The sequence below is a fragment of the Mauremys reevesii genome, linkage group 6, assembly GCF_016161935.1.
Source record: "Mauremys reevesii isolate NIE-2019 linkage group 6, ASM1616193v1, whole genome shotgun sequence".
NCBI classification, from domain to species: domain Eukaryota; kingdom Metazoa; phylum Chordata; order Testudines; family Geoemydidae; genus Mauremys; species Mauremys reevesii.
The window spans coordinates 112,469,819-112,541,907 of NC_052628.1; the positions used below are offsets into that span (position 1 = coordinate 112,469,819).

At 41.6% G+C, this 72,089-nt stretch overlaps 2 long non-coding RNA genes across 2 annotated transcripts; one reads left to right on the plus strand and one right to left on the minus strand.

The window, feature by feature from the left end:
- Positions 1-27,128: 27,128 nt before the first annotated feature.
- Positions 27,129-46,280, plus strand: LOC120408730. Its single transcript, XR_005600918.1, has 4 exons — positions 27,129-27,164; positions 31,031-31,083; positions 42,118-42,238; positions 46,155-46,280. It is a non-coding gene; the product is annotated as an uncharacterized LOC120408730 (long non-coding RNA).
- LOC120408729 lies at positions 28,248-48,699 on the minus strand. Its single transcript, XR_005600917.1, has 3 exons — positions 48,646-48,699; positions 47,144-47,306; positions 28,248-28,523 (listed from the first exon to the last, which is right to left on the minus strand). It is a non-coding gene; the product is annotated as an uncharacterized LOC120408729 (long non-coding RNA).
- Positions 48,700-72,089: the final 23,390 nt, after the last annotated feature.

Sequence of the window (72,089 nt, forward strand, 5' to 3'; positions counted from 1 at the left end):
ACTCAACCCCATTTTATTATTTTATTTTTCATTTTGCAGGAAATGTTCGGATTTTTTTTCATTTTGAGGCCACTCAAAACTCCTCTCCCCCTCCCCACATAAAATTTTCAGTCAAACCAGCTAATTGAAAAGATAGACTAGAACCTATTGTGTAGTAAATGTTTCTAAACTGAGTAGATATTTTTAAAGATATGTAAGTGAGGCTGGTCATTACCGTCAAGTCAATGGGCGTGGATGGCACTCAGCACCGAGAAGGAGGTGCTCAGTTTCTTGCAGGATTGGGCCAATTAACAACAGTGTAATGTATCTGCACTATGCCTTTTCACTGGTGCAGCTACATCAGAGTAAGTACAGTGATGGTAAAAACTTCGGGTGTAATTCTAGCCATGTTGAAGTCAATGGGAGTTTTGCAATAACTTCAGTGTGACTAGGATTTCATCGCTAGCGTAGGCAAGGCCCTTTTTTTATTATTTTGTAAGGGAGATTGAAAACATGAGGATGTCATTTTTAAACAGTTCAGTTTAGATCAGTTGCCACCATTAGAACAGTTAGAGGGACAAAGACACTAAGGACCAGATTTACATGAGCCCTGCATGTTAAGCGCTGAGAATTTTTGAAATCCTCATGAGTTAAGTGCCTTATGAAATTCATGAGTGCCACAATGGGAGCTGCTGGGCACCAAGAATATTTGAAAAATCTCACTCCATTTGTGAGTGCTGAACACCTGAAAATCTAGCCCAGAACTCTTTTTGAAAATCTTTCCCAAACCCCTTTAAGAGTCCACTCGTGCAAGGTCATAGATTCCAAGGCCAAAAGGGACCATTGTGATCATCTAGTCTGACCTCCTGTATAACAGGTCACAGGATTTCTCCAAAAACATCCGGTCTTGGTCTGGAGAGCCCTCATGGTTTCCAGATCTTAGAATGGTTGTCTGGAACATGATTCTTGGAGATATGCCTATGTAACAGCTGCTACACTGGTATTTAAATAAACAAAGAAGAGTTAGCTACATGTAATTCATTGGCCAACAATAAGGGCTGAGTTCAATATATCTAGGGTCCCTCTTGACAATGGAACTAGCTCAACCTTTACCCAAAACCCAGGGAAAACTAAATCCACCCTCACTGGGTGCCCTTGACAGTTAGAACTTCCCCCTTGCAAGTACTCCAAGACCGTGTACAAACAAGGAAATCTTTCTTAGGGGAAAGGGAACGTAGCTATAAAGAAAAACCCAGCAACTGAATATATATGCATATAGAGTAAAATATCCCCTCACCTCCTGTAACTGGCAGCAGTCCATCTAACTCTCTTCCAACCCACCAGTGAGAATGTCCACAGATAATAGTGCCATGGCTTCACTACCGCACTCATCCCCCAAATCCTGCTCCTGGTTTGGATCAGCAGGTAGTAGCAGTCCAGGTGTCTCTTTGTGGGTCTGTCTGCAGGCTTGACTCGTCCTATCTGGAGGCACCATCACCAAATCCAGTCTAGTGATTCAGGTTCATTAAGGTGCTGGTTATGCGGGGGGCTCATCAAACCCCACTCAACTCTGCTGCTCTCCTCTCAGTCATATGTCACTGCAACATCCTCAGCCTATGTTGTCTCTTGCAGTCACGTCCCCATGGGAAAAGAGCCAAGAGCACTTAGAACTCAAGCAGAGTCTTAGCTTCTTGGAAACAAAGTCTTTGCCACAAAATAAAAACTCGTTCCCAATCCACCCTAGAAAACGTCTCTGGGAGCCCAGTGCTCTCCCAAATCCTAGTTCATATGCACCCCAAGTACCTCTGAAGGAACTGTAGCTAGGTAACCTATGCAAATAAAGCTGTCCATTGCTCCAACAGAGGGGAGCAGAGACCTCTTTTCCCTTAGCCATTTCTGACCATAAGGCTTAGACAAAAACCTATTAGCCTATCCTTACTGTCCACCTTTTAACAATGTCGTCAAATACATAGCACCAACGGGACAGAAACAGAGTTACTAGGGTCAACTATGTCTTAATTTTTACTCTCCTAACATCACATGCGCCAGTATTACTCCAAGCATATTGCAGCTCTGGCTCAATTTAATGCTATTGACACTGATTTGTATACACTAGCAGCACTCACCCAAATTAATCAGAAGGGAGTGTAAAAATAGAGGATATTGGTTCTGTATTGGTCCATTACTATCAAAAGACAAAATAGTTATGTCAGGTGCCACCAGGTGGCAATGTAATATTTAGTCAGAGTTCCTGTGTGTGCGAGTGAGTTTTGACTCTTGGGAAGACATTAGATGTATGCTGGTTAGTTTTGGGTTATGCAATGATTTTTGTATGGCAGAGAGGGAGGTGTGCAAGCAGCAGGGGAGTTTGCGCTCTGGCTCTGTTTAGAGTCAATTCTTGAAGCGGAGTGGCAACCAGGAATTGGTACTGGGCTGAGACTCATGGAAGAAGGGATTGCTCTGCATGTTCTTTGGCCATCTCATTTCAGAACTGATGTATACGTGCACACAAAGGTAGTTACACTCAAAGTGTTCCCAGACTCTGAGTCACTGATTTCTCGCTCAGTCGGTGGGAAGTCAACCTACAAGGCTAGGACATGTGCTACCATTTGGCAGAGGGACGAAATAATGGATGTCAGAATGGTACATTGGTGTCAGGAGGATGGGGAACAATGTATGTAACATTTTTCCTTTGTTCCACTCCTACCACTAGTGCATTGCCTGCCTTACGAGGAATGCAATCTTACCTGGCTTCTAAACAGGAGTAATCCAAAATACAGATAAACGTGAAAAAATGTATAATTGTTTCCTAAAGTGGGGTTAGGGTCCTTCTAAACAGTCTGTCAGTCCATTCAGATGTATCTAGGATCCTTTAGACAGAGAGGCCAGATGAACATAGAAGAGCATTTGATAACGGTAGACTGTCTGCTGCCTCCGTTTATACACCAGCTGTTTGTTTTACCTGTGGTTATAATGAAGACATCACTGTTTACTTGTTTTCATTGTCCTGCTGAGGTTGCTTTAGCGGCTGTTTAATGTCAGGGAGGCTGTCAGGCATGTGCTCTGATGTATATATCAAAGATGAGGCAGTGCTTAAACAGTTACCTGGCCTTTATTTCTATTCTATATCAGTTTTTATACCATCCACATCACCGTAATATCTGAGCACTTTCCTTTTGTGCATTAAGCGATATGACTAACATCTGTTACGTGTGGGTCATTCTCATTCATACTCTGCCAGGGGGAAAATTGTATGTGCAGTGTAGTTCTTTATTTTGGTAGGATATTCTTTGCTTCAAATATACACAATGGGATATGATACCATTCCAAAAGTCCCTCTTGCAGGGTCAACCCCAATTTGATACAGGTTCAAATGCCTGGTCTATACAAGGGAATTTAGTAAAATATTCCCCCACCAGTAGTATCAGAGGAAGGATTTTTCTTCTATATTCCCAAATGTGGGCAAGACCAAGGGGTCTATTTATGCCCTCATTGTCACCGGTTTTAAACACGTGAGCCATTGAGTTTTGAAGAATTATTCCGGATATACACTGGTGTGAGAACAGGATCAGATGACATTGCAAGGCCTGCTTCCCATCATCACGCCAGCACTACGCCATACAAAGGGCAGCTGAGAAAACTAGCTTAATACAATCAGAATTTAAATTCAGAGAGGATGAGTTTGATTCCGGCAGGAGTTTCCCAAGCCATCCCAGGCAATTTGAGACTGATAATAAGAGTTAGTATGAGACTTGAAGGGTAAAAAGCAACTTCCAAGAAGCTTAAATTCATCCGTTGTCAGAAGGACTATATAAGAGTCTGGGCACTACAGAACTCCCATGGTTCTTCTGCATAACCCAGGGCACAAGAGGAGTGACCATCCAGGAAAGCTTGTAATATTGTCTGGCTGTACTTTACCAGAAATGGATCTGGATTACTTAGTCGATTCGCTTTTGGCATACTTTATCAAAGTAAAGTTTATCGGCCAATTCTACACCCTCTGAAGTCAATGGCAAAGCTCTATTCAACTTCAGTGGGATCAAATCTGGGTTCTTAATTACTTTATTTACTTGGTAAGGAAGATGAAATCACAAATAAATAATTTGTCTTTATAATTTAATTTCAATCATTTACCACCATTACAATTAATTTGGTGGGAAATGCAGACAAGCAAACAGAAAGCAAAGGCAAAAAAGGGAACAACGGTAAAGAGAGACACAAAGAAAAAAAGAGATTAATTTCTCTTCTGGGATTTTTTTTAATTTTGACCCCTCTCCTGATTTTCCTCCTCCCTTGACCATCTACTAATGCAGCTGCTTTTGAAAAGACTGTCCTGTTAACTCTTTAGTTCTTTCCTCCTTTTTCTCCACCCTAAAGATGCCAGGCAATTATAAAAGACTGTAACAAATCTGAGTTTAGGGCAAACTTTAAAAACATCAGTGGATGTAATTTTTAGCAACAGTTCAAATTTCAGAATTTTCAAAAGTTTTGGGAAGTTTTTCCACAAAAAATGGTTGCTATTTTTTTGTGGGGGAGGCAAGTTTCTAGACTGGTCAACATTGTTTTTAATTACAAAAATGTTGACAAAAATCTCCATGTAAGATTCTCTTCAAAAAAAAAAAAGTGATAATTGTTCTCAACCAGTTTTATTTTTAGCTGAAGCTGGGTACAGACATCAGCTCAGTGATTTAAATGTAAGTCTGCAAAAATATGTTGAAAGGGTTTTAAATAACAAGCTTGGTTTCGTTATTGCTGCTGCTGTTATAAAATACAGTCCAATGGTTAGAGTGCTAGCTTTGGACTCAGGAGATGTGGGTTCAACTCTCTACTCTACCACAGCCTCCCAGTGTGACCTTTGACAAGTCCTTTAGTCTCTCTGTGATTCAGTCCCTCATCTGTAAAACGAGTTAAGATAACTTCCCTACCTCACAGTAGAGATACATTAAAGATTGTGATACTCTTTGATAGCCCACTCACTGGAGGGAGAGCAGCATATTTTGTTCTACCTCAGATAGATAAAAACCAATTGAAAGATGGTGCCATACACCTGATTACTTGAAGACTGCCTCTGCCCCCATGCCATGGTGCCACTGCTGAGATCAACATAGAAGCTCATGCTGGAGCTCCTTGATATAAAGGGCAAAGCATTCCCAGTGACGGTGTCTTGGCTTCAGGACCAGTTTCCCCTCTGCCTTGGTCAGAAATAGCCAGAGTGTTTGACCTTCAGGACATGCTGTAAGACCGATTCTTTTTACTGGGATTTTGGGACAGGGGAAGGTGAGATTTTGAGAGGGGGAATAGATTGTGTTTGTTCTATGTTGTGAGGCTGACCCAGGTATTGTTTAGATTTCAAACCCAGATTAAGGGACATGTATGACCACTTGCTCTGACTTCCTCCATAACACAGGCCATAGACCCTCGTCCCATATTTTCTGCATCAAGTCCACAACTTCTCTTTGAGCTACAGCATTATCTCTTAGAAAGATTTCCAGTCTTAATGTAAAGATGCCACATGACAACTCCACGTCCCTAGGTAAATCCACCACATGCAGAAGTCCCTAGATACATTGTCAACACAGCTGTTGGATTCTATCTTTTTTTGTGTTAAAAGGTGCCAAGAGTTTATGATAGTTTGTTAGATTAATAAATGCAAATAATCAATGTTATTAATTACTTACAGTACAGTAGCATCATCAGAGATCAAGACCTCCTGGTCCTAGATGTTGTCCAAATGTAGCCAAGAGACTGTTCCTATGCAGTCTAGGGATGCATTCCTGTAGACACTTAAGCCGGACAGTAAAGATGCTCGCCGAGTAGTTCTATTGAAACCAGCATAAATAACTTGACTCACACGCTGAAGTTTTTGCAGAATCAGACCCTATGTTGGGAATAAATTTGGATGTCATGACACAAAAAGATGAAAGGCACAAGTATTCATGTTATCTATTAAAAATTTTGAAACACAACAGCAAACTCCAAACATATGACACAATTTTAAAACCAGCCTATGCTGTCCTCACGAACATGCACAAGCAGCCTGTCTTTCTTCAGCAACAACGCCAGGCAGCAGTAAATTTTCATGCAATTGTTTAGTTTCTGAAAAGCTTATTTTATGAAAATGTATATGCAGTCTTTCCATGTCAGTCCACTGCAGACACCTGGTAGAATGTTTTAAATGGATCTCGAGAAGAGGGGATTATACAGTTTTCAAACTGCAAACCTGGTTCCGTTGTTAAGAGAAAAAATAGAAAGGTAATTCCAGATAATGGGAAAAAACTCAAATGTCAAAGCAAAGAGAGCACTAAAGATGAAAATAAACTCTATGAAGTTCTGGAATAAAATATATGCTTTAAAATCCTGTCAGAGGTAAGCAGGAGGTGATGGTATGATGGCACTACCTACCATGGCATGTGTCCCATTGGTGACTGCCAGTGGCAAAATTCCCCAGCTGCTGAAGACGGGAGACTAGATGGGGAGGGCTCTGAGTTACTACAGAGAATTCTTTCCCAGGTTATCTGGCTGGTGGGTCTTGCCCACACGTGCAGGGTCTAACTGACTGCCATATTTGGGGTCAGGAAGGAATTTTCTCACAGGTCAGATTGGCAGAGACCCTGAGGTTTTTTTTGCCTTCCTCTGCAGCATAGGGCACAGGTCACGCAGGTTTAAATTAGTGTAAATGGTGGATTCTCTGTAATTGCAGTCTTTAAAGCATGATTTGAGGACTTCAATAACTCACCCAGAGGTTAGGAGTCTATTTCAAGAGTAGGTGAGATTCTGTGGCCTGCAGTGTGCTGGAGGTCAGACTAGATGATCATGCTGGTCCCTTCTGACCTTAAAGTCTATGAAGTTAGGAAGAGACTTCTGGGTGCAGGCTATTCCATAATTGACTACTTCAGGGTTTCATGCACCTTCATCTGAAACATCTGGTACGAGTGACAGAAACAGAATACTGGATGGAACACTATCCGGATCCAGTATGGCAATTCCTGTGTTCCTCTGAACCCAAACGCTTTCCCCCCTAAGTATTTTTTTTATTTTCACATACCATTGCACTTCCTGGCTCCACCTGACACCCTAAGTGGAAGTGCTGAAATACTGCAAGGAAGGTGTAGTCATAAAAATTATAGCCCAATTTTGTAACTTGAAAGGTTAAGTTTAGTTTGAATAAACACTCAAAAATGAGCATTTAGACATTAGCCCAGCTCCAGTTATAAAGCACCATTTCCTGCACTAAATTATTCTCCTCTGCTTGGAATCAGTTTAATGTAAGGAGAATCCAGTGAAATGGATTTGTCTCATTACAAAGCATCTGCCCAAGTCACTGGCAATTCAAGCCAGAAGAAAGTGTGTTCTAATGCAATTTTTTTCCTGAAACTTTGAAGAATCCCGTCTCTGTAGAACTGGCTGTGAGCAGCAGAGCCGTTAAAAATGGGATGTTTTGATGGGGGCGGGGGCAAAATGTGCACCTTTTCTTATTGAACAAATTCAAAATGTTATTATTTTTGACCAGCTCTCATCAGTAGTTTATTGTGAGTATCAGAATCTGAAATTTGAACTGAGTTGGTCAGCTATGATTGGACACTGACTGGATGAAAGTAACTCCTAGATTTCCTGCACAAATGCTAAATTTGAATTCAAAATCCACTTTCCACAAATCTATTCTAAAATGTACTTAAAATTCATTGTTTTCCCAAACATTCCTGCTAGTAAAGTCATCTACTAGGATATAAATAGGGAGTGAACAAATTAGGACCACAAACAACAAATCCAGTTTTAAATCATGCACATTTTTGCAGAAAAATACACTGAGGAACCCATTTGGTTCTACCACTAGTTATCCCACTATTGAGGTAGATTTCTTCATATTCCAACCTCTGAGGGACAATCCACCCGGCCTTTTCGACAGGAAGTAGAAAATACAGTAACAGCTGGCAAACACTAAGACTAGTAGCCGTTCTTTGTGAGTAAGAGGTAATGAACCACTATTTATTGTAGAAGGTACCTAAAATTAGGCTTCCTATGTCTGTATTTAGGTGCCTAAATACATGGCCTGATTTTCAAAAGTGCTGAACATCCAGCAGCTCCCACTAACTTCAATGACAACCAGGCCTGTTATTTAGGTGCCTAAAAAAAGACTTAGGATCCTTAGGATTTTAGGCTGTCATTCTTCAAACCTCTTAAACTGTATGTCTAAGGGCCTCATTGTTCTTCCTTCATGTATTTTGTGACCTAGTCATAGCCAGGTTTTATTAAGAGAAACTTCTCTGCAGGGCAGATATAAAAATATCATTAGCTGACATGACTTGTAGCAATACCTAAAGCTCAATTATTGCTTTAAAAATATAAAATAGATTAACTCAAAATAATCTAGCAGCAGCAGGAAACACAGCTGTAGCTTGCTAGAGGCTTCTACCTAATTTGCACCTGCTCAGTCAGATTTGTTTTCAGACTAGATCACCAATGAATGTGGCCCAGTGACAGATGCTAGTTTCCAGGGTTTTAATCTGATTTTTGTATAAGAATATAGATTAATATGAATATTGCCTCTGCCTTCACCAGATTAAAACCTACATGTAAGGCTCAAGCCCAAGCTTAATGAGATTTGTGCCCCTCTAACTCTCACCTTACATTCATAGGCCTTGCATAGCTACAAAAACACCATGGGGTGAGAGTCGACTTTCTACTCCTCTGGGTTTGGCAGCTCACTGAAATTGCCTGTGGTCTAATATAATGATTTCTATCATCCACCTGGCTGGTGGTTGCCTAGGAGGGACAGGACTATAATTTGCATCCAGCTAATAACATCATTGTCAAACATATGTTTAAATAAAGTTGTTGGACCCTAAAATCAGCCCTAGTGTCTTCCTCGAAATTGTAATCAGCCTCTTCCCCCAGGAAGCCATTGGCCAGGTATAAACTGCAAAAGGTTCAAACACTGCTATTTTATAATTTCGTGGGGCTTCTACATACAAGAGCTACCAAGGAAGGGGCACGATGTGCATTAATATATAACCTCATTACTGTTCTATTGTAGGGTTTGGTTTTCTGAATTATGACTATTTTCATAGGTGTGCGTATACCTTTAAGAGCTAGAGGTCATGAGACCCTAACCCTGCTGTATCAAAGGCAGCCCTTCTCAAGCTATTTCTCATTTCACTGCTGGCTACTAATACGGCAAATGTAAGAGCAAAAGGCAGGGACAACAGGCCTCTCGGAGCTCAGAGACATTACAGGAAGTTCTGCTGAGGTCGGCACAGGACTGCAAACCCTTATCTAGTGTTCCTCTGCTTGCTTTCTGTGTGTGTGTTAAGATTGTATTTTGTTCTTACTATGAGAAATCTCATCATCGCATCCCACTAGATGAGAACGGCCTGCTACCATACAACTACCCAGTTGGGGTAAAAAACCCAGCTCTCGGGGCTCCAATTTGGAGGCCCACAAGGGAAGCAACCCTCACACTGTGGTTAAAAATGTCCAGCAAAATTCATTTTAAAGAAAAGAACTAACTGTTTAGAGGGGAAAGCCCTCAGGGGAAAACCATGCACCTAACAAGCACCTGCAACCTATTTTCTACACGGCGAGGCTGCCAGGGAAACTCTGGGCGACTGTGTGTGAATGGGGTGGGGATTAGAAATACAAATGAAAATGATTGAAAGGAGGAAGGAGAATAGAGACTCTAAATGGCCGAGTCCTTAAAGCAAAGACTGTAGCAGCTGTCTCTTGCTTCCCAGTTAGTTAAGGAACTGGGACGCGAGAGACAACCTGAAATAAACCTACTTGGTTAGGACTGGGAGTTTGAACTTTACACTAGCTTTGGTTCTGAAGAGAATAAGAAAAGAAAAAAAAACAGCTGAGCTACTTAAAAAACCTCCTGATGGCAGCTGCTGCCTAGAACCCCATGAATGCTACTGTTTAAAATATTAGCTAACATTTTCCCTTGCCATCTCCCATTTTCCTCCATACCTGCTGGTGCTGGATTTATAGCAACCTCACCTCATTTCAGCACATAGAGCAAACTCTCAGTGGAGAAGACTGCATGAGTCGCAAGCACAAGCTAACCACAACAGTCCACCCTACCCATGGCTTGCTATCTCAAAGCATGCAAGTGTTCTTTACTATTTGAGCAAACAGGCCCCTAGACATCTGTGGGTTTACTCCTGTGAGTAAGGCATTAATATCGGTAATGATGGACTCTTGCTGTGCAAGAGTTTTCTAAGTTATGCAATTTCCTACCCCCTGGTTATGGTGCATGGTTTTCATGATCTCCACAAGGTTGATCCTCAGTTCTGCAGTGGGGGCAGAATTTGAGGCTCGGTACCCCCTGGTGTCCATGGAGCTCCTTGCTCCCTAGTGTATAGGAGGGTTAGGGGTCCACAGGAGCGTAGATTCACTGTCCATCCACCCTCAAGAATGCAATGTCTACTGCAGCCCTAAAATTGCGTTAACGGCTGCAGAGTGGCTCTGCGACTGGTCCACAGACAAGTTAGAAGAATGGATCTTATCTCCCTGCCCCAGTGCCTGCAGACCTCCTTAGCGCACAACCCATGTAACCAGGCTGTACTCTGATCAGAGGGACGGTCTCAATGACAGGTTATACGAGGCCAGCCCAGGCCCTCACATCCAGGTTTTGCTTCAGATTAAAAATCTTCAATTACAGATTAGGACCAACATTCGCTTTACACGGTGCACAGGCATTGAATGCCGGCTCTCTGCACCAGAGTGAATCTTACTCCATTGGAGTAAGAATTGGAGGGTCAAGCTCTTGGAGCCCCCGCCCCTTCTAGCCCTTCCCAATGCTGCTTCAGAGTGAGCTACAGACTTCCCAACAATCCACATTTTGCTCCCAGGCACTCCCTTGCATCTCTCTGCTTTCAGCTGGCTTCTCAGAGACTCATCCAGACCTCTGCCACTGTTCTCAGGGCTATATTTGCTTTGCTGTGCTGCCAGCTCTTTGCTTTCACTTCCCATCCCCAGCAATCCCCAAGAAGCTCTTCGAAACAGTCTGGGTTTGTCTATGCCGTGCCGGAGTATGGACTACGGGGGTCTGAACTGCAGCGTACAGCAGTGTTCTGTCTTGACTGCCAAGCGTGGACACTGTTGGCACGAACTCAAAGGTGCTTAGTTTGCATTGACGTAGTCCTGCTTGAAAGAGATGCTGTCTTAAGCACAGAATTTAGCTGCAGAAGAGCAATGTGTGGATGAAGCTGAAGCTTGAGTGCCTTCCTTCACACACACAGTCCCTTTCACCAATAATTGATATGGGTGTACAAATCACATTCAGATAACAATTACAAATTACAGAAGCTCAGTGTATTCTTAAATCGTTTAGGGGGGTTCCCAGAGCTGAGATCCGGTAAAGCTCCTGTACAACACAGCCATGTGACCTCAAGCTGGAAAAGCACTTTGGTTATTAGCATCCTAACGCCTATGACAGTCCCACTTTGCGTCTAGAATTCCTTTATCTGGCACTGTTCCAATGTGTAGGTTATTTTGTAAAGTCATAAATAATTCACCTAATTAAGTTTAGGTCTTCTGCTTTCCTTCTTTGAGTCTCAAATATAATAAATGCCATGGCTCATACACAGAGAATCCATAGGAAATTTGCCTTCCCCAGAGAAACACTTTTATTATTAATCAGCTTCTAAACTGCATTATAAAAAATAGTAGCGTGAATTAAAGAAATCAAATTAATATGGCGATGTAGTTCATAGAAAAAAATATATTGTACCAATGTATTTGTACATGATTGCACATCAGGCAATCAGTCTGACTGATGTTTTGTATACCTGTGCCTAGAAAAAATGGGAAAGATTACCAGGCACAGAAAAAAAAAACACTCTGGAAATTCATACATCATCCTGATTCTCATATGCAGGAAAAATAAAAATATTGAAATAAGGGAAAGAAAGAAAAAGGGAATAATATTAATCAGAAGTGACTTTGTAAGTCCAGTCTATATATTATTGTTTGTGCCAATCCAAACTCCTTTCATTAAGATCATATTTCCATGTTTCTAGCCCTTGTGTTTAGTAGAAAAGCTTAAAACATGAAACCTAAACCAGAAGGAAAATAAAAAGAATCCAAATTATACTTTATTATTATTAATAATTATTATTTGCAGTGTTGTTGTAGCTTTGCTGGTGCCAGGATATTACAGAGGCAAGGTGGTGAAGTCATATATTTTATTGGACCAACTTCTTTTGGTGACAGAGAAAATTTTGATCTTACACAGAGGTTTTTATTTATAAAAAAAACTCTTGTGATTTTTAAGCCAATCATGATTTGGGGTATGCCGTCTCATGATTTTCAGTGCTGGGGAGTTGTAATACTACTGTGATTCAAGAAATATACAAGTTCTTCTGGTAAAACATGTGCCTCTAAACCATGCAAGCCAAACAGATGTAGTTCAAGTAATGTACAAGTTCACTTACAAAGCCTACAGAATTTGCAACGGGCATCAACCAAACAGCTCCCTCTTTTCCTTACAAATCAGGGAAATTGAATTAAAAATTAAAATTAAGTCAAGCTTCAGGATGATCCTGCAAACACTTATACACACGCTTAATAACTCATTTCATAACAACTATTTAGGTGCATAAAGTTAAGCATTCATGAAAGTATTTGCAGCATCAGCACCTATGTTTAAGTCAATATCCCAGAGTCAGAAAATTCCATAAATTAAGGTTCCAATAGCCACATTAATTTAGACATATTGTACCTGTATAGCATTTCCTATTTATATTCTGACATTTCTTGAACTTTTGAGTGCATCCTTGATTAGTGCTCAGTCTGTCTAGCGACCGTCAGATGCTCCAACTTTTTATCTCAGTAACTCCACTGAAGTACCCCCACACTGCAATCAAAATACATTTAAAAAGTAAAAAAAATAAATAAAACTATGAAACTGCAGAAAATGTTGAGCTGATGGAAAATTAACGGGAAATGAGTTAATAAAAGAGTCAATAAAGAAAAGTTATAAAATATGATTATGGAGATAATAAGATGCATAAAAAGAGATACCCAGAGAAATTAATGAATTTCTAAAGGCAAATTCTCCATTAGCAAAGCAATATGGACCTCTCTGAAAAGGCCAACCTTAACGGCAAGCAGCACTTGTTTATCACCAGTTTTCAATACGAACATCGATGAGAGGTGAGTTGATGGCTTTCCTTATCTAGAGTATGTACAGAGCCCACAAAGACTTCTGTTGCAATGAAAGGGGCAGGCTGTGTCAGACTTCTAAAGACCATCCTGACCTTCAGATGGTCTTTAGAAGCAAGAAGCCTGAATTAGACATTTTCTCCCCAAAAAACCTATTTCCCTTCCCTTCCTGTTCATAAATAATCAAGTATTTCACAAGCCTAACAGATTATCTCTAGTTCTGTGTGTCAGGAGTTTTCCACCTGGGATCCCTGCCATCCACAGTGTGGAACCTATGATGCTCCTCACTGGGAGAAAGGGTTCAGCTGGGCTGTTAGCCAAGGGTTAACAATAGTCAATAGGAGAGCTCTCGATGACTTCAGCAGCAACTTCAGGCCCCAAATTCAGGAACATCACTTCCATCATAGGCTGCTGGATTTAGGATGGAACTCACAAATGAAGGGGTATTTATACTCCTCTCAGGAGTGTCGCATTACAGCAGTAATAGTAAATCCTCAGGCATCAAGCTAAAAGAGCATGTGGTTTTGCTTTAAGAGATGGAATGGAATGGAACAAGAGGGTTTTTTTTAATTGTTTAGCTTATTGAATTTAGCAGGTGTCTGAAGCCCTCTAGTCACAGAACAAGTCCAGTTTCTACACATGCAGTTACAGTTCAAGTTTGCCAATTCTGCCCCACTCTGCCCTAGAAGGTCTACTTGAAGGGATGAGACAAGATGGGTGAGGAAATATCCTTTATCGGACCAACAGCTACTGATGAAAGAGACAAGCTCTTGAGCTCCATAGAGCAAGTTTCTTACAAGGATGAGAGGCCACTTCAGATTCCTTGGTTTCTCAAGTCCTCAATTTCTCTGAGGAGACTGCCAACAAATAATCCACCTGCTGCGAGTTGTTGACAGTGTTCTTTGTGATACTGACATCTGCACTAGGCAATGAACTGAGACTAGCTCAGTTCATACACACCAAACGAACTTCCAGTATAGGGCAATAGCTCAACCACTACCAAACAGGAACAAGGATTTGAAACTATCAGACAGTGAAAAGGCCTTGTGTCACATTACCAGTTCCCTGATCAATCTCACAACAGCTTGATAATCAAAGTTTTTTATCAGTCGATTGCTTTCAATAAAAAACTATCCTCTGAACTATTGCTAGGCATACTGAACAGCCACCCCAAGATGCCTTTCATACAAGTGAACCAGCAAAATTATTTTTGTCTGGAATTGAAAATATTGAACTCCTTGAGAAGACAACTCAGAAATAACTTGCATATATCAAAACATTTCTATTTAGCAGCATACTCTGTGTATCCTTGAATCTTTAAATAAGGTGCAACCAAATGTAGTTGGATTAAAATTCAGAATGATTTTCCCCCATTCAGTATTCATTTTGCATTCATTCAGTAGCTATTTTGGCTTAATTATCCTTTATACATTTTTAATTTGAATCTGACAGGGTGCTGAGGTTTTGCCTGTTCATTACTTTTTAGATGCTGCATGTTACAAACTTTCAGACAATATATTTTCCCACAAAAATCAGGAATCTTAGTTAATATTTATTAAAGGTAACAACAGGAATCAATGGTACAAAACATTTTAAAATACAAGGATTTAATACTTAGCAGCTCAGTGTGCATCACAAATTGTATCCATCACTCTTTTGTTTTCAATTTTCAGAATCTTTGGAACAGAAAAACTAGCTTCCACAACAACTGTAGTACTTACCATGACTATTTCAAGGCCTTCATTAGTATCTGTAATCTTGTCCGCATATGACCAGCGGAAATAAATCAATGAATACAATGGTATTTGATAGATGCTTAGAAGAGACTTTTACTATTTTTACCCTGATAGATTAAGTGCAAGGCACACCACCACAAAGCTTTGATTTGTTTTGTGTGCGCCTGTTTTGATTAAAATCCTACCCCTTTCACCCATGCTGAATTGTCAAAAGGGTCCTTGTGTAATATATGCAAAGATTCAGTAGGGGATCCTCAGCCTAGCAAAAATGACTCATTTCATACGAACACACATACTCACAAAAAAATCAGTTTCATGGTCTGATTTGATTTTTCTGACTATCCACTTGGCAGGAGTCATAACAGACAGAAAACAAAAGTGACAGCAGCCTGAGGCTTAAAAAAAAAATTAATCAAACTCTTCCAAACAGCTGCTGTATATAACTCATTTTTTTCTTTATTATTTGATAAGAAACTGATGTTTGCATTAAACTTTTTTTTAATGTTTATTCAAAATACACTGTGGTATGCACTGATCAAAGCCAACAGGGTCTTGACTAAAACAATAACATACTCCATGCAGTTACTGAGCTTCAGAGAGAATTAACTAAGAATGCCACCTGGTGGAAGAATGACTAGCAGAGCTGGAGGAATGGAACCTTCTAACAGCCTTGGGCTGGGTCTTGAACATTCATCATTGGTGATGGCTTCCAGATGCTAATGCGTAAACAAGTGCCTCTCGGACCTAAAAAAGTACTTACCACGTATTTGGTACCCATTTTTAGAGGGTAAATCCCTTCTCTTCCAATCATACCAACGTGTTTTGTACCCAGTATGATGGGAAAAGCCCACGATAATATATAAAGAAGAGAAGATCAAAAGAGAACAGTGAGAAGGAAAAGAAATATGTACTTTTAAGTGAATTTAGGAGAGAAGTCTGAGAATGCAAACTGAATTTCTCTCTTTATGAAAATGTCTTTCTAGTGATCTAAGTCTGCAGTGACGGAGGGCTGGTCTCAGGGCCGGCACTTCCATTAGGTGACCCTAGGTGGTCGTCTAGGGTGCCAGGATTCGGGGGGCAGCATTTTGTGCGCTCCCCACGGGGTGCACGGGTTCCACTCCCATCACGCTGCCGAAGAAGGACCTTCTGCCGACGTGCCGCGGAAAGCAGCGGCAGGCAATTGAGCAGCTTAATGACTGCCGCTGTCACCTGTGGCATTTTGGCGGAGGGTCCTTCTTCGGCGGCGCGATGGGAGTGGAACCAGAAGCTCCCGCACACCCCGTGGGGAGTGCACAAGATGCCGCCCCCTGAATTCCGTCTAGGGCGCTAGAAACTCTGGTGCCGCTCCTGGCTGGTCTACACTAGGAGGGGGGATTGATCTAAGATACACAACTTCAGCTACGCTATTCTTGTAGCTGAAGTTGAAGTATCTTAGTTCGACTTACCTGGCCGTCCTCACGGTGGCAAGTCAACTGCCGCAGTGCCCCCGTTGACTGCGCTTACTCCTCCTGCCGAGGTGGAGTACAGGCGTCGATTCAGGGATCGATTTATCACATCTAGATGAGATGCGATAAATCGATCCCCAATAGATCAATTACTACCCGCCAATCTGGCGGGGAGTGTAGATGTGGCCTGAGAGCTGAACATCAGGTTAAGAACCAGATTATCTGGAGAGTTTGAGCTGGGAATGGTAGGTGTCCAGACTGGGGTGGACGTTAACATGACTTTAAGACACTTTTGTGGTCTCCTGATCCTGGGAATTGCTGCTCTATCTTACAACACCTGCTGATAGCCAACGGGGTCTGTTCTGGCAGCTGGGGATAAGCAGGATGTCAGGGGCCCTCGCAATGTCTCCTTTTCCCTAGTCACAGTCTCTACCTTGTGCACCAGAAAAAGGAATTGGTGGAGGAGTCACTGTGGTCCTCTTCAATCAGAGAATTCTCCTGTGCAAGGGGAATCCTTCCAGGGCACTAAACCAGGTTCATGGCAGCTCTCTGCTGCCCAAGTGCTACAAAGGGGCCAGAGGACATTGGATTGTTAGACCCTGATGTTTTCCATACTCAAAGGTCACCATTATGTGATCTTTGTCTGTTGTCCAAAAGAAATGTACAATCAGGGGTATTGTGAATTTCTTATCTCAAAAAGATCCTCATCCTGATCTGATTTAAGCAAACGTACAGTGCATGTGGACTAGACGTGGCACCTCTACAGTGTATGTTGCATTTCATTCCACATTGCAGTGTTTTATTCCAGATTTCTAGCTAGCATGATGTTTTTATGACCCCCCGCTCCACACACACACACACACACACCACCAAGAGTTCTCTATATCCAGTGGATCTGATAATAGCAACAACAATAAACTTCTACAGAAGATTCAGTGTTTGAATCAAAGCTACTATAGCTGAGTTTCCAGTTGAGTTTCTTTTGATTCATCTTTCTCAGTAAGTGGGTATCAAATTGTTTGGATCATTGATGGCATCTGCTACCAGTGCTTCAACTTGTATTTGATTTACAGTAGCTCTTGGGCTTAATGGAAAAAGCAGAGGGAAAGGAGCAAGTCAGTGTACTATTTACTAGCATCACTGGAGGTTTCAGCTTGGCAGTGGGCAGCATACTGACATTGCTCTGTTGCTTTTAGACTGGGGCTGTGATGCATGGTAGACTTGGCTTGCCTAAAAGAGAGATTAAAAGCCATGCTATTCAAATACAAACCTGACTGTCTTTAGTCGTATTATTTAACAAAGTAGAAAATAATTTACTCATTCTGGTGAAGCTCCACCCTCCCCCATTCCTCTGCCAATAAGGGCTTGATCCAACTGCCAATGAAATCAATGAGAGTCTTTAAGAGAAGCAGCTTAGGTTGGAGATAGATCCTGCTCCCACTGAAATTGATGGGATGGTTTACATTGTTGTCAATGGGAGCAGAATCAGGCCCTAGATAATGTAATGGCCATCCTATGCACAATAAACTCAATGTTTAGAGTTGGAGAGCTAGTCTGGTTTTATTTCATTAAGCAAAGGAACTTTTTTGCCTGTGAGGTTGAGAGGAGGATTTCTATTTTTCAGACTCAGCATAGTAAATTGGTATGGCAGCCTCTGGGAATGAAAGCATTCAGACCAGGAACACACATCTAACATGATAAAGAAAATAGGAAAAAAATGAAACCACATATTAGAGACTATTTGTAACAGTGGTTGGGGCACCAGATCTTGTTGGGATGTACTTCAGTGAATGCTTAGTCAGCAGGAACTCTCAAAAGAGAGTTGAAAGTCAGCTTTCTCCTAAAGTAAAAAGGGGGAGGGGAGAAGTGGGCTAGTATCACTCTTCTAAACAAGAAAGAACTTTTTTTTAATTCATGAAAAATGAGAGGGTTTGAGATTTTAACCTGAGGGTCTGAAGTGATGTATTCCACCTTGCTCACTTTGAGTTAGCATGAAACTTCCTGAACATTAAACAGCTTTAGGTTTGTTCTGAGCATTGATGTCAAAGACAATCAGTGATTTGTTAAAGTCAATGAGTATTCCAAACACCCTTAGAATAAATAAAATGAGCAATTAGGCTCCATTATTATGTATTTGTATCACATAACAGAGATTGCTATGAACAAGAGACTGACCGAGGAACATGACAGGTGAGAGTTAAACTTGGGAGGCAGAGGGGAGGGTTTCCCGGATTGCAAATTCAGGGGAAATGAGATGAGTTTTGCAGCCTGTGTGTGTTAGAGGCAAAAATCCAAGAGAAAACCTGAAGAAGCAGTTGTGAGTGTGATCCTCAAAGGAAGTAGAGACAAGGTTTCTTGGGCACAAAGCTCACCACAGTGGTAGAGCTGGGAATTACTGAGCAAGGAACCAGCCTGTTGTACTTTGTTTTTACTGTGTTCAGGAAAACGGGACTTTGTAAACATTTTTGCAAATAAATAAGATTTCACCAAAGTATATAAATCAAGGATACCAGTCATATCTCATCCTAATGGAAACAACCTTGCAGGGCCCTGAACATTGACTTTCTGCTCCGGCCAAGGGGGCAACTATTTTGATAAAGAATTTGAAAACTTACACAATAGACACTATGATAGGAACAGATACATACAGTGACTAGCTCAATAGGGTTCTGCTCCATGATGGGGGCTTCTAGGTTCAACAATAATTTTAGTAATAACATTCATAAGATAACTAAGAGTTTGTATAGAGAGTCCCAATTTCTATTACATTTAATACTAGAGCTTACTGAAAAATGGAAACATATTTTGCAATTTTTTTTTTGCAAAAGAAGTGTCCCTTTTTCAAAAAATTCAAAATTTTAAATGAGATGATTTTTTGTGAGAAGTTATGGCAAACCTATATCCCGCTTTTTGTCAAAAAAATTGAAATTCAAAGTTTTATAACCAGATCTATTTAATATTTCTGACCAAATTCTTGTCATCTCCGGACAGAATTAAATGTTATGCATAAAAGTTTAGATGATTTAGAACCCTATACAGTCTTTGCAGAGTTCTAAAATGTATATGTTTTATTCTCTTGAAAAATATAATCACACTTCTTCCTATTTACTCATGCCTAAATTATATATCCATCTCATTTTCCCATCTTGTCCTAAGAATAAAATGCTCATTTGGAAAAGGACAATCCTCAAAGAAATAAAGCTTAGCAATTAAGTGTACCTGCTACTTTTCTGGATAAAAATATGATGTCCTGATCACTCTGAAGTCAAGAGCAAAAATCCTATTGATTTCAGTGGGGCCAGGATTTCACCCATAATCTGAGAAGGTTCTCAGTGAATCTCCACTATTTGTCAGTTTTTAGCAATCTTCTTCATTGGCTGGTGGTTATTAGGTCAGGTACAGACAGTAAATTATTTCTTGTATTCAGCTGTTCATGGATAAGAAGTTTGCATGTTCACAAGTATCATGTTTTCCCAGACCAATTCAAGAAGTCTCTAACTGAAGTAACATAATCCTTGCACGTGTGGAGATATGGGGTGAAAGTGAGCCGGTATGGGCCGATACTCCATACCAGTAAGAACCCACACCAGCCCATACCCAACCCACATTAAAGTACTGCTGCAGAAGTGCTTTACTGTCCCTGCCCCTTTTGCCTCCCCTGTCGGCAGCCCTGCTGGCAGGGTCCATACCGGTAGGGCCGCCGACAGTTGAGGCAAAAGGGGCAAGGGTGACGGGAAGATGACAGTTGGGGACAGGGCCGCCCAGAGGATTCCGGGGGCCTGGGGTCTTCGGCGGCAGGGGGCCCCCACTTCGGGGGTAATTTGGCGGTGGGGGGCCCTTCCGCTCCAGGACCCGCCGCTGAAGTGCCCTGAAGACCCGCGGCGGGGCTCCCCCGTCGCCGAATTACTGCCGAAGTGGGACCCACCGCCGAAGGGCCGGGTCCTGCATCAGCGGTAATTCGGTGGGGGGTCCTTCCGCTCCGGGACCCGCCGCTGAAGTTCCCCCGAAGACCCACGGCGGGGCTCCCTCGCCGCCGAATTACCGCCGAAGCGGGACCCACCGCTGAAGTGCCAGGTCCTGCATCAGCGGTAATTCGGCGGCGGGGGGTGGTCCTTCCACCCCAGAGTGGAAGGACCCGCCACAGCTGAAGACCCGGAGCGGAAGAAGCTCCAGGGGCCTGGGCCCCGTGAGAGTTTTCTGGGGGCCCTGGAGTGAGTGAAGGACCCCACTCCAGGGGCCCTGAAAAACTCTCATGGGGGCCCCTGTGGGGCCCGGGGCAAATTGCCCCACTTGCCCCCCCTCTGGGCAGCCCTGGTTGGGGAAAACCATAATTGAAAATTTTTCAACCAGTTCTACCTCCAACCCACTCTCTGTGGAGATCCCAGAGCTGGCAACTACGCTGCATTACCATGGCCGGTGTAATGATCAGATCATCCAGGAGACCCAATGACTCAAAGTATCCCACTGACATCCTGGGCTGCACAGTTCTCTGGTGCTCCAGCTGTACTACAAAGTTACTCTTCCCACTTAGAGCCCACTGGGGAGGGTGGGAAAACAAACACCTCCACCTTCCCCTTTGGGTGGATTATCAGTGATTCCAGTTGGTGCAGGGGTTTACTATATGTTCTCCCCGGGCAAATGAAGGTACTGCCACATGGAAAGACTTGCATATACTGGTTCAAACTGGATTCTCCAGACCAAGAAAGGATTTTTGGATAAATAGTCTGAGTTTCACCTTAAGAGTAAATGGGCTTGCTTATAAAGATGTGTGTGGTGACTAATAACTGCTGGCATTTACAGTACCCATTGCAGAGTACAGTACCTCTGTACCCATTGCAGAGAAAGCAAAGCATAGATGCTGGCCTGCTTAGGTAGTCAGTCTTGCTGTGAATATCACAGTGTAGGCAGAGAATTGTGGAGCCTGGAAAAACCCGTCAGGAGAGAGAGAGAGAGATGCAGGTCTCCACCTAAGAAAGGGCCAGCTGAGGAGCCAGGAGCCTAGTGTAGATGCCCTCAAGGGAACACAGAGGGAAAATACAGGTGCAGTTGCCCTGAACTGGGACACTCAGCTCAGATTTAGCATCCCTGCCCCCAGCATTTAAAAATCATTAATTCTGCACACTGCTGTCAACCTCCCAAAGCCCAAGTGAAGAAATGTGGGATACAGACATAATATGAATGCGCTTAACTTTAAATAATGTGGTTTCTTTAGAATAAAGTGCATGAGGCAGTAATTTCACTTTCATGATTTTTCTGTTCAAATGTAAATTATTTAAAGTGAAATTCAGGGCAGTAGCCAACTTTAGTAGAAATAAAGGGATAGTTGCAATATGATGACGGAAGGCCTTGAGATGAAGGGACTGGCCTGAGATTCAAGACAGCTAGGTTCTGGCTCTGCCACAGACTTCCAGTGTGATCTTGGGCAAGTCACTCAATCTCTCTGTGTCTCTGTTCCCCATCTGTAAACTGGGGATGATATTATAATAGTTTTCCACCCATGCTTAGTCTGTCTTCTCTATTTAAACTGTAAGCCAATGGTACTTAGCAAAAATAAAGCCCCAGTTACAGCAGTGCTCTAATACAGTGGTTCTCAAAGCTGGCCACTGCTTGTTCAGGGAAAGCCGCTGGCAGGCTGGGCCAATTTTTTTTTTTTTTACCTGCAGTGTCCGCAGGTTTGGCTGATCACGGCTCCCACTGGCCGTGGTTCGCCGCTCCAGGCCAATGGGGGCAGTGGGAAGTGGCACTGGCCGAGGGACGTGCTCGCCACTGCTTCCCGCAGCCCCCATTGGCCTGGAGAGCTAACTACGGCCAGTGGGAGCCGCGATCAGCCGAACCTGTGGACGCGGCAAGTAAACAAATCAGCCTGGCCCACCAGGGGCTTTCCTTGAACAAGTGGTGGACTGGCTTTGAGAATCACTGCTCTAATACATGTCAAAATAACAACAATAATAATAAATAGTGTGATGTGACATGTGGGAAGCTTGTGGCCCTTTGTAGAAACTTTATGGTTACATGCTGGTTAATCACATGGTGGAAAAAGTGAATATTTATTTGAATTCCTAAGTGAGATGTAACTTACTATGTAGAAGTTCAGAGCTGGATGAATAATTAAATGAATAGTGTGACACAGCTGGCCCCCAGGGCCTTAGCACCCCCTCCTGACCTTCACTTTGTCTTAGCCACGGCTAAGGATCTTGGCTAATGTTTCCTCTTCTCGCTTCTTTCAATGTGTTTCCTACCTCCTTCCTTCACTGTTTTCTTTCTTAACCTTTGTCTTATATTTGGTGAAAGGAGGAAGAAACAAACAACAAAACATCTCTCTTATTCCTTCAATCATTTCCCCGCCCTGTGGCAACAGTCTGGGCAAATCACTCCAGAGCTGTCTGACAAATTCCTCTGCTCAGCAATCAGTTCCGCCACCCAGCAGTCAGCGTAAACTAATCTCAAGGGAGGAATTAGCTGGCGCTCCCGAAGAAAGAGGACAGAGAAAAGATCTCACTAAGGGGTGGAAGCAAAACGGCTTGGAAAATTGTAAGACTAGCAGGTGCTAGTAATTCTGCTCGAAGGGTGGTCTGGTTCGCAGACACCAGCCATGAGAAAATGATTGGCCATGCTTCTATAATGAATAACGGATGTTGGGTTTTTTTCTTCTTGTGTTCAACCATGGAGCCACACAGTTTTGCAAAGATTACCATACCATCTCAGTAAAGGGAAGAACAAATGAATCGTTTTATCCCAACCTTGAACTGGATAATCACCCAGTCTAATGAGGGTTTATAGTAACTCCTTCCTGTTGAAGATAAGAGGCCAGAAAATATCCAAGAGGGCCTGATCCAATCATGACTTTATTGAACACTGGATAAGCCCCCGAATAAGAAACATGAAGTACCTGATTCCTTGGTCATTTACAGGGATATAAATAAGGACTATTAACTCCGTTGAGGTCAATGAAGTAGTAGAAAGTGAGGTATTTGCAATTTTTCTCTCATGATCAATTTCTCAGGAAAATTCTACTCTAAAAAAAGTTGATGTATGTAGAATTTCAGGTAGATTCATTTAAGTTTTGGCAAAGCCATAAGCCATGATATAACATTAAAGAACACAAGTAAATCTAGAGACATGGGACCAGATTTTCAGTCAGCATAAATAGGTGTATTTCCAGTGTAGCTGTTTCAATTTACAGCAGATGTGGATTCGATCCATGAATATCAGAGCATGTGTATGTGTCACTCTATCTTTTTTTTTTTTAAACGACAGTGATAGCCTAAATCAGACCTATTCGTGCATTCACTTAACAGCAGTATAGAGATGGACCCATAGAATACTCCTGATTCTTGGGAGGATCAAGAATCCAGACAAACATTGTGACCTGGGCCACATCTACTCAAAGCAAGTTCAGAGAGGCAGTTTGGTACAGTGGTTAAAACACTACACAGGAGATCAAGGGTTCCAGACTCTTCTCTGTCATTAACCTGCTGTGTGATGGGAAGGAAATCAATTTGCCTGTCTATGCCTTTATTGCCCCTACATCTGTTCTGTCTATTTAGACTGTAAACACTTCAGAGGAGGAGCTGCCTCACACTATGTATAAGTTGTGGTCTCTAGGCATTATTGTGGTTAAAATAAAAAATGGTTCAACCCAATTTTGCCAACCCAATTTTTCTATCCCACCTGTTACTTTGTAAATTTCCAGAGCTATATTTTTCATGAGTAGCTTAGCACCCACAACATTAACATGCAAGGAAAGTGGTATCAAATGGCACAAAAATAAAATGCCACAATCACAAAGTGAAAGTGTAATAGCAACCTAAAGAGCCATTTTGGAGGAGAACAATTGTCTGGAATGACATCAAACTTCCCTCTAATGTTTGACTGGCTCCTCACATGGTATACACTTTCTGCATGTTAAATATGAATAGAAGAGGTACTGAAAAAAAGTAAAGGTAGATGCCATGAATTGTTAATACCTGCTTCTGTTCATGTGCCAGAGAAAGTCTATTTGTAAAAGTTTATAGTGTGGTGGCTTCGGGGAAAGACCCAGGGAATTTTCACTGCTTATTCTAACACAAATTTAATAAGAATTATTTCCTTCCTTTTGTTTCAAGGCTGGACAACAGTAATAATTTCTGCTTAAGTATTTATTCATTTCCTTAAACTAAAAACAATTTTTTTTGCAATAGTGGTCCGAAGCTGATTGCAGAGAAGATACATTATGTGACTAGTAGCCACTAATGAAACAATCCTGACAAATAAATACAGCTGCATTCTGCATGTGATTCAATACTACAGCATGCCAGAAATATTGGATGTCTTGATAATAATGTTTTCCTATATCTGAGGTGTGGGTATTTTAACAGATGGAAGTAAAGTTGCTCTCAAGTTCTATACAATACTTCAAAGCACACTAATTTCTTTAAAAGCCATTTTGGAGTTGTTCTGCTATTTTTCTTATCCAGGCAAATAATGCATATTGGTGCATGGATGTTATGGCATGTTGCAAAAGATAATTTTAGAATAATTTGAAAATTACAAGAATGTACAGTATGGTATGAACATGAGGAAGATAATCACGTGTGTATATAACACTGGCTAAGGCCCCAACCCTGCTCCTATTGAAGTCAATGGTAAAAGTCCAATTGAATTCCAAGGCACTGGATAAGACCTCCAGAATTTATTTCCTGAAGGACCAGACTGTCATTTGACAACTCTCCAGAGTGGGGGGAAAGCGCTCAGGTAAGCCAACCAAAGAACCAAATCTACCTCTAGTTCTTGCAAGGGCAGGTAATTGGACTGTAATAACCCTCCGAGCCTCACAATAACGTAGGGCTTGAGGTGAAAATTCACAGCTTGCAAAGCCATGTAAGTAAAGGGTAGCAAGCACCACTGACTAATTGTCCCTTAGCCCACTAACCCATTTTCCCTAGGATTTATGGTAGTTTTCCAAGCTTACCCCCAATTTCCCTCCTCTTCCTGCCCCAAAATATAATTTTTTCCCTCACTTCAAGTTATTTGAGGCCCAGAAACAGCAAAATTCTGCTTTGTGCCTGTGACAACATTACACACACACACACACACACACACACACGGGAGGGAGGGAGAGAGAGAGATTTTAAAAGTCTAATCCAATAACTCAGCCCCTAGCATGGTAGAAATTGTAGCTCTAGGCCACTGGAGAAGGGAGATGTTCAGCATTTATATCTAGCCCTGGGAGGCTGCAAGATAATGGATAAATTAATTAATATTTGTGAAGGGCTGGGGTACTGTCATAAGTGCAGTTGAAATGTTTGCATGTTAGAATACACCCATACCCATTAATTCAACTGCAGGATAAGAGAGTATTGGTTGAAAGAAACAGGAAACAGCACTGGTTCCAAAATGGCCACTGGGTTGGTATTATTGGATAAAAATCTCAGATTTGTTTTACGTAAGAAAGTAGGAAAGTAAAAGTATGAGAACTTAACTTCAATACTGTAAGTATCTTTGATATGAGTTTTTATGTGCTCATCATCACATGGATTATGAAGTTAAAAATGGAAATTTGGGTTTCAACATACGAGCACACTGAAATATTTTAAACAATTTGTGGCAACCAGGTGACCTCCCTTTTTGTTATTAGATGGGACTTTGCTAAGATTCATTAGATTTAAGGTGTCAGGACAACATAGTCTTTTAGAGTGTTAGATGATATGTAAAATGCAACTGGAAGATTTATAATGAATTTTCTCAGCACTTTCTACTGCTGCCTTTAAGCAGAAATATCTGAAATGTCTTTGAATCTGTGGAGAAATCGTTGTGTTTTAAAATATATGGTCAAACTGCAGTTAGAATCCAAAGATTAACCATTCACTGAAGCTATTGTGTTGGAAGTTTGATTATTGAAGAAAAAAGGTGTGGACATCATGAGCTCTCATGGTAAAAATGTGCCAGAAACAATAACAGGCCTAGATTTAGATCATTGTAAAATTTGTGCTTTTAGATATCTCCCTGTAGTTCTCCATTTCCATTGCTATTGCTTCATTTCTGAATTTTTAAAAATGTCAAATCATACCTAGCATATGAATACAATATTTCTGTGTATAGCAGTATAACTTTGATATGAATTATAGCCAAAAATCTTTAAATTCAAAGTCAGGTTCTAATAGCTAATTAGATTACGGCTGGCAGGGAAATAGCTTTCCTATCCTGCAAAAAAATAAAAATAAATAAAAAAATAAAAATTGAGATATAGAAATTTGTCTTGTCCCAAATCAGGAGAAATAGTTGAAAATTCAAATTTAGAGAACCAAAAACCTGGAAAAAAATTGGTTTGGGTGAATCAAAACATTTTGATAATGTCAAAATGGTACTTTTCCAATTTCAACCATTTAAAAAAGTTACTTTCATTAGCTTAAATTTCAAAAACAAAATAGTAATTTTAAATCCGAAAACTGGAATTTGTTTCAGAAATATAAGAAAGAAATGTTTAGACAATTTAAAAATTTTTCAATGTTTTTCAAGTTATAGAATTTTTTAAGAAACTAGGGTGACCATATTTCACTATGCTGTATAAGGGACACCTGGTAAAATTACTCATATTCTAGTGAGTTCAATAGCAGTCAATCAGAACTATGCAGTACAAATGTTCAAATTAAAATCAAGTTGACTGAGCCCCTGTTAAAAAGAAATTCTGTGTACTTTGATTCTTTTTATTTACCTTTGTATCTCTAAGGCTCTCGCGTTCACACACACACTCCCGTACACCTCTCTCACACAGGGAGGGTGACTGACTGACTTGACCCTCCCTGCCCCGTGCTCTTGGCCCTCCATGCCTGGCTGGGCGCCCAGGATGGACCCGCCTCTCCTGGTACCTGGCACCACGTCTTCCTGAGGCAACACATGGCGGGGGCATGCCGGGTCACATGCCCCCTCTCCCCAGAGGGTTCACAACAGAATGTGGCCTGCTGAAGCCTTTCAGCACTGTGCAGGAGGGAAGGGACAGGAGCTGCTTCCAGTCATGGGGAGGGGGGGAGAGAATGACTTGGCCCTGGCCCGTGTCTTTGAAGAGCTCATCTCATGGTTGGGGCAGAAGGTTTAGGTGTGGAGTGCTTACCTGGGCAGCTCCCATTTGGTGTGAGGGGTGCAGGTGGGACTGTGGTGGGGGGTACAGGAGCTCCTCTTTGGTGCTCAGGGTGGGGGGGGGGATGTGCGGGGTGCAAGAGTCAGGGCTTGGGGTGTGGGGGACTGGGTGTGTGTGGGGAGGGTGCAGGAGTCAGGGCAGGGTGTGTGTGTGGAGGGTGCAGGAGCCAGGGCAGAGGGCATGTGAGGGGGGTGCAGGAGTCAGGACATGGGGTGTGGGGGGGCTGGGTATGTATGGGGAGTGCCAGAGTCAGGGCTGGGGTGTGAGGGGGGGTCCCGGGGTCAGGGCAGAGGGCTGGCGGGTGGGCTGGGATCAGGGGGCGCTCCCAGCCCCCTGCTCTGAGCGGCTCACGGCAGGGGGCTGGAGGGATACACCCTGATTCCACCCCACTTCCCCAAGGCCCCACTCCTGCCTCCCTTCCCCACTTCCTTCCCGGTCTGAGCAGTAAACATGCTGGGGCTCCTCTTCTCCCCTCCCTCGTGAGGGCCATTGGCGGCAGGGAGGGAGAGGAGGCGGGGAATGACGCAGCACGCTGGGGGAAGAGGCGGGGGAGGGGGAAGCTTGACTGCCGGAGGGGCCTGCCGTACAGCAGCAGCTGGCAGGACCAAGCTTGCTTCTGCCCCCTGGCCCCGCCAGAGAGAGCGGTAGGTGGGCGGCCGAGAAGAGCGGGCTGGGCCGGGCAGGATTTTTAATGGCACGCTGCTGCCTGCCGGGGTCCCGCCCATCGGCCCCGCTCAGCCCGCTGCCAGGGTTGCCGACCCCTGATCTAAATCATCAATCTCATGGTGTATACGCTGATACATTGCAGCTGCGTATAAAATGTTATGCATACAGGCATAAAGGACTCAGTCCTCCCTTGGTACCAGAGCTCACTCAGTACAAAAGTGATGGCGGCATTATGGGCTGTGAAAGAGCAAGCCCTTTATGATGAAATCTGCATAGCTGCAGCTTGGTTATTCATGTATACATTTACCAACTCTTACAAGACAGATACGGAATCTTCAGCCGATGCAGCCGTTGGTAGGGAGGTCCTGCATGCTGTGATTCCTTAGCATAAGGGAATCCTCTCTCTCAGTGACATAATTTCTAGTGAGGGAACAAAATAATGTCATTGTTGAGAAGTATCAGAGGGGTTAGCCGTGTTAGTCTGGATCTGTAAAAGCAGCAAAGAATCCTTCAACCTCCCTGGCCACACAATAGCAGATCTTAAGGTGGCCATCCTGCAGCAAAAAAACTTCAGGACCAGACTTCAGAGAGAAACTGCTGAGCTTCAGTTCATCTGCAAATTTGACACCATCGGCTCAGGATTAAACAAAGACTGTGAATGGCTTGCCAACTACAGAACCAGTTTCTCCTCCCTTGGTTTTCACACCTCAACTGCTAGAACAGGGCCTCATCCTCCCTGATTGAACTAACCTCGTTATCTCTAGCTTGCTTCTTGCTTGCATATATATATATATATATATATATATATATATATATATATATATATATATATATATATATATTATACACACATATACACACACCTGCCCCTGGAAATTTCCACTATTTGCATCCGACGAAGCAAATCACCCACGAAAGCTCATGCTCTAAAACGTCTGTTAGTCTATAAGGTGCCACAGGATTCTTTGCTATTGTTGAGAAGATCTCTCACTGAAGATCTGTGGGCTGAGGCCTGAGAGAAAATAGGAGATTTTGTGGTTGCTTAGCTGAAAATTTTTCCTTCTTCAAAAATATCTGGCCCTCCCTGAAAAGGGGGAGATCTGTTAAATGTATGGTTAATATACTCTGCAGAAATTACATTTTTCCTATTATTAATAATGTTCTTATGAGTATTATTTTTGCAAGGTTCTGATGCAGGATGAGAGATTCATTTGGTTTAAGGTTCAGAGGAAGCATCTCAAAACAGGGTGTCTCTGGAAGGTGGGAGTCAGTCTTCAATAGATGTTGAAAAGTTGACTTAGGTATTTAAAACAGCGTAATTTGTGAAGGATGGAAGCCTGTCATTAATACAGAACTATAAACATCAATACTGGGACTGATTTTATCTATAGATCATTGACCAAGAAGAAGGACCATCCAGAGTTAGCTGATGCTATAAAACTGCATGTGGGCAGTTGCTGGAGAAGTAGGACCAGGTAAATTATTTGTTTATGCAAGACACATTCATGGCACTATGTCTAGGGTGAAAATAAAAACAAGATGCCAGTAATCATGTACTGTGAAACACTGACTTAGACTGCAGTGAATAAAACTCAAATATTTGACATAAGGTATAATTTTTAAAAGGATCTACATAATTTAGCAGCAAAGAGTCCTGTGCCACCTTATAGACTAACAGACGTATTGAAGCATGAGCTTTTGTGGGTGAATACCCACTTTGTCGGATGCATCCCACGAAAGTTCATGCTCCAATACATCTGTTAGTCTATAAGGTGCCACAGGACTCTTTGCTGCTTTTACAGATCCAGACTAACACGGCTCCCCCTCTGATACTACATAATTTAGGTGTCTAAGTCCCATTTTCAAAAGGAACTTAGGCACTGTGATAGCAAAGTTGGCCTCTTAAGGGTATCAGGATCTGGTCAGCCCCCACTCCAGCATGGTCCTTTAGGGGTTTGAAAGGCCAAATAGTTGTAGGGGGCTGGAGGACAACTACGGGGCGTACAGATAAAGGAAGCAGTCCTTGGAATGATGAGAGGAAAATCCTATCATTATATTGTTATGTGCCTAGGGCCAGAACTTTTGTAGAGAGGGTGGGGCAAGGCTCGTCTCTCCCCCCAACAAAGTGCAGATGAGCTAGGAGAAGGGGACCTGCATAAAGGTGGTCTCCTCTCTCACAGCAGAGCAGACAGCAGGAGACATTAACAGGGAAAGACTAGCCTGCTGAATGGCCTGAAAAAGGGTCCAGCTGAGGAAGAAGCAGGCCGAGGCTCTATATCTGGCTAACCCAGAACTCAGCTCCAGAGAGGAGAACTGGGGACTGCTGCTTAAGGAGGGACTGAAAGGAGTAACACAGAGAGGGAACGGGAAGGATTCCAGATACAGGCACTATATACAAGTGCAGGAAAGAAGAATGTCCTGAAGGAAGGAGCTAGAGACTGCTAGCTGGACTGAGCCTGAGATTATGACTATCCCAAGGTGTATCCAAGTGAGCGGCTATCTATGTATATGGCTCCGTCTTGTGAAGAAATGAAACCCTTGGGAAAAGGGTGCTCTTTGATTAAAAAGGTCTGTCTGGGTTAAGAGAAGTGAAGTGATGATCACCCACACCCCACACCTGACTGAAAAGGGGTGCACCAGGGTGACCATCACAAGTACTTAGGCCTAGATTTGTAAAGGTATTTAGGGTAGCTCCACTCATGGCTTAAGAGTCTAAGTTTCATTAAAATTAATGGAATTTAGGCTCCTAAGGGCCAAATTTTCAAAGATATTTTGGTGCCCAATGGGAGTAAGGCACCTAGGCACCTTTTTGAAAATCCCACTAGGAGGCGATCTGCTTCATCAGAAAACCGAATACCTTTGAAAATCTGGCCCTATGTCACTTCTGAAATTGGCACTTACATACTTTTGAAATTTTACCCCTTCAGTATTCAAGAGTGATTCAACAAAGGAACAAACGTTCTGGTCTGCTTCAGTAAAGGTAGGAATTTATTTTAGCATGATCTAACGGCATACTGGGTTCTCATTTGGAAAATTGTACCCCTCTATTATACAAAAGACATATTTTAGAAATTGTGCAGTTGCAGGGGTGACAGCTGAATATATGGAGTGGTTATATGGATCATGGGAATCATAGCCCTAAGAATTGGATGGACACCTATTTGAAATAAAACAGATAGCCTCTCAGTTGTTTTTTATCTAGCTGAGCAACAGTTGGATTAATCTGTTCCTTTATGTGCAAAACTCACCTTCAGCTGGGTGGGTAGGCACATACCAGTCTCCATTTTTGTTCCTCCTCCTTTCATTTTCTGTATTTCACATATGATCTTGACATGGAAAATCAGCTTATTTTCTTCAACAGCTGTAGGATGCGGCTGTGGAAAATGGCTGCTTATCTGTTGCTGCTAGCAGATCCTATTATTTGATTAAATATCAACAGGCTATTCTTCACTCTTGTGACTGCCTGTGTGCACTACATAGATCTTTCATCAAGGCTTTGTCTCTCTCTCTCTCTCACACACACACACACACACACACACGGGGGCGGGGAAGTGGCAGGAGAAAGGGATCTTGGGGAAAACAAGACAAGGAAGCGTTTAAAAACGCTGCTACTCTCCCTGGCAGAGATCATCTTTAAATATCTTATCCTATGATTTTGTTCATGTGATCTACTAACAGTCTAGATGCAGTTCTACTCCTTGTTCATTACAACCTTTAGTACAGAGAGAGGGGGATGAGGCCAGGAGTTTGGTTAATTTAAATCTGGAGACATTGCATTAAGCTACTGCTTCCAGCAGACAGGGGTTTTCAGGTGATACCTTGATTTGCCAAACATCAACCATGTTTCTGCATATACAGTGCACAAGTGAGAACTGGTGATGCCTCCCCAAACCAAGGAAGAAAAAGCTGCAGAAAATTACCCTTTCCTACAGCATGATCTTGCCCTTCACCCCCTCACATAACACAGCTTGTTACAGACTCATTATTCTCTGTCAGCAAAATGGAACGTGCTTCTCGTTACTCTCCTCTTCTTCTCATACTAATATAGAATTTAGAACAAATCCAGAATTTACATCAGATGCCAAGAGTGCAGGATTGCCTGTCATATAGCGAGAGCCAAAGTGAAATGTCATGAGGTGCTCTGAGGGTAAAGGCCACACCATGCTATGCCATCAGCACGTGTGGATAAGTGCTCTAAGCAGGGCTATGCCATCTACTCACAGAACTCTTGTTCCACAGACTTTGCACAAAACGCCACATTGTGGCTACTTTGTCCTCCTTAGAGACTTAGGGGTTTTGCAACAGCTGACAAAGACCCTAGTGCAGAGCCTTCAAAGGCCACGAGTAGGGTTGTTCAAGAAGTGCAATGCCCACTTAACCTCTCTCACCAGGGATTTGGTTGAGAAGAGCCCAATGATTGGTCTGCAGTGACAGGGAGAGGGTATGATCAGGGATGTACCAATTTGATCCATCCCTTCAGCAGTAGAAATTAACATGGCTTTTTTTCCTCTAATGAAAGAGACATGGACTTCATCCAATCTACCCCACCCATCACTGGAAAGCAGGTGATATACACAAAATACTCAAAGGAAGAGAAGATCCCAAAAGTTTAGTGGTACCATTCCTTTTCCCAACAGCTCACCTCTAGCAAACCTACTCCCTGTGCTTCTGCATACACAATGTGTACTACCTAGTGTACGGTAGGACCTAATGTGCCCTGTGCAGTCAAGAATGAGCACAGGAGCGTGTGTGATGGCTGTCCTCAGCCTCTGGATATCCCTTTCTGGTTGACAGGATATGGAGCTGATGGTGGAACCATGACACCACTTTAACCTACGCCCTCGCCAGGCTTTTTCAGGCCCTAGCACTTATCAAAGTGCGAGAATGGCACAAACACTCACTCCCCCAACATCAGGGCTCTGACCAGCTCATGGTCAGAGGTGCTAGAGAAGGTCGTTCCCTGAGCCCCACCTCCTCTTTTGTGCCCCTGATGCAGAATCTGGCTCACAGAAAGGCTGGTATTATCCTTTGGAACTCCCTTGCTCAGACTGCCCATTGGAGTGTAAACAGGCCAGACAACTTTTCCTTGAAATAAGAAAAGCATGTTAATTCCCACTCTTCCTAAGCCAGACAATGTCTTCAGTATCTCAGACCTGAGAAGTGTGTGGGTGGGAAGCTTAATCAGAGTAGACTTGTTTAAAATGTGACTACTCACCTGTGAGGGTTGCGTTTTTAGGTCTGTTAGCTCTTTGCTTTAAGGGTCATCATAACATTTGACTAATAGAAGATGGCCCATAATGTAAAGAGTACAGACAGTAACTCAAGTGATACAATATTTTTATCAGAACAGATGTTCCTCTGAATGAGCAGGGAATAACAAGGTGTTCATTGTTTCAATGCTGTTTAAAGGGCAGCAGTGATGACAATTATAATTACCATCTGCTGTAGTGCATAAAGCACCCACATGCTTTTCATACGGCCCCCAACGTCAATCTGAACCAGCATGTTGGGACTTCTCGGTCTAGGAAAAGGAGGCATTATCCCTCCATTAATTTTTCAGTGACAAGAGTCGTAGGATCAGTTATACCAGTGTCTCAAACCTCTGTGTCCCAAGGGGTGAGTTGAAGTGTAATGTTAAAGTAGATCAACTTTTACCATACTCCTTTCTCTGCTCTTCTGTTATAATCCACATGCTGCAATAATGAAGTCAATAGCATATCCACCTGACACGTAAAGCTGTCAGGCAACTTAATTAATCCTAGCAACTTAATACATATTTAAAATACTCAGAGTTCTTTACGCACAGCCTCCACCAGGGATTTGAAAACTGTGCATTAGCACAGGGGTATGCACTAGCTTTTGAAATCTACACAGAAGCTCACTCTCTTCTGGGCTTCAGTACAGAAAGCAGCTCAATAATTAACGTCCACTTCGGCTCTGCAAATGAAATCTGGTTTTGCTCTTTCAGTTGAAAACTCACATTTACATCAACATTCCAAATGGGTCAGCAGGGATGCAGATGGAATCTTTACACTGTTCTGTAAATAGCTTTAGCCCATGTCCGGGGTGAAAGTAACTGACATTGCTTACTGGTATGGTCGTATCGCAAGCAACCCACCTCTCTTACACATTGAACTTCATGGATCCATTGGCAGGGCTGATATAGAAATTAAAGCTACTGCTACCAATACTGTCTCCAATAAAACTTTAATATTGGAATAAAAGCCTGAAAAGTGAAAAAAACCTCACTCTGTCACATTTCTCTCCTCTCTCCTCCTCTGGCCAGGCTGTGGAAGGTGGCTAGGCTCGGCACTTCACCCCACTAGAAGGACGAGTTTTTTAAGTTTTCCAGGAATGCTTTTTCCCCCAGAAGCTTTGAATTCCACAAATCCCAAGTGTGTTTCCTATTGACTGATTCTCATTTGATCAGCCAATGCTCTTATTTACTTTTCTCCAAAGTGGGAATTCTCTTGCCATTTTTCAGGATTCAAAACTGACAAAATTGTTAATTAAGTTCTTATAATCAAAAGCCCTTTCTTCGCGTGTGCTTTGATTGGGTTCGTTTGAGGCAGTTGTGAATAGTTTTGTCCTCGTATTGTCAACAACTGCTTGGATGAATTGAGATGAGTTGATTCCGGGGCTTTTTCCAAAATCATTTGGTTTACTGTTTTTGAACATCATGGATCGTTCAGCCTTCTGAGCTTGATTCTCTTGATGTAGATTTTCATTAGGTTGTCTGCTTTTGGAATGGTCATGTCTCATTCTTCCAACATCTCAGACAAGTTCTTCAGTTCGTCAGCACATCCAGCATTAAAGAAAGGTTTCTGATGAAATTTACAGAACACAGCTTTGAATGTAGTCCTTGAAATTTAAGACATTCACTTCCGATCTCGACTGGTCTTGTGAGGCCGCTGAGAAGTGTTTTGCCAAACCAGGGTATGTTTGCCACACTGCACTTGAACATTTTGCCGATTTTTTTAAGTACAACATGTAATTCATTGGCATGATAACTCAGTTCACTAGAGTTTTTTGGTGATTGTTTGTACAAGGAATATAATGCATCCAAAAAAGCCTTAAAGTCATTTGTATCTCTGGTGACTTCTAAAGCTTCATCGACAGCAAGTTCCAGTCTCTGGTTGAGGCAATGCCATAATATCACGTTAGAAAAGTCCATTTGTAGTAGTTTTCCAACACTAGCTTTGACTCCTAACATCACATTTGCACCATCACTACAAAAGCTGATCAACACTTCCAATAATAGTTCTTTAGTGAACCCACAACACAGCAAGCATTTTAAAATTTCCCCTTTAATGGCTGCTGCTGTTGCGCTTTGCAGCTCAATCAAGTCCAGAGGAAATGTAAGTGGCCTCATAATTCCATCTGTACTGGCTTTCAAAAAAAATGATGAGACTTTCCAGCGAGAGTGGTCGATTCATCGACAAGTACTCTAATTTTTGACTTATTGTCGATGATTTTGTTGACAATTCTCTCTCATTTCAGTGGATAAATGATTGATCATGTCTACACAAACTGTTCTACTATGCAACAAACGCCCCATTTCAATTCCGTTGATTTGCTGTAGGTCAATGAGGCTCTCGTGGTCACTGAGTGGTTGATTTGTTTTGGCAATGTAGTAGGCTGTTCGGAATACACGAGCAGTAGTTTCAAATGCCGCTTCTTCACTTTTAGCATTCAGATTAAGAAGAGTTTCTTTTGTAGCCATGGCTTGAATTTTTTCGTCCTCCATGTGAGATGCAGATTTCTTATGTTTAATTTTATTTATTTATTTTTGTGAAGGGAGGACACCTCTGTCTCTTTATTCATTCCGTACAAGGATATTTCACAAGAGGCCAAGTTTGGAGAGATGTTGACCCCTCTTGCAGAATGTAGCTTCAAATCGGAAACATCATGACATACTGTGCACCCAAGTTTACTGCCCGAAGCAAAAAGCCAGTAGGTTTTTCTTTTTGAACTCCTCAAATTGCATTTTTGACCACACCACAGGGTATGGTGGTGGAGTCTCCGTTTTCTTACCCAGCAATTCAGCAGTTTCATTTGTCTCCTCTCTTTGTGGAGGCTGCAGCTCACCACATGACAAAAAAGTGTAAAAGTGTCAGCGTTTTTTCCCTGTAGATGACTAGTTTCAGCTTTATTTGTTGCTGTTCTTTTTGACTGACAATCCCCCATTTCCTCATTTTTACATTTAAACATGCACATTAACAAACCCCAATCGGTATCATCTCAGGAGGCATTTTTTTCCCCGCACTTACTGTCCTCCTACTGTAAATTCCTCACCTGACAAAACTTGACCAATAAGAAGGAAGTGCACACAGTTACCATGTGGTAACGTTTCGAATAACCACGTGAACGTCTTCCTGTGAAAACAAAATCTTCTTATCTTGCTTGACAGATCTATATCTATCTCTCTGATCCATATGTGTTCTAAATGTATATATTTGTATAGTATGGATGGATCCTCACTGTAGGACCAACAGCCCCCCGGGGGCAGGACACCATTAAGAAGCAACCCAAAAGCTGGGTGCCCTCAGATGCGCTGGCGGCACCTAGCCAGACCTTGCCTCTTACAGAAGTTCCCGAGAAACACTGTCAGCTGCAGAAACACCATCTCCCTCCACCCCTCAAACGGGCGCCGGAGCCCTCCCCACTCCAGAGTCCTGGGCTGCACACCTAGAGAATGCATCCGGCCACTGGAATGGGTGGCCGCTTGCTTGCAGAAGGACAGTATGTATGTGTATGTTTCACAATGTAGCTGCTGCTGACCAGCAGCGACCCCAACAACCGGCCCTTGCTGGCTGTTGCCTGCAGAGAGCCGGCAGCTATCACTGCGCCCAGCACTAGGCTGGGTCTGCCAAGGAGTAAGGCAAAAACCACAGCCAGCCAGCAGACGGGCCAAGGGGCTGCACTGCGCCATGCCCGCCAGTGCCCCGCCTAGACCCTCCCTATTTCCTAGCAAGTTAACAGATCTCAAGGATTGTTTAATATCCCAGGTGCATAAAAGGGTGCAGGGGGTATCAGTGGGTGGCTAGTAGTAGGGTGAAGGAGAAGTGAATGAAGGACAACTAGAATAGCCTTCATGAAATATATAAGATACTTAGAGAAAAAATTGTCAATTTCAGCTGCCACAGGACACTGAAACAAAACAGAAAGATCTGAGATCACGCCCGTACGTCCTAACGACAGTTCAGGTGTTTAATTCAATATATAAATAGGGTGGAATGGAAACTATTTTTTCTTTCAAAGGTAGCACAATAATTTCCTTAAATATCCAGTTCCCCTCTCCATTCTCTATGTGGTTTTGACCATCAGGCTAATTGCTTTCCCTGTGAGTCTTTCATTGCTTTAGCAAAATTCCTTTGCCAAACATAAGCCCCAGTCATCAGGACACATCTTCCCACCAGGTACTCCATTTTTTTTAAGTAATATTTTAACGAGGATCTGCAAGCAGTTTGGGCATTACATCCATCCTCTGATGGAGAGGGATAGACTTGAACTCGGAAATGGTCCCCGATTCCGATTGTTTTTGCGTATTGGATCCAGGGCAGAAAAAAACTGCCCCTTGGTCACACCAACAACTGTGAAATAAACAAGGATGCTAGAAATAGCCCCTAATCCTGCAGTTTAAACTCAGCTTTGTCTGCAGTTCAAGCTGTTAGTTAGGCACTCCCTGGGCTTCTCTGTCAGCCACCATGTGTGGTGGTGTACCGGTAAGAAAGTGGCTGAAGCATTCAGTACCCACTTACTTTCACCTCTTTTGGCTGCATAACAGCTTGAACTCAGCTAATAAAAGCCTGAAAAGTAAAAACTCACTCTGTCACATTTCTCTCCTCCCTCTTCCTCCGGCCAGGCTGCGGAAGGTGGCAAGGCTCGGCGCTTCACCCCAGCCTCACACTCACCGGCCTGTACCAGCTTACTTTCACCCCTGCCCATTTCTATCCAACACATGGGCGGTTCAAAAACATTTTTTTAAAAACTTTCAAATCCTTTGCTGGCTTGGTACATTCCAGCTGAATTGCCCTTGCACACACAAAAGAATGTTCAGGATCCTGGAGTAACAAAGAGGTTAGAAAGTACGTGATGCCAGCGTTTCAGCTTGAATTCACTCTTTTAAGCATTTGTTAAGGTAAGAACAGGAACACAAGAACTGCCGCACCAAACCAGGTCAGTGGTCCGTCTTGTCACATGTCCTGCCTGTGATGGTAGCCAGTATCAAATGGTTCAGAGGAAGGCTTCAGACCCAATAATGGACAATTACATAGTAAGTGAAGTCTCTTCCTAACCCCAGAAAGTTAGTGATTGGCATGTATCCCTTACAATTTTAATCATCTCTAATTTATCTGTGGATGTTCTCCTTACCCATATACATAGCTAGTCCCTTTTGAATCTAGCTAAATTTTGGCCATCAGCACCACCTTGTGGCAATGAGTCCCAAAGGTATAGCATATACAAATAATTTTATTTAATTAGTTGCCTTAAATTTTCATTGGGAATCCTCTTGCCCTTATGCTATGAGAAGGATTGAACAGGATCATCTGATAGATTCCCATTCATTAATTTATATTCCTCTACTATGACCCCACTTATTGGCCTCCTCACTTTCATGTTTCCTAATCTTTGCAATGTCTTCTCATATAGAAAACCTTCCCTGCAAGTACATCCATTTTGTTGCCCATCTACGAGCCACATTGGTTTATGCTCTATTCTTTAAGTGACCAGACCTGAACACTAGAATTCAGCCGACTCTGGGCCCTGATGAGAGGGCTGGACCCATGGCTCCACTTCCTCCTCTCCCCTTTGAGACTACATGGTTCCCAGGAATTTCAGTCTTTTTGCTTGGACTGCCCAAGTGGATGAGATCCTGGCGTGCTCCCTGTTATTCTCTCTACCCCTTGTAAGAAACAGTCACAATCTAGCTCTACATTTTTACACGATGTATACCCATCTCTCAAGCTGTGTATAAATAGTCATTAGAGTGTGAGGAGGCCTGATTCCTGGTGTCCTTCCTTTGGGAACACTTCTCCTGAACTCAGGGGTGAAGACAGCAGGGTTATGCCAATAGCTAAACTTTCTCTCCACGTTTAATATGTAAATAACATCACAGATCTTCCACAAATCTTGCCACCTTCCACTCTATGTGCAATGTTCACTTTTGACTTTGCCTTCTTGAATATAAATAGAACATAACCATGCCAAAAATAAAAACCCTAGCAAAACACTATGGTGCAAACACAGTTCCCCATACTGGAAAAAGCATGAGTGAGAAAAATGCACCATGTGTGACCTGTATTAATCACATTGCTTAATGCACTAATGGAAGGCACTCAGATGCTATGGGGAGGAGGGCGGTACAAGAACCTATATGCAGGGCCATAACCAGGGTGGGATGAGTTGGGTGGCAGCCCAGGGTGCAGAGCCACAGGGGTGGGAAAATAGGGCAGACAGATGATGAAAAAAATGGCCAGGAGAGCAAATATGCTTGCAAGACGCAAGCACTAAATGTCTAGTTACTGCTCTGCCTATATGAATTAAATTAAAACAGTTTCCTTATTAAAAACAAGGAAAATCATTAGTTGCTACAACCCTTCTGATATTTGACTCCTTTGTATTAATGATCATTTTATCTTGTGAGCACTTTTTTTTTAAACTCTGTAAGTAAAAAGTTAAATATTTAAGTAAGTGAGAATGGTTTTACAACAAGTCAATTTTATGTTAACATGCCTATCCATTATCAGGAAATTGCCTGTTGCTATTTTTTTTTTTATTTGCAAGAAGGTTCACCAAAAGCTTAATTAACTTCTTTTATTGGACAGTAACTTTACACATATTATATTTCATTCTGAAAGCATCACCTTCTCTCTAAAAGAAAATTAAGAAAGGGGAAAAAAGTTGCTGTAAAAATGTTGAGATAGTCAGAATATATCAATTATTTATCTTAACATTCATTATCATACTAAAAGGCAGCACAAAGGCCTTGGGGAATTGTAGGGTTCATATAATTTCATTCTAATTATTCCAATTTACTGTAATTAAGGCACTAAAAAAACCACAGTGCAAGAAAGCAATAATATCCCTTTTAATGCCAACTGACAGGGAGACTGTCTAGCATTTTTACAATATTATTTACTGGAACTGTGAGAGAGAAAATGCAAAACACCCATCCTGAAATTTAAGGAAATATTTTCTTAAACAAAAGGAAATTTCATCATGTATTTATTTCAGTGGTTTGTTTGTTCTTTTTTTTCCTTTCTATATCATCATCCCCAGAACCCAATGCATGGGGAATGGGACTGGGCTGAAAGTGCCCAGGGATGCTATTCCCAAGCACTGCCACTTGTCTGCTGTGGGCTCAAGCAAATCAGTACATCACCTTTTGCCTCAATTTTCCCATCTGTAAAATGGGGTGATGATACTTAGCTTCCTTGCAAAGAGCTATGGATGAAGCATGAAGGAGTCATACAATAACTACCTGTGGTATCTACCCGTCACCACTGTGAAGTCCAAAATATTCAGAGTTGACCTATGGTTCTGTGCTCACTGTAACTGATTCTGTACGTTTTGGGGGGTATGCAGTTTGGGACAAATTTTGCACACATGAAAACATAAGGCCAAATCCTCAACTGATGTAAGTCAGTGTAGCTCCATTTATTTCAATGAAGCTATTTTGATTTACACCAGTTGAGGATCTGGCCCTTACATTTGCTCAGTAACTAGGTTGGATCCAAAGTAGTCACACATGAAAACCAGGTATTGAGCAAAACCAAAGTTATGCAATTAGGGTTGGAGATTTTAGAGGCCACTGTGAAAATTGCACAGCCTGAGAAGTTTTGCAGCTTGACTGCAACAAGGAGAGCAAGGAGCATGACCTTTAAATTCAAAGGATGTTTTCCTTCTGTTTCTCCATAATCTAAATTACAGAGCAGTAAGATTAATCCCAGTGATACTCTGTTCTGAGTGATGCACAGAGCTTGTAGTGGCCTGTCCAAGCACTGAATTTCACCCCAATTGCAGTGCCAGCCTACGCCAAGCCAGCCATGAAGTCTGTCCTTCTCGCCAGTTCTTTGAAGTATGCTTCTTCAGTTTAGTTCCAACAATGTGAATTATTACACTGAATATCAGTTAGAGATGCTTGTAGAAACTGTAAGTAGAGTTTAATATAATTGAAGGATCAGTATTTTTAAATATCCTTCTCAGCTGCAGTCCTGAATAAAGACAGCAAGATTTTTCCCAGCTTTTCTACTGGTCCAGTGGTGGGGTTACCAGATAGCAACTGTGAAAAAACGGGATGGGGTTAGGGGGTAATAGGCGCCTATATAAGAAAAAGTCCCCAAAAACAGGATTATCCCTTTAAAAATAGGACATCTGGTCACCCTATCCAGTAAGTGTTTGCTGTTCCCTGTAAGTTGCTCAAGTTTGTAGCAAGAGAACATGTTTCTGCTATCACCAGCATAATGCCTGCTGGGTCACTGCAGGCAGTGGGGTCCAGCAATATGCAGTGGGACTTGACATCCCAAGACCAGGCAATTTGGATATGCAAAGCCTGCAAGATCAGATTCTCAGTAACTATTGTGCTGGATGTGAACCTCTTAACCTGCTCATTTAGGCAGTCAAGCTCATACTTTTAAAATCTCTGGATCCTTAGTAAATCTATTTGTTAGTCACCTTGAAAGAAAATAAAACTGGAAAAGTTAATAAAGCTAAGAGGTTACTTGACAAATATGAGACAGGAGCAATCCAAGAAGTATTTGAATGAATTCATACTTTAAAGTAATAAGGCCATGTATATACACCCACTGAAGCATGCCTTTGTGGAAGCATAAACTAGGAATTTTAAGCCTAGTCAATGCATACAGAAAGAAGAGAGAATACAGCCAGAATCCTGCCTGGGCAGACCCCTGCATATGCATAGACCCATTTAAGCCATGAGGGATGGAGAGAGGCACAGAAGTAGCTGGATTTAGAAATCTTTTAACCTCTACTTTAAATATATGCTTTGTAGGGTTCACCAGGACGATTCCGGTTATAATAAATCAAAAAGCGGAAGAACGAAGGCGATCATAGCCACAGATGAAGAGACGCCTGTATGACAGAGCCAGGATAGCACATCTCCTTACTCACAAGTAGGTGCCCTATATATAGTATAGTGGACTATATTTTTAAAAAAATTGGACTTTCCTCCTTCCATCTCCCCGCACCACCACACTTGTCACCTTCTCTCCCAAGTGGAATGACAACCCAGTAACACTTGCACTCAAATCTAGCTTTCACATCCACAGTAGTTGATTGGGTCCCAAATTAGGCCAGATTATTTCAACCCTCCCTTTTATTAATTCAAGAAAGGAAGGGTTTGAGGAAGGTGAATTTCAAGAAGTGTCTGTTCATACTCTTTTATGAAGGTTTATCTGATACCACTACAAAATACATGAGGGCTGTCCCTGCTTGGAGTCAATGCAGGTACAGGGATCTGTGCACAGGGATCAGCTGATATCAGCAAAAGGTGGCTATATAATGTTACGAAAATGTGTTATGCTGGGAGAAAAAAACCGAACAGATGAGAGTTATACTGTATGCCGAGAGAATTATATCTTCCCAGTCAGAGTCTGTGCCCAGTAATCAAGAGACGCTTTTCACAAGACAACTCATATTTCACATGTCAAAAGAAATGAAAAAAAAATAATTAAATTGCATGATATCTTAAGAGAAAATATACTTCAGTACATTGATATGTTATCTTTAGTCTAACCAAATGGAAAGACACATTTTGGAAAAAGAATTGTTTATGAGCTGTAATCCATCAAGAAACGCTATAGAGTTTATAAGCATAGACCTGCATATAACAGTTTGTCACAAGTAGCAAGTGCCAATGTGTGTTCTGAAAAGCAGAGCATAGGTGCTGGGACTAGGGGCATGGCAGCACGCCCTGCCTTGAAATGGTTTCCATTATATATGGGTTTACAGTTTGATTCAGTGGCTTTCAGCACCTCCATTATACAAACTGTTCCAGAACCCCTGAAGCAAAGAGACACACACAAATAAGCTGCAGCTCACCAAATCCATTGCAATACACATTGAAAGCTTAAACTGCCCTTGTGTTCCAAGCTACTCCAATGTTCTGTACAACTGCAGTTTATTAACTTGCATAAGTGATTTGGCCGAGTGTTATGGCACTTATGTTATACATGGGTTAAGGTTTTCCATACCAACTTGGGGGATTTAGCCACGCAACTTCCATTAGTTTCAACCTAAAATTGAATTAGTGGTTATCTATTTACTAGATACATCTAAAGAAGATAAAGCTGGACAAAAGTGACTAAATCGCCTAGTTGGGTTTGAAAATCTCAGCCAAAGACTTCATTTAAGCTAGCGCCTTAAAAAGTAATATTTCAATAAAGTGGTTCACATAAAACGTTTCCCCACCCATAGCCTAGTATAAATCCCCAAATGGAGGGCTGCATGCATGCTTATAAAGAAAAAGGGGAAGATAAATTGAATTATATTTGTTTCCCCCAAGAACACTTTATTGTTACATCATTATTTCTTTGTTTTGGGATAGCATCTAGGGGCCCCCATCATGGATCAGTGCCCCATTCTCCTAAGCACACTTGCAAGTTTTGTATGAAGTGGGGATATTAGGGATGTGTGTATTTTGCTTCTGAAAAGTATATGATTGTCTCCTATTTGAGCACCTCGAGGGCAGGGGTAACAGCATCTACTTCTCCCCCAGAGTTCATCTAACAAGGTGACAGGAATTCAGCCCTTCAGTGACATGTGCAATACAGCATAATTATGGTCCCTATTGCCTAGTAGTTTAATGTTTTGTGAAACTGAGCATTTCTCATAGTTGCCTCTGACAAAGAATATGCCAGATCAATAGGGGGGGAAAAACAGTTCATTTAACTGCATGGACACAAGTTTAAAAGCAATCTATTTTGTGCACTTCGCAGTGATCAAAGAGAGAAAAAACAGATGGAGAAAGCACCTGAGAGCTCAGTGTAGGCCACCCACAAATAGAGGAAAGGTTAAGAAATAAAACCCCTCTTAGTGTTCAGAGCTTTTCCAGCTTCATGAACCCCTCTTTCTCTCTCTTTGAAGGAGGAGACCATTCCAAAACAATTACTGCCAGGTACTACCAGTCTGCATGCTGTTCTACAGTCATATTTTTTCCTGTAAAAGCTGAAACACAAGAAAAACTGAACTCCAGACTTTCCCCATCCCAAACCTGCCTGTAAATTTAGAACTAGTCCCAAACCATACTCACCAAAAAAATCAAGCCAACAAGAAGGCCTGCACAATAGAGCATTTTGTATGAAGAAGATATTATAGGACACAAACCAAAAAACAGTAAAAATATTACTTAACTATAGGAAAAATTTCTGATGTCTCTTTTAATGGAATTCTTCTCTTGTCTCTCAGAGAACTTTAAATCTCTTCCTCATCTGATGAGGATTCAAAGTTTTTACTGTATCCTCTGGGGAAAACAACTACCAAAACAAAGATTTACAAAAGAGATGGGCAGAGCTGGACAAAAAACGCATTTTAGGGGGCAGCGAAACTATTTGCTTTGAATTAGGCAAATAGTTTTGGCTGAAAAAAAACAAATTTTTTTTGGAAATGTCAAAACAGTTCATTTAGACATGGTCTCTAATCAACTTTTTCAAAACAAAATGTGTCAGTTCAAATCAACATTTCATTTAGAGAGGGTCATTTTGAATCAAAATTCAAAACATTTTGTTCTTCCTGCACATTTTTTTCCAGTTTTTCATTTCAGCATTCAACATTCTCTTTCGGTTTGAAACAAACCCTTTTTTTTCGTTTTTATTTTTGGAAGCAACTGAACCGGGAAAAAAAATCAATTATTTGTTCAGCTCTAGTGGCTGGTGATTTTAGGGGTCTCCCTATGTGGGTGCCCATAAGAAGACATTGTAAAAAGGCGTGAGTTTCAGAAAGGGTTGAGCACCCATCCTCTGAAAAAATCAGGCTACTTTGAGGCCCCTGGAATGGAGGCTTCCAAAATGACTAGTTACTGTTCAGAAAATCTTGGCCTAGGTTTTTTTGGGTTGGAGGGGGAGATAACCTTTAACTTGGCGTTTATTTGTATTATTGCCTTATTTGGTGGAGGAGTAGACCACCTTCCGGAAGAAGAGACAAGAGGTGGAGAGGGCAGGGAAATAACTGATTACACTTTCATGCAATTATTCTGCAATTATGACTCTACAGCACATAAAGCTGTGCGTGAAATCTGTGTGTGTACAGATGAGAGCTTTATATCTACAGTACTTATTCCCAGGATGTTTAACAAGGTGAACAGCAATAAAAAAGACCATTTTTGGAAGTGTCAGACACCACTAGTTTTTTTTGAATAAGTGGTTGAGATTCTTGTTTGTATCCTTGTAAAGGTCTATACAGGGCTTGGTTATTTTGCACAAAAATAACCTCTGCAAGCACTCTGCTCATAGACTGTACCATTCAGACACGCACACTGTATAAACAAAGTGTGTTTCTTTTTCCCATTAAAGCACAACTCCATAGTTGCCAAATTAGCAATTATATACCCAGGATCTTATTCTCCGTTTATACAAATATCACTTTACACAGCTCCTGTAGTGTAAAGGGGTGTTAAACTGGGCATAAATTACACTTACCCTCAACTTCAAGGCCCCTCCACCCTGCTGCAGTAGCATAAAGTGGACTTACAGTAAATGAGAATCAGGCCCCAATACACATTATACTACTTGGACAGGAGACCTTCAGGTAAAGTAAGGTGCTGCAGGAAATGGGATTGGCCATTCACTCCACAGCTCCTTCCCCTCTGGGTCTGTACTGAACCACGATACTAACAATGCTAGTGGTGTAACGGGAGGAGCTATCTTTTAGCACGAGATTAAACCTGTCCTCTTATTTAGAGCTCATTAAAATCTCTCCTCCTTTCCTTCCTCATCCTTAAAGCTTTTAATAGATGAGGGCAGGAGGGTGGAATTTGCTTTTCCCTACCAGCCCACTTTCACTTTGATCTCCTTTCCTATTTGCTTCCTTTAGGCCCGTCAATAACCTGTTGCTGGAAACTGCTGTCAGCAAAGTGCGTCTCCCACACCCACAGTTCCCACTCACTGAGTGCACAAATGCCAGTGAAGGTGGGAAAAACAAATCAATCATCTCAATCACACTTTCTGTGATGATGCAGAAAACCTTTTTGCCTAGATTCGGTCAACTCTATTTCTGATTTTGACATTTTGAACAAACAGTTCAAAACAAAGAATGGAGAAAGGTTCCTGTGTTGAATTTTCTCAAACTGAGATACTTAACGGTTTTGAAATTAGAAATAAATTGAAAAGAATTTCATTATTTGTTGTTCCCACCAGTTCTTGACCCACTAGCACTTAAGCAATTTCCAACACTGGTTGCAAGAGTGAAAAAAAGAGACTGGGTTGCTCAGATCATTTTTCCAAACATTAGACAGGGCCTGTGGGCAGGTCCTACACCAGAAGTGCTATATTGGCACATCTGCACTGATGCAGCTGCACCACCGTAGCACATCTGGTGAAGACGCTCTATACTGATGGGATAGCACTCTCCTGTTGTTGGGGTAAAATCTTGTTTTTGGTATATTTCTCTTCTAGTCTCCATCTTGTTTTGTAAAAACAACGAAGTAGGACACCATTTTGGATGCCCTCCTTCATGGAGAGCTTCCTGCCCCTCCTGCCTGCCTTTTTCAAATTAGAGCGGGAAAAGGCAAGGAGCGGTTAGAATCACATGACTGCATAGTCTGCCTAGCAACCACAGACTATTTAGGTGGCAGCCTCACTGCTGCTCGGAGCTGTCCATCCTAGTGGCAGCTAGTGCTTCCCACATTATCAGCCTGTGGAAGGAGTCTAGGTAGGCCAGGGTTATAGCGTATGGTATCAGGTCCCATCGGTGTCACACACTGCACACGCCTGTTCTCATTTTCACCTGCAAGTCTGCACACTACCACTTAGGACAACACATAGGAGACGGAAGACAGAAGGAAGAAGAGAGAAGCCACTTACCTGGTGAGCATCACGTCCTGTTCCTGTGCTCCAGTGTTCCTATGGTCCAGCATCTTCAGTCTTCCTTGGTTCTGTCCAGGATCCAGAATCACCCTCATCATGGTCAGAGAGTTTGTTCTGTGGGACAGTCAGGGTCCATCCCTGGGGCAAGCGGGGTTTGCATCTAGGACAAGCAGAGAGACGGTACTTGAGTTTCCTTTGATTGTCTTTTGGTTATCCCAGTGTATCAGGTTTGTGGGCTCCTGACTTTAAGTCCATTTCCATCTTTTGTTAACAACCGAGCCATTTGTATCTACCTGTGTTTTGTTATTGCTTGTGCTTTGTTATTACTTGTAACAAGGATTCTGCTTTTAAGACCACGTTGGTCTAATAAATCTTACTGTATTTGCACCTTACCCTGTTAGTTTTATTTTTAATCATCCCAGTAACAAATACGGGGAGGAGGAAGGGCCTGCAGATAAGCCCATCTTCTCAGTGGCCTCAGAAGGTAAACACCTTAAGAACTATTTTGGGCTCACACTGTCAGCATAATTACTCCACCTCTGCGAGAGGTGGAAGCTATGTCAGCAGGAGGCGCTCTCCCACCAACATAGCACTGGTGTGGACAGTGCTTAGGTTGCTGTAACTTGCATCACTCAGGGAGAGTCTTTTTCACACCCCTGAGTAATGCAAGTTAAATCAACTTAAGCGGGTAGTGCAGACCTGCCCTATGTCTCTTGCCATTCTCAAATGTACTTGTTCTTTTAGCTTCTAGCATCTCTCTCTCCAACACCCTTCAAAATCCATTTCCTTTGGGAAATCCTTTAATACTGCTCACTGATTCCAGAGTTGCTACTGAACTGTGATTACTTCCTAGCATGCCTTTTCTGTTTGAATTATAAACTAAACTATACAGAGCAGGCAAAGACTTTGTCCTTCTATGTGTCTGAAAAAAACAAAACCCCATCATGTACGCTTATGGCACTTTAATAATAATTAAATAAAATGTGTACATATATTTGCAGGAAAACTGAAGTCTTGAACAGTAAATATTTAACAAACAAACAATCTCTCTTCTTGTCTCTTACTTTGTATATTAAACGAATTGCTTTATTTCAACAGGATTTGCATTTCACATACCCCCCTACATACTTCAGTGCACCTCCCCACCCAGAGAACAACGCACCACTCCCCACCCCCCACAAAAATGCACAGTTCCTCCTGAGTTTTGCTCTAGAAAGGTCAGGAGGAATAGCATAGTCCTGGATTTATTAACTAGGGTAACTCTCTGCGAGTACAATCCTTATTCATGTACAGCAGCCCCAGTCAGACCAGCACTTGCCCAAACTTTACTTTTATTTAATACTGCTCCTATTGAGCTGCCCCATAACACATGGCACATGTTCAAAATGGTTCAGCATATTTATGTGAAATGAGCCAATGTTTTACAGACTGGCATTTTTATATACAAAAATTAATAACCCTATGTTGCTACTTGTAATAGTTGAGGCAATAGCTCTTACATCTTGATCAAACTGCATTTTCAATATGTACTTTTCTTCCTTCCAAGATTTCAAACCCTCCAGTCTGTGAAAGGATAGATATCAAATAACTAGTATAGGAATGACTCTCAAAATGTGAGAATGTAATGTTAATGTATATAACCCAGTCAATGTTTTGGGAACAAAAAATTTAAATTGAAAAATAGCCTCAAAATTGTCAACTTTTTTAAAAAATCATTTTTGCAAAAATTGTTCTATCAACTTTTAAAATTGGAAATATCAATAGTTATCAATAATTTAGTTTAATAAACCGTTTTTAGGGAAAATGTCAATCGTTTCAGCAATGTTTTCAATCAAACCATGGATTTTAAAAAAATTAAACTGAAAATGGGTCATATATGAACCTTGCAAATAAAAACAACTGAGAGTTTTTGTTTTGCTTAAGCAAAAATAGTTTCAGTGGTTAATTACATTCACTATTAAACATAATCTCTTATTTCCAGCTTGAACTTTTCTGAATTAAGCTTCCAGTCACTGGATTTGATCATGTTTTTATTTGCCAGATTAAGTACCCCTGCATAGGTACTTTATCTGTCTATGCATAGTACATATCTGGCCTCCATTATTTTAGTATCTGAGCATCTCACAGTCTTTAATGTATTGATCCTCACAACCCTAGGACACAGGGCAGTGCTAGCATCATCATTTTACAGTCGGACAACTGAGGCACAGAGAGACTAGTGACTTGCCCAAGGTGACACAGGAAGCCTGTAGTGGAGCAAGGAATCAAACTAAGTCCATACTAGCTTGCTCACCACAGACTATCCTTCCTTTCTTATAGATGGAGATCAAGTTATCTGTGAAAGTTCTCTTTAGTACTCAAAACAGACTGAGTTTCTTCAGTCTCATTGAAAGGGTTTTGTTGTTCTTGTCTTTAAACACAGACTTACTTCTAAAGTAGCTCTCTGTGAGGGAACCTGCCAGAGAGTCATGGCGCTTTGTCCGGATGCTCTTATGGTCTTTTTTTTTTTTTTTTTTTTTCCTTTCCATCAAAAATTTACTTCTAAAAGGATTTATAAGAATTGATTTGAAGGGCGTATACCAGAACTGGGCTCTGTATTTCAGTACTGGTCTCACTAATGCCATGTATAGAGATACATTATCTCCCTGCTTCTACTTGATATTTCCCTGTCAATATAGGCAAGTATCGTGTGACCCCTTTAGTGACAGCATCACACTGGGAGCTCATGTTTAATTGGTTATCTGTGATAATCTCTAAAGTCCTTTTCAGAGTCACTGCCTTCCAGCGTACAAAAGCAATATGTCCCTTGATTTTTTGAGACGACCCCAGATCACGTCACAGATACAGCCTATAGACGACAATTCTGACTATGATTCCACTGATGATATAAGAACCAGCTTCTCCTCTGAGGAGAAGGCAAGATCTTAGTGCACTAAGCACAAGACTGACAGCAAGGAACCTATTCTGACACTGACTCGCTATGGCATTTGCTATCTCACATAGGCAATATTTTCAAATGTCTGTAAGCTAGACACCTAAATCCAAGGCTCAAGGTCACAGATGAAGCCTATGGAAGAGTCAGTAAATGAACCCAAATTTTCTGAGTGCCAGTCTTGTGCCTTCAACCCAACACCATCATTTTTCAAAGGATCTCAAAGTGATTTATAAACATTAATGGATTTGGACTAACACCTCTGTAAAATAGGTATTACCATCCTCATTTGACAGATGAAGAAATGGAGGTGGCACATGGACAGATTAAAGATCTGATTTTTCTCCCACTTTGCGAAGGATATGCAAGACATCTGTAACAGAGCTGGAAATAAAGCCCTGGTCTCCTTCCTCAGTCCTATGTTTTCTTCTTTGCCCCAGTACAGACCGGGTACCATCAACTGGACGTGGTAACTGTGAAGGCTCTGTTGGTTATTCATATTGTGCTTTGTAATCGGCAAACCCTTACTCATAGAAGTTATTTCTGCTTACATACGGATATACAGAATTGAGCCCTTTGTGAACATCACTGGATCAAAAATGTTGTTTTAAACTGGACCTTTGTTCCTTCCAACATACTGCTCATGCACTGGGGAATAGGAAGCCCTTCAAGAGACAAAAATATATCTGTTTTTCTAATTTCAGCCAATTGGAAGTTTTCACTTTTACAATGGACTTCATACTGCTGGTTTTTTACAATGATCTCACCTTTTCAGCAAGATGGATGCCATCTCAAATAATCTTCAGAAGGTCAATTGTAATTATAACATTTCTATTGAAATGCAGTTTACAGTTTGTTCATGCTGAGAATTGCTCATGAATTTCCAAACTGCTGAGTTCAACAAAATCATCAGACTTCTCCCTGAATAATTGCTGAGATGATCCGCTTTTTAGAGAGGGCCCACCTGGGATGCACAACAAAGCAGATACTCAGAGGAAAGAAGCTACACATCACTTATTGGTTCAAAACAAAATGCATAGTCAGAAACCTTCAGATACGACTTACAATATGAGACAACTCTCAGTATAATCTTTGCAGGCCTAACAAGTCAGGATATTTCATGGTAAAATCAGCCTTTTGAAACATAGTTACATTAACATTTAGAATGTTTTAATAAAAGCCCATGACACCGATACAGGCCTGGATCTGCAGTGCTTTCACTTCCATTGAGAGTAACGGAATTTAAGGATAGAAACAAGTTTACCTCACATCGGATTGTCTACATACAAAGGCAAGTACATATCACAACATAGCAGTGCTTATTAGGGAAAGAAGGGTAAAATAAATTCATGTGTGTGTTAAGATGACAGGGAGTGTCTTTTTTGTTGTGTGCTTGTACAGTGTCTAGCACAATGGGGTCCTGGCCCATGACTAGGGCTCTTTCATACTATAACAGTCAGCAATGGACTACTTGAAAGACAGTGGCAGAAGTGCCAAAGCAGTTCAGTTACTGTGTGTCATGCTGCAGCATCACGAAGTGGCTAAAATGTCCAATTCTCAAGTGACAATCCTTGCCACAAATAGCACAGGTGTAGGGTACCAGGACAGAGGATGATCCCAGTGCACTACTAGCACTTAAGATCTGCTGCACTTTCCTCTCCACTCTCCTCTCTCTTGACCACCTCCCTTCAGCCTCTCTGACTCCCTGGTGGAGCACAGAGTATCAGTGTGGCCCCTTGCTAGCTGCATCTCCCCAGGTTGGTGTGTTAATGTCAAAAGCATTCAAGTCCCTCTTGAAAACTTCCTTGAACCTGAGTTTGAGTTGACCCAGCAGCCTTGGAGCAAGTTCTCCATACAGGAGATCCTTTCGCATGCATCCAGTGTCCATCCGGTGCAGATGACCAAGCCAACGGAGGCAACGGTGTTTGAGAATAGTGATTAAACCTGGCACTCTTGCTTTTTTTAAGTACTTCAGCATCAGGAACTCTGGTTTTCCACTAGAAATGTAGAATACAGCAAAGACAGCGGTTGGGGAAGGTGTTCACCCTTCTCTGGGTGGTCCAGGTTTCACCCCATACAACAACATACTCAGAATGCACGTCTGGTAGACCCGTATCTTGGCATTCAGTGTTAGTTTCCCGTTATCCCACATTCACTTGGCCAGGTGCTATGATACCACAAGAAATAACAGTAATATGCAATTTCAGCGTGAACATTCCTTCTCTTTTACATCTTCAGCTCACTATAATACTCAAATTTGCGCTCATTCAGCATTTTGATTTTGCTATGAACAAAACCACTATACATTGTTAAGGTCACAGTATGGCTGTTCTAGCACTTTCAGTCTCATCCTGAATTTTACGGTGAGTATCACACACCATTTGTTCAACATCTTTCTTCTCCCCCATCAAATACAATCTAGCTAGGAATAATAAGCATCAGCCTTGTGTGTAAGATTTTCAAAATAATTTCGCATACCTGACTCTGACGTTTATCAGTGCCTTTACAAACTAACATCAAGAAGGGTTGGTAAGAGTGAAGGATCTCTTCTTCTGTATGATCTATTTCCCTTTATAATCAGAGGTAGAAATAAAAATATTCTCAGATCCTATATCTTGATGTCCCTTTACCAACCCTTATAAGATGTACTTTTACAAAAGAAAAGAAAAAGGAGCTTGCCATAATAAATCACCTGAAGTAGGAAAGAAAAAACAGAGAAAGAGGATCATCAACAAGACACATTTGTGGTTTTAGAGGATTTTTATGCTACATTGCCTTTTTATATATTTTAAAGACCTCATAAAAACTAGCCTATCTGTGGCCTCAGATATTGATCTAGTCTCAGTGGTGCTGAGACATCAGCTTACTAATCAGAATGTGCTATACTTTCTATTACCTTTCATTCCTCCCCCTGTGCAGTGAAAGCAGTTCAAGGATTGCAACAGCGGAGCAGCAGGTGATGTTATTATGCACTGCACTTTCTCCAAGATGGTAATTATTTTCCACGTCTTTTATTGTAAGTTCTTATTTTGCAGCAAGATTTTCCAAGTGGGTGCATATGAAACCTAGAAAGATAAGTGCTCAGTGCTGGCTGCCCTTAAGACCTTTGGAATTTTCAAAAGTGAGCCTAGGTGGGGATAAAGTTTTGAAAATTCTGCTGCCTTTCTGGGTTACCTGGGTCTTCTGGCTCTATCTGCATGCATGTCCTTTGTGATTTTCATAAAGCACCTATCAGATGATGACATGGTATCCAATGATTGGAGCACAAACCTAGAGATTCTGTTCTGTGCACTGCCTTGGGTCTGTTGCCAGGGGGGGAAAAAGAGGAAAGTGAAAAAAAGAGGGTCTTCTGATTAAAGCACTGGACTGGGACTCTGCAGATGCGGGCTCAATTCTTCGCTTTGCCCCAGGCTTTCTGTATGACCTTGGGCATGTCAATTAATCTGTGCTGCAGTCCCCCATCTGTAAAATGAGGCTCATATCTTCCTCATCTCTCATGAGTGTGAAGGATAAATTCAGTGGTGCTTGAGAGACACTCAGATGCTACTAGGAATGGAGCCCAATAAGTAGACAGGAAGCAATGCACAGACAAATGGAATAAAAGAAGCAGCCAGATGCCTGGCATGCATGTTATCAGAGCATGAGGGGCAAAGCCTCTCTTCCTTTATAATACACCTACCCCTATGGACTGCTGCAGAAATGTCGCAGAAAAGGAACATGCAACCAAAAAAGGGCGACTTCAGCAATCGCTCTCTGAAGCGAGACAGACCGTAAGAAAGCGTTTGATAACTTCCTTTGCTAGCTGTATTTCAGAACACTGAATATCACAATGCCCCAGGGGACACAGACACATACAATACAGTAAGTCATGCTTGGTTATCTGTGACTGGAGCTTTGGATTGGGATATGAAGGGGATGTAGAGGAGAGGTGCTGTCCGTGACAGATACCGACAAAACGATCCTCATTGTAGGCTCCCAGGCTCAGAAGAAGTGAGGGTACCAGTAGAGACCAATAGTCAGCCTTTCTTCAGCCTCAGAAAAGCAACTGGACTCCATATACAAGACATTGTCTACTAGATGTATGCACCAACTTTTCAAATACATGGAGTCATGATGTGATGGAGAAGCTAAAGCACAATGTCCCCTTTATAAGGCCGGGGGGGCGGGGAAATAGGGTACAACTCAATCCTCTCACATATTTCCCAGGCACCTGAACAGACCAGAAATTTATCCATTTCACCGGCACAGAGTAGGTTGAATTCAACAGCGACTATTCTGCTTCCCCAAGTCAAGCATAGCTAGAACTCCTACGCTTAGTTGCTACTGGCAGGCAGCAGCTGACAGCAGAGGGCTGTGTCATGCGTTGCATAGACTCACAAACCAAAAGACAAGACCAAACAAATGCAACCAGCAGGACAAAAATAGAACAAGACCACAAGCAAACCAACATCCCAATAGAGAGTGGTCACTGATGGATCTTCCATTTTCTGTAACATAACATTTTCTTATATTTCAGTTGGTCATTCCACATATAAATTGACAAGTGATTGGCTGTTACGAAGAGTGTGTAATATCAGCCCACGAACTCAAAAATACTGTAAAACAAATCAAATAATGTATATGCCATTATTGAAACCTCTGGGGACCTTCCTACATTTTATTATGCATTATACAGTGCCAGAGGTGTGGATAGTACTCAACATACAGAGAAGAACAATGTCCCTGACCCAAGATGTTTACAATCCAAACTAGCACTGGGGCCTGCAGCAGTAGATTAGGCCATCTGATTTGGAGGACATACACCATGAATGCCAAGGCTAACCTCAACTACTAATTTTTTGGAAAAAAAAGGTACTTTATATTGATAGAACTTATTCACATGAGAGCTTCCATTGAGCTCAAGATCTCACCTGGGTTTCGCAGCATTGGATGCTCAACGTCTAGCCTTTTTTTGGTTGGGAAGGTATCTTTGCAAGGGTAAGATGATTGCTGAGGCTGGCCTACTACTGGGGGAGGGGCTTGTTCTTTTGGGGAAGGGTTAGGAAGAGGTTTGAAGGCCAGTCTGTGAAAAGGCTGTGCTACTTATGATGCCACTGATGCTCTCTTCTCACTGCCGGCCATCTGCACTAAGTAGCCATTGTTGCTTCTGGCCAAACAGCTCAACTGAGTGAGCAGCTGACTGAGCTATGGGACAATGCATAGACCTACAAAGTAAAGGAATCTCTCACCAGCTTCCTCTGGGGACTTGCTCAAGTTACCGCTCTTATACCACCTGGTTAGCTACTTTTTTTGCTACATTCCTGTCTTATAATCCTTCGGTGTGTGAACCAAGATTCCTTAGACTTCTTTATCACTCAGTAGATCAAAGAGGTGCATAAGGGGTTGCAAGATACACACTGATGAGAGGATCTGAGACTCTGAGTCACAGTAGAGAGCGAGTCTAGCATGGTAAAATTGAATCTTTTGAGGGGCCAGAGGAACGTCTAAAGGTAAACTCAAAGACTCACTTTTCAACTTGGCCCTTAGGTTTCCTTGGATATGTATGTAGATAATGTATCCTTCCGTATATTATTGTTCTTTATTTATAAATTGCCATGTGAATATATGACACCTTCTAAAGAGACAGAAACCCAGTGACCTATCTGGTAAATATATAGCAAAAAGAACATTGTTTCCCTTCTCTTACTTCACGTAATAAACTAATTTCTTTGCTCCTTTATTTTAAACGCTGCATTTCACACACCCTGCACAAACACTACCCCGAGGCTCCCCCTGAGTCTGAGCTCTGGGCAGATCTCAGTGAACTTTGTCCTCCTGTTTTGATTCATCCATGGTGAGTGTTTGTATATACAGGCCTGGTGCACGTACTTCCCCAGTTCTCCCTCAGACTGCTACCTGGCCAAACATTTCCATTATTCAGTACTAGTGCTTCTGAGAGCCACTGTAACACATGCTGTATGTGCCAATTAGCATTGTGAAATGAGCAAATATTTTATACCTTGGCATTTTAATTTGAGACAACGTCAGCTTTAGAACTGCCACGCCAAACCCCCTGACAGGTAAATCATAGCAAGGATATAAATTCAGAGGTCTGGCATTTTCTGATACCAGATTTTTTTTTCCAAAAAGGATCTTCCATAAAATTGTTTTACATCAGTGATGGTGGATATTAAAAAAACTGACATCTAAACTAAGCCAGGTTAAACAGAGGTGATACATCGTGCACTGAAGGCTAAGATTGGCCTATCTATCTTCGGCTTATCAGCTGGCTCCAATATCCTTCAATAGCATTCTAAAAGCTTTTAAAGGTCAAACCACAGTGATGGAAATACAGCAAGGTACAACAAATGTCTACAGTGAAAATTTACTGACTAGAACAGCACAGGACGTGCAAATATTAATATTATTTCACAATGTTATTAATTCCCCACCAGTAATATATACTCATAAAGTGAGTTCCATCTAAATCTGATAGCCTTCTGCAAAGTGCATAGCGAGCAGAATGCTGCACTCCATTCTCAGGTTAAACACTTCTACCAAAGCCAAGGAGTTACATCTGAGTTAGGACTTTGCCATCACACCCTATACATATAAAGCACTCTAAGAGAATGCAAATTATAATTGCCTTGATGGAAATATGCTGAAGGAAGAGTTTATTTTATTCCTATAATTAATAATAGGTAAGGAGGCCTCCTTCAAGGCCCCATTAGCGGGCAGTGAAATCATTCTTAAATACCTAAATATCATTGTTAAGTATTCTGAAATGGGCGGAAATTTAGATCCCAACAGCTGGTGCTGAGAGGAAGCTGTGGTCCAAGGTGCGGAGGAAGGAAGGGGGCGGGGGGTAGAACAATGAAGGAAGAAGAGGAAATAATTGTATTTCTATTGGAAGACAACATTTTGAAGTCTGTTCCCGGTGTGTGTGTGTGTGTGTGTGTGTGTGTGTGTCCCATTTAACAGGGCTTGTGCAGAGCACATCAAGAGGGATGATGACTGTTCCATGACTGCCATGGAGAATGAGATTCCATCCACAAAAGGTAACAATGCTTTAAATCAAATGTACTCACATTCCAGTTATTAGGCCATTATCAAAAAATCAAAACAAGTTCTCCTAAAGTTTCTTAGATTCAGTACTTAAAATCCAGATCCTTCAGAGAGTCCAAGTGAGTGGATGGGAGGACCTCAATGCAGATCAGAGTTCATTAGAAAGATCTTTAGTGTTATGAAGAAAGATTGGATCCTAGTCCACATTATTCATTTAAATTTATATTGTTGAAATGCTTGGTTGCTAACCACTTTAAAGGCACCTGGTGCTAATTACTGCATGACCAACCAGGAAACGATTGCCTCAAAAAGATGACTATCTGGATTCATTTCAGAATAGATTTCAAGCCAGATTAATTACTCCTGAATCATAAAAAAAAATATTTTTCTTATTGAAAATTTAGTGAATGTTTTCACCAAAAATTTGGGCTGAAACTTCTAACATTGGAAAAACATTGATGCACTCTGTGATGGAGTACACTCAGCTCCTTGTGGCTACATCTGGGGATCAGCTCTCGCCTGGTCTGGAGCCCCTTTCCATTGGTTACTCATGCTGTGACCTCCCACACACAACTTGGGGTACTCTCTCTATGATTTAGCCCTACGGCCAGGTCATTCTCTAGTCCTCCCCTCTGGGGTAACAAAGTCCCCCCAAACCAGCTGCCTTGGCATCTCCAACTATCCTCTGCTACTTCCCAGGGGCTGGTAGGGAAACCCAGGCTCGCCCCCTTCTCTGGGTTCCAGCCCAGGGGCCCTATAACAAGCAGCCAAGGTCTGCTCCATCCTACTCCCTGCTGCTGTTTCCCTGGGCTTCTTCCTACTCAACCCTCTCAGACCTTCTTTCTTCACAATTCCTCTGGGGTTGACCCTTCTTCCAGGGCTAGGATCCTAGGGCTTTTGCTCCCCTGGGGGTGTCTCCTCCCCACCTCTCTGCTCCCAGAGAGTGACTGCCGGGTCTCTCTGTGCTCTTCTCTCCACTTCCTGATCATACACCAGCCCAGCCGGACGTCATCACCAATAACAGTTTCAGCCCTGACTCTCCTCCAGGTGCAGACAGATGCCATAATTGGCATCTCAGGGCCACATGAACCCATCCAGGGCCTGTGGACGGTGCACAACCCATCCCACGCTCTATTTATAAATCACAGCACTGGGCCTCACACTCCTCTCTCAATCTAGAACAGTAAAATGTTTGTTTCGCAACGAAATACCCGGTGTTAAATTTTGCCTTGTGCAAACAGATACATTCAGTCTTCCGCACAGCACAAACTGAACAACAGTACCCGTCACATACTCTGGGCATCTAGCCCCTCCCGTCACGTGTGCTGCCATGGCTACACTCTATTTTTAGTGACCTAGTTTGATCAAATCTAGCAGGGATCTGTCTCCTTCAGCTAGAATTTACCACTCCAGCCCGAAGTGCAGTGTGTCTTCCGGTGGCCCACACTCATCTCTGAGAAGAAAACTGATGAACCCTGCACACAAGGTTGACTAGCACATCCTGGGCCGGCTCTACAACGATTCCCCCAATTCCCCAGAAACAGGCCCTGCACCAAAGAGCTCTTGTGCCCACGCCTAAGAGGGCCCCACTCCAGGGGTCTTCGGCGGCATTTCGGTGGCCCGGGGGTCCTTTGGTGCCGCAGGAGACCCGGAGCGGACCCCCCGCCGCCGAAGTCCCGGACCAGTCGGGCCCCGTGTGTCATAAAGCCGGCCCTGAGCACCTCAGACACAGAGCATCAGAGTATTACACAGAAAAGCAGAGGCATTACAAGTTCATTTAGAGGCCTTTAGGCAAGCAAGGAAGGGCCACCTTACGAGCAAGGGTCTCCAGTCCTATCCAGCCTTCAGTCCCATGAAACTTTTCTACCAGGCAGTTCTCATTGTTGGCACTTAGCAAACAATAAATAATAATCCACCATGATCATAAATACTGCACTTTGCAAATATTGATACGTCTGCTTTCTGCACAGGAAAAACTGCAGAGAGAAATATGGAATTTCTGGCCCTAACCATGCGTTCCAATTACAGAGAGAAGAAATGTCAGGAGCATATATCTTTAAATACACTCCACAGTCCACAGAGAGAAACACCTATTTCTAAGATGCAGGTGAAAGAATCAGACACCGTCTTACAGGTCTGCTCACGCTTGCAGACAGCTGAGCTGTTGAACAATATATACAGACTATTTCAAAAGCAATGTAATGAACTATAAGTCAAATGGCTATTGTAGGAAATATTCATTTAACCCATCTGAATTTCTCTCTCAATCTTAGATCACGTTCCCTTTGATCTCAAGCCAAAAAAAAATAATAATAATAATCTAGGCCTATTGCTCGGCCCTGATACCTAGCTTTGTTAGCTCAGCCCTCCCACACTGAACTTTGTAAATTTAAGAGGCAGAAGTAAAGAATAAAACTTTATCTCCCTGTTCAAACACATTCTTATATAGTGACAAACAAAGCCATCTAAAGTATTCAGCAACATTTCTTAAATGTCACAGACATTCAGATTTCTATAATCAAGAGTGGTGCTGGCTGAACACTGCATTAAGAACATTTATTATTTATCTGTATTACCATAGCACTGGATCCCACAGAGCGAGGTGCTGTACAGACACTGAACAAAAACAAAGTCCTGTCCCTAAGAGCTTACAATGTAAGTATCAGCAAAGAAATGGATACAGGTAAACTGACGGGGCAGTCAGAGACGGCTCTGGCTTTTTTGCCTCCCCAACCAAAAAAAAAAAAAAAAAAAAAAGGAGGGGGGCGCTGGAGCGGCAAAGCAGGGAAAAAAACAAAACAAAAAACCCTGCAGGGCGGCCGGAGCCAGGGAGCAGGGGGACTCCCTGTGCTGCAGAGTGCGCACCTGGTCTAGTGGGGGGAGGGGGAGGGAGCAGAGGGAGAGAGAGAAGGGGGGCAGCCAGCGCTTCAGCGGGGCATTCGCTCCGCGGCCCCCAATCGCCACGCCGCGAGGGCTCCGCGCCGCTCCGGCGGGGAGGGACGGACGCAGGCTGCCCTGCCAAGTTTGCTGCAGGGGGCGCCCCTCCTCCGCCCGCTACAGGGTGGCTGGAGCAACGAAAAAATAAAAAGCAGCTGTGCCGTCCTAGGTTTGGGCGGAATGCTGCCCCGTAGAATCTGCCGCCCCAAGCACGAGCTTGCTCGGCTGGTGCCTGGAGCCTGCCCTGGGGGCAGTATAAGGAAACAGTGAGACGATGTTAGTCAGCAGGAGGAGTTAGTTCAATCCCTTTGTTAATTAGGGATCAATCTTAATTTTTTTGATGCATTTTTTTATTCTTAAGTATTAGTCAGTTGGTTTGGAAAAATAGTGTTCAACTATACAAGAAGAATAAAATATAGTCAAACACTCATATCCTGGTCACTTCATTCACAAGTATTATTTCTCCTCCCCGACTGGATGACTGAAACAGTATACCAATGGGAGAACACTAACAGGGGTATCCTGGTTCACCCCTTTTCCAAAATCCTTGGAGACAATTACAGTTATCAGTTCATTTCAGCAACACTGTCAGGGGGGTGATTGTATTGTCAGAAAGCCAGAGGAGACTGCAGAAGAGGTAATCTTGTGGTTAAGGCATTGAAGTCAAATTCAGGAAATCTGGGTTCAATTCCTGGCTCTCCCACAGATTTTTCCATGTGAACTTGTACAAGTTCCTTAACCATGGGTTGCCTCATTCACATCTGTAAAGTGGGGATCATAATACACCTAAACCAGTAACTTCGGTGACAGAATGGCAGATGCTTTGGTGGATAGCCTTCCTGGATTAGATCTGAAATCTATCTAGTCCAGTGTCGTATCCTTGGACAGACACCAGTGCCAGATGCTTCAGAGGAAGAAACCTTTTAAACCCTTGAGATTAGTTTAGCATGAGATTTAATTTCAATTAAAAATGCTATCATTAAGTAAAACAACTCTGGAGCATATTGTTATCCATATAAATGCCCAATCTCTTTCAATCTTATACTAAATTCTTGGCCTAAACATCCTGTGGCATTGAGTTCTACAGTTTAATTAATTGTATGATAAAAGTATTTTCCTTTTATCAGTTTTGAATCATTTTTTCATTTATTTGAATGACATTCCTACTTGCTTAGAGGGTAAGTCATCATCAGAAGGACTTCTCCTCCTTGTAACTGTTCAGATCCAAGTAAGATAAATATGTTGTGCTCATCACCCGTCTTTGTGGCAGGCGATCAACCAAACTCAGTTTTTGACAGGTATTCTATCTAGTCAGAGCTACTTGTAAAGCAGATCATTACCCAGGGAATTCCTCCAATAATAGCAATTATTCAAACCAGTCTTCCATGCCCAGGAAGAGATTATCAGATGAGTGGCCTGAAATGCAGAAGAGAGTTTGTTAGTTTTGAAAGGCGATTAATGTTTTGCTTCTCATTTAGAAAATGGAATAGATTTACACACTGCTATCATTTTTCCAGACATGAAATAACCAGAATAGGTATCAGAAGATTATCATAAACCAATATCACTGTACTTTTCTATGTCACTTGTTAGTTATGCCACTTGTTAGTTAACTACCTTTCTTAATTATAGCTGTCTAAGTGGATTAGGAGAACATGTGACACGTTCTCCTACATGTAAGAGCTAATCACACTGTATATTGAAGACATGCAGTAATTCTTGCTCTGCTCATTCCCTTTGCTTATAGTGAGTGGCATTTTCAAAACCACCTAAATGAATGAGGAGCACAACTCCCACTGAAATTAAATGCTGTGGAAAATCTCACCCACTATCCTTCCATTTAGCACAGAAATAGGGTTACCCTAGAGCAGGGGTAGGCAACCTATGGCACATGTGCCAAAGGCAGCACGCGAGCTGATTTTCAGTGGCACTTACACTGCCTGGGTGCTGGCCACTGGTCTGGGGGGCTCTGCATTTTAATTTAATTTTAAATGAAGCTTCTTAAACATTTTAAAACCCTTATTTACTTTACATACAACAATAGTTTAGTTCCATATCATAGACTTATAGAAAGAGACCTTCTAAAAACGTTAAAATGTATTACCGGCACACGAAACCTTAAATCAGAGTGAATAAATGAAGACTTGGCACACCACTTCTGAAAGGTTGCCGACCCCTGCCCTAGAGGTCGCTGGACTCTGTTTTCTGGCAGTCACCAGCAGAGTCAAGGTATGTCTACACTGCAATTGGTATTTGTGAGTGCAGCATGTGTGCACATACCCAGCTAGCTTTAATCTAGGTAGCTCACCTACTGAGAGCAGTGAAGCGGTGGCAGCAGGAGCTGTACAAGCCTGTCCAGGACCCTAGGTAATTACTCAGGAAGCTAGTCTGCGCTGAGCCCATGTTGCCATGGCTTCATTGCTAACAGTATGCATGATGGTTAGATCAAAGCTGTCTCGGTATAGCTACACATGCTGCAATCACACCTCTGATTGCAGTGCAGAGTATCCTCAGAGGGAGAGAGAAGCTGCAGTATGTGATCATGGAATTAAAGACTATCCTAATGCAAGTGAGACAATTTAATTCTGACTTCTGAGTACCTGACTTTTCAACCTTAATGGTGGTGTTCTAATGTATTTTTCAAAAAGAATATACACACTCCAGATAGTGGGGGTGGGAAGGGACCTAATGACCCAAATCTCTGCTCTTCTCAAATGAGGTAACTCATTACCACTAGTTACACGGGAGATTTGCCATTAAGTAATGCAACTATTGTCAGAATCAAGGTGTGGGTGTTTGTTTTGTTGGGGGGCCTCTTGAGGGAGGAGATAATAAGGGGGAAGGAAAGGTTGTTTTCATTGAGTTTTACTGTTTAGTCTAAAAGAAATGAAGAAAGCAAAGAAGTTTTGCTTCTCAGGGCTGCACTTCAGGGCTCAATTAAAAAAAAAAAAGCGCCACAATCATCTTTTTAAGGTTTCAGAAAGTGCATCTTGATTGAAATAGTTTTGCTTTCTGCTATTACTTTGCTTTTTCCTCGTTGACTACCGGCCAGAGCTTTAATTCTTTGTCGTCATCAGTTGCTTGAATTCGCTGCACTTCTACAAAGATTCTGGCCGTTTTGATTTTCACACCCTTCTCCATGAAACGTGTTATGCTACAAAAAATAAAAATAAACATTTTAAAGGGTTTTGAATTTCCCCTATTGGTAAGTTTAACAATAAATGACTTGTAAACAATTTTTATAGACATTGACATAATGCTAACCATTAAAAACTGAATACAGCTGATGTTTTCAGATGTGAGTAGAACTCCAAATGATTCAGTAGGAGCCATCTGCAGCTAGTTCTATTTCACCTTTGCTGTGATGAACTGTTGCATTCTGACAAGTGAATCAAAGAAAGTGCATTTCTTCTACTTTGAGAAATGGTCAAAATGGCATCTTGGAAATGTTTGTTGTTTTTGTTTTTCCATTTTCTAACCATGGAAACTCAGCTTGAGTTCTGAGAGATAAGCTAAGTCGTTTGATATCACCTGTAACAAAGGTTCCTTCAGGCAAAACTATGCCCTCAATGAGGTCTGTGCAAACTCAGTTCTTCAGGTTATGCCCTCACAGGCACTTGTGTAATCCATGTCAATGGGTTTGCACAGGGGTAACTGATCAGTAACCCTTCCCATGCATCATCCACAGAATTTAGTAGAACCCAGATCACTCTGTGCAAACTCTATAATGTGAACAAGAGTAAAAAAGGAGTAAACTCATATTGTCGCCAAAACAAGCAGGCAGGACCCTGAATTACAGCTCACCAGAAAAAAATAATCTTCATGCAAAGCTTCAACATTTCAGCCAAAAACCTGAATTTTTTCATTAGAGAACAACAATTTTGATTAAAAAATGAAGCTGTAGTGCCTCTTTCAGAGGCTGGAGTTCCCTGGTTGGATTACATCTTCCATAGATGGATGTACCTTTAAAAATAATTTAGAGAAAAACGTATATGTTGACCCTATTACATTGATTTAAACCTGGTTTAGATTGATTAAATATTGACTTAAAATAAACCAATCATTTAAAACCAGATTTAAATCAATTTAATAGTGCCCTCACAGGGGCTTGTAACGCATGTAAATATATCAAAACTTACACCACAAGTAAGCCACTGAAATCTATTAGACTCCTCATGTAGTAAGGGGATCAGAATCTGTTCCTAATGAATATTTTATCACAGATACAGAAACTGATAAATCTTTAATATTAGAGAGACAAGATAACAAGAGAGGTAATATGTTTTATTGCACCAACTTCTGTTGGTGAGAGAGAGAGAAGCTTACACAGAGCTCTGAGTACGCATGTAAAGAACAGAGCTCTGAGCAAGCTCAAAAGTTCATCTCTGTCACCAACAGAAGTTGGTGCAATAAAACATATTACATCACTCACTTTGCCTCTATAATATCCTGGGACTAATATGGCTGCAACTGCATACAATAAGAAAAAAATAAAATATCTCCCATTGGGACATGCTTGTAGGATACTTTTCTAGAAAAAAAATATCTAGCCTTGGACATGGTGCACGGGAAAGAATAAATCACATGTTACCATTCGCTAGCTTTTAATTGGTTTATCAAAATTCAATACACAGGTCATGAAATCCTGAGTTTATCAAACTGATTATAAAAACACATCAGAAGATGGTACTTTAAATGAATCTGCCCAATGATACCTTGGCAATAAAAACAAGCTTATAGCAATGTCTGCCTGCTTGCTCCTCTTCATTTCCATTTGTCCTGCTGACAATAACCCTAATTATTTTAATATCATAATTAAGGCTGTCAATTAATCGCAGTTAAGTCACGAGATTAACTCAAAAAAAATCAGTCATGATTAATCTGTTTTAATTGCACTGTTAAACAATAAAATACCAATTAAAATGTTTTAAATATTTTGGAGGTTTTTCTACATTTTCAAGTATATTGATTTCAATTCCCACACAAAATATCAAGTGTACAGTACATTTATTTTTATTTTTTTTTATATATTTGCACTGTAAAAAAAAAAAAAAAAAAAAAGTATTTTCAATTCACCTCATCACAACATACAAGTGCCATACTCTTTGTTCTAACCTACAAAACAAAAATTGATTTTTTTTATTACATAACGGCACTCAAACAAAAAAAAAAAAAAAACAGAAACAATACCCTCAGTCCTATTTCTTGTTTAGCCAATTGCTAAGAGAAACAAGTTTGTTTACATTTATGAGAGATGATGCTGCCCCGCTTCTTATTTACAATGTCACCTGAAAGTGAGAATAGACAGTCACACAGCACTTTTGTAGCCGGCATTGCAAGGTATTTACATGCCAGATATGCTAAACATGCGTATGCAGCTTTATGCTTTGGCCACCATTCCAGACGACATGCTTCCATGCTGTTATGTGTTAATTAAATTTGTTACTGAAATCCTTGGGAGAGAATTGTATGTCTCCTGCTCTGTTTTTTACTTGCATTCTGTCATATATTTTATGTTATACCAGTATCGGATGATGACCCACCATGTTAGTTTTAAGAACACTTTCACTGCAGATTTGACAAAACACAAAGATGGTACCAATGTGAGATTTCTAAAGATAGCTGCAGCACTCAACCCAAGATTTAAGAATATGAAATACCTTCAAAAATCTGATCAGGGCAAGGCGTGCAGCATGCTTTCACAAGTCTTAAAAGAGCAACACTCTGATGCAGACACTACAGAACCCGAACCACCAAAAAAGAAAATCAACTTTCTGCTGATGGCATTTGACTCAGCTGATGAAAATGAACATGCATTGGTTTGCATTGCTTTGGATCATTATTGAGTAGGACCCATCATCAGCATGGACGCATGTCCTCTGGAACGGTGGTTGAAGCATGAAGGGACATAGGAATCTTTAGCGCATCTGGCACGTAAATATCTTGCAATGCCAGCTACAACAGTGCCATGCGAATGCCTGTTCTCATTTTCAGGTGACATTGTAAACAAGAAGTGGGCAGCATTATCTCCTTCAAATGTAAACAAACTTGTTTATCTGGTCGATTGGCTGAACAAGAAGTAGGACTGAGTGGACTTGCAGGCTCTAAAGTTTTACATTGTTTTATTTTTGAATGCAATTATTTTTGCATATAATTCTACATTTATAAGTTCAACTTTCATGATAAAGAGATTGCACTACAGAACTTGCATCAGATGAATTGAAAAATACTATTTCTTTTATTTTTACAGTAAAAATATTTATAAAAAAATATAAAGTGAGCACTGTACACTTTGTATTCCGTATTGTAACTGAAATCAATATATTTGAAAATGTGGAAAATATCCAAAAATATTTATATAAATAGAATTCTATTATTGTTTAATTGCACGATTATTTTTTTAATCACTTGACATCCAATTGATTCTGTATCAAATTAGTGTCATTCTTCAAGTATGGAATACGAAGTATTTAATGATTCCAATTAACAAACCACAGTAGCACAGAGTAAAGTTAATGAAGGGCCCAGTCCTGCAAGGTGCCAGGTGCCCTCAAACACTTACACACTGGGCCTAAAGCTGATAGTGCGAAAGCCAGTGAAGAACACAGTGCAATTAATGGAGCTATGACACTTTACCCCAGCTGAAGATCTGGCCTGTTTTGAGGTGAGCAATGCCAGAAGTGTCTCCCTCTACCTTGAAAGATTTTGCTTTGGTGGATATTAAGGGAATGCTGTCCAACAACTTCATCATTTCTTTATGCAGCATGGAATACACCCTTCAATTCTGTTTATCATTCAGTAGCAAGAGCAGTTTGGTCAAAGAGCAACCATTTTTTTTCAGTACAGAATATGTATTTGAAATGTGGTTTACTTTTGACTGAGGCTGTGTGCAAGGCTGTGTTCTTCTTGACAAACCTTACTTCAAAATCTGGTTTTCACTGCATGTGCTTTTACAGGACTCTAGTCTCATTACAGAGGAACACCATGTAAACAAGGAGAAAGGAAAAGGCTTTCCCCCATATGGATGTGCTTTTCTGTTACAACAACTTGTAGAAATATTTATGGACTAAAACCTATTGGGTCTATTACGATTTAATTTCTTGTAGACAGAATCACAGGCACTGCTATAAAATGGAAAAGAAATTGGCGTGCCTAAGGAAAAACAGACAAGTGTTTTGAGGCAGCAGTTGCCTCATCCATTTTCTGACATTCCTGATATTTAAGTGTAGGTCTTTGGAAGCGTATAGCAACTATAGATGGGAGTGTAAGAATTTATTGATCCCTGAGGCTCTGCACCAGACATAGACTAAAATTTTCAAAAGCACCTAAGTGAGTCAGGCACCTGGGAGCCTACATTCCAGTGATTTTCACAGAGACTTAAGGCATGCCTACACAGCAATTAGACACCTGTGGCTGGCCCGTGCCAGCTGACTTCGGCTCATGGGACTTGAGGTAAGGGGATGTTTCATTGCAGTGTAGACTTCTGACTTTGGGCTGGAGCCTGGGCTCTAGGACCCTGCGAGGTGGGAGGGTCCCAGAGCTCCAGTTGTAGTCCGAATCAGGAAATCCACACTGCAGTGAAACAGCCCCGCAGCCCAAGTCCCAGGAGCCCAAGTCTGCTGGCACAGTCCAGCTGCAAGTTTTTCTTCACAGCATAGACATCTCCTTAGGCTCCTAAATCACTTTTTACATTTTTACCCTGAATCTCCATTGTCACTGTGATATGTACCAGTCTATTTTTAGTTAGGGGGTCTTTTCTTCCCTAGATCTGTGCATACACTTTCAACTTACGATAGCAGAAACTGCACATTCCTCCACAAAATTCATTTAGGTTTCTCCTACTTTAAGAAAAAAATATTCAGGAATTATACTTGAAAAACATAATACAAAGGATCAGGGGTCAGACTGGAGGTAAAGGCAAAAGAGTGACACTACTTCAGCTGCACCCACAATCCCAGAGGAGCTGGGTGTTGCTTAAAATGATCAGCAGCTAAACAATTTAGTGTTATGTTTATGTTAACATCACTCAGAGGAAGCTGAGCCACCATGCCTTAGCTATACTTATTTCTACAGGTTAATAAAGATGCACCCAACCAATGGTCAGTGCTTATATATAATGAAATCAAACAAATTAGCCAATGATAGATTATGGACTCCTCCCCCATCATGCAGTTGGGAATAATAAATACCCATCTTATACGTGTCCCGTACACATTCATTAATCAATCAACCAACCCCCTTCTCAGAAGCTTGGGGGAAATGCCCCCAAAATGTTAACAGATTTTGCGTGTAGGACCAGTGTGTGATGCGGGTTCCAAAGTCAAGGTCCATTAACTGAAAATACTTTCTCGTAGTTAGACTAGTGGTTTGTCAGCTTAACCACCACATCTCATCTCAAATGCTGCAGTGTCAAATTAGGAGGCAGAAGGTCTAAGGAAAGGCAGGTCATATTCCAAACCCATTTAGTGCTTAAGGGACAAATACCTTAAATTGAACTCAGAAATTGGCAGCCAGCACAGAGAACAGGTGTAAAGTTACTCCACAGGAAACCCCACTAAATAAGCAAACTGCTGGATTCTGCACTGGCTGAAGTTTACCAGTGATTTTCAGGTTAAGCTCCTCTGAGCTTAAGACAAAGCTATAAATAATGGTAGAGAAGTAAAAGCCACAGCCCTTTAGCCAAGTGAAGACAAGAAAAGGATTCTTGGCCAACACAGTTGTTTGGCCATCCAGATCAGTTGGAAGATCCAGTAAGACGCCTAGTAGAGCTGGTCAGGATTTTCTTTCCAAATGTTTTTTTCAGTGGAAAAGGTGGTCTCTGGGATATCAATTTTTTTCTTGATGAAGAAGATTTTTAAAATTTTTCCATCTGGAAAAATAAATCACTTTGGGGTTGGGTTGGCACTAGGCCACCACAACATCTATGTGAGGTGTGGTTTCAGTGTCTCATATCCCCATGCTCCTCTAGGGACGGGACTGCCTGGCTAAACTATCTTCCACTGAGAACTACAGTCTCCCATCTGACTGAAATCCTTAAGTCCCATTGCAGTGCTTTGCTGAATGGAGGCAGACTTAAGCATGTGCTCAAGGGCTTTGTTGAACTGCGGCCTTAATCAACAGATGCCTTTATATTTGTTACAATGGAGTCCTGTTTCTTCTCAACCACTTGAGAACATTACACCATGGCAGTTCATATATTCCTGTATTACACTAGGCTAAGAAGATTAAAGACAACCAATTTCTACTTGCTTTGTTATGGGAATAGCCACTGGTTGGTTATCCCCGTTCATTCTGCTTTCATAAGTTAATCAATTTATTCTGTCCCCTTTCCTCCTCCCACTAAATTTTGGTAAATAAATTTTGCAATGCAACAGAAATCTTTTGTAGATAAAACTTATATCACATTCATTATGCATTACAAAATGCTCATGTGTACCCTAGCATTGTAATTAAATTATTTTCCAAAATTAACTTTTGCTGTGTAGATGATGGAATTCAAAATCCAATTTAATGTTAGATTAGTGAAGTATCTCCTCATGGGATAAGAGCTAGAGAGTTAACAAAGCTCATTTACCATAGGAATAAAGGTTCAGAGAATTGGCACACAAAGATAGATGCTGCAATCTAAATGCAAGACACAGTCAGCTTCTTGTTCAAGGTCTCTAAAAGTAAAAATATTCCACAAAAGACAGATGACAATTATAATGTATTTTAACAATAATATAAAATGAAGGCACACAGCAGTCAAAGGCTCCATCATTATTTTTTTTCTTCATGCCTGTAATTTTCCTCCTGTTCCTAATGTTAATACAATGCTAGATTGTGGCTTACAAGCCAGAGCCCTAAGTAAGTGGTGATGCAAAGCCAAACCACCAGTGAAAGGAGCGCCAGAGAGACAGACTCTGAGGGTACACGTGCAGTGCAATAATAGACCCACAGGCACAGCTGTGGCTGGCCCAGATCAACTGACTCGGGCCAACAGGGCTCAGGTTGCAAGGCTAAAAATCACAATGGAAATGTTCGGGCTGGAGCCCAGGCTCTGAAACCTCTTGGGGGATGGGCTGGTCTCAGAGCCAGGGCTCCAGCCTGAACATATATGCTGCAATTTTTAGCAGGGGTGCCACTTGCCCGCAGCAGTGAGGGGATTGTGCAGTCTGCTCCATTTATGCCCATGGGGGGAGGGGGAGCCAAGCCCCAAGACCCCTGAGAGTATACATGATCATCTGCACTATCTACTGTGAGTGGTGTCTCCTGCGGATGGAATTTATTCTGTAGGGGGAGCTTGGAAGAGTACCATCACCTTCCCCCTGCCACCTAATTTAACCTCTGGTTTCACTTGGGTCGCTTGGCAGCAAGGAACAGTGACCTACTGGTACTTATAAAGGTTGCATTATGTATGTCCTTTCTCAATATAATTTCCTCCCTAGCACTTGAGCACACACTTGTTTGTTTGCTTTTCTTCATCCTAAGCAAATCAGCCCATAGAGTTTTCAAGTCACTTAGCAGAGATGTAACAATACCACATGTACTACACAAGGGAAGTTTGCAACAAGTGTTTTGATTATGAATTATTAGGCATATTCTCAAAAGAAAGATTTAATACCAAAGTATATTTCTAGACAGCTGCAGAAAATGCTGGCAGAACACGACATTAATGAGTTAGCTGAACAGCTCTGTGAGCCGCATTTACACCACTTAGATAAAAGTGCAAAAGAATATTTTAGCTTCAACATGTGAAATTGCTCGCTAACAATATAGCCTGTTGGCTTTTTTGATAAGTGATTCAGAAATAACTGCTTTTTAAAAAGAGTGCATACATGTAAGTGTCCATACTGAACAGACCTCTGTTTTTTAGGTGTTTTTTTTTTAAACTTTAGCACCTTAATCAAACTTGCTTAATTGACAAATCTGTTTTACCTATGACTGGCAGAACACAATTAATAACTGGTGCCTTATGAGTAGTTGTATTGAGATAGCCTGTTTTATATATTTGGAATATACACTATAGATTTTATTTTCCACTGCCTTATACACAGACCTAAGGAGTTATAAGTAAAAAGTGGGCACAGTACACTATTACATTTTTACACCCTCCAATATATTGCCTGAAACCCAATATACCACAGGAAGTTATATTATGTATATTCTGTATACCATCATACACATACTCTGGAGAGCTGAGTGGAAATCCAGTTTAATATGTTTAGCTGTCCTCAGTTACCAGCTAGGTTTTGGAACAGAGCAATTGAGCTTCAGTAGAAACCAACAAAGACTAGTAGACATCAACAGATAACATCTATAGGGACTATCTGAAGGATTCCAACAGTCTAATGGAATTTCCAGTAGAGAAAATGATAGATTTTAAGGCCTGAAGGGACCATTATGATCATCCAGTTTGACCTCCTGCAACACACAGGCCACAGAACCTCACCCAGTAATTTTTGCATCAAGTCCATCACTTCTCAAAGCCATGCAGTCTTGATTTAAACAAGTTTAAGTAATGAAGACTCCACCATGAACCTAGAAGAGCTGTTGCAAAGGTTAATTACCCTCACCATTAAAAATCTCAACATAATCTTCACACAAGAAATGGCAACCTAGTTTTTGAGGCCATCAGGAAGTAAATAATGCTACAAAACTTCACGCAGTACACTTCCCATTGAAATCCCCTTCCCCTCATCTCTCATGGGGGAATCTTTACAGGACAAAGTCCACTATTGAGGGCTTAGATCACATGCTTCATGATACACAAGAGGCTTCAGATCCAGCTCCAAGCTCAGCAGATCACTCCTAGTTCGTGATGTGAGGAAATGAGCATGCTCAGACCAGTCGCCTTTGCCCCTTGTGGGGGAACTTCTTAATCCCAAATCAGAGCCCTGTTGCATTTTTTGTTCTTTTCACAATCACACATAATGTGGAGGAACCACATGGTAACGGCTGGGCGCAAATAACCTTGTTTAGTAACTACAGCATATACACGTCAGCTTCTAGCAGCTTCTTAAACATAGCAGACAAGTGAGGATCATTAGA